The 70,402-nt window shown below is 53.2% G+C and overlaps 1 protein-coding gene across 9 annotated transcripts; it reads left to right on the top strand.

Annotated features, from left to right (window-relative positions):
• Positions 1-25,933: 25,933 nt before the first annotated feature.
• On the top strand, positions 25,934-68,859 carry MLPH (melanophilin). Of its 9 annotated transcripts, none has more exons than XM_032637204.1 (16): positions 25,934-26,599; positions 33,529-33,662; positions 45,939-46,157; positions 46,272-46,384; positions 48,128-48,166; positions 48,738-48,841; positions 50,011-50,130; positions 51,173-51,377; positions 53,248-53,387; positions 60,753-60,983; positions 61,221-61,376; positions 62,741-62,833; positions 63,705-63,782; positions 65,283-65,340; positions 65,818-65,918; positions 67,416-68,859. In XM_032637204.1, exons 2-16 carry the CDS (start codon positions 33,553-33,555, stop codon positions 67,458-67,460), a joined length of 1,812 nt encoding a protein of 603 aa, XP_032493095.1. In that variant the 5' UTR covers positions 25,934-26,599; positions 33,529-33,552; the 3' UTR covers positions 67,461-68,859. The 9 variants fall into 9 exon arrangements, 8 of the variants coding, with proteins under 8 accessions (XP_032493095.1, XP_032493096.1, XP_032493094.1 ...); XM_032637205.1 differs by having other exon boundaries at positions 51,158-51,377; positions 61,221-61,355; XM_032637203.1 differs by having other exon boundaries at positions 51,158-51,377.
• The last annotated feature ends 1,543 nt before the right edge of the window (positions 68,860-70,402 follow it).

Raw genomic sequence — 70,402 nt, 5'->3', positions numbered from 1 at the left:
CTGGGGTTAACTCACCAGAAGAACAGGAAATGAATCAGCGTCAAATGCCCACGAACAGCAAGTCGTCCAGAGTGTGGACCTGGTGTTGAACGAACCTGGATTCAGGGGCTGACTCCATCGCTTATCAGCTGTGGGGCCTTAGTCACACACTTAACCTCTCTGAATGTCACTTTCCTCACCTATAAAGTGGCCAAAGTCATGGTAGCTCCCTTGCAGCGCTCGTGTGACCGTTGAATTAGACCGTGCGTGTGCCGGCTCGTGGTCAGCACTCAGTAAATGCGGGTGGTGCTCTCGCTGTGCATGCTGGGGACGAAAAATGCCAACTGCTATATCAGTAAACAAGGGATGCTGCGGCCATGAAGCCAGCGGCCACTGCAGCCTCCCCAGCTGTGCACCCTGAGTGGATTCAGGATGGAAAAAGCAGGATACTGGCCCTACATAGTTGAGGTGCAAATCAAAGGAATGGTTTCCATGAGCCCAGACTCCTGCATCTTCCCATATCTAGAAAAGCGCTAAATCCATTAACTTGAGATGCTTGTTTTTTCTTTAACGGTAACCTTCTGATGTTCCGACTACCTGGTCTTAGTTGCAAAAACTCCTATGTATCCTGGTGCCTCCCTTGCCTCTCCAGAGCCATCCCTCAGAACACTGGAGAGGCTGCCTCCTGGGCTGAAGTCCAGCAAGTCTGCCAAATAGAACATAATTCTAAACTTTTTTAGGTTGTGCATTTTTTTCAGTCAACAATGTCGTTATGCCTATTTCCAACTATGTTGGGATAACAGAACAATTTCTACAACTTATTGGGTTAATGGAGAGGGGAAATTATTCATAGTCACAGGACAGGACAGATCCTCAGTGTGGCACTGCAAACACGTCTCTCTCTCCAGCGTGATCCCATCTCTCACCACACCCCATCCCTGATGAAGAACTTACAGTTTGAACTGGTTATGGATCTTCTGGATGAACATGAGTGAACTTAAGCGAATGGGGAATGTCCTGAAATCCCAAGACGCACCGAAGAAGCAGGACTCAGGAAGGGCAAGAACCAGGCAGCTCTTGGAGAGAGGAGGACTTGAGAGACTATTCCCTGTACTTTGAGTTTCAGATGCACTTGAAAGGTGGCCCAGGCTCACGGGACGGCCTAGGATGGTTAACATGTAAGCCAGGATGAAAAGCGCTGCTGGGGAGAGGGACGACCAAGTTGATGATGTGGGGTTGGTCTTTTGGGCAATCTGCCTTGGCATCAACAAATGTGTGCTCTTGGAGTGAGGAGTGTGTGCCATTGGAGCGCGAGAGATGGCCTCCAGTGTCTCAGGCACAAGCACGCTTTATCCTGTGTTAGAAATAAAATTGCAGGGCACACCAAACTCTTGGTTTTACAGGATTACTACTTAGCAAATGTGAAAACCAGGACTTGACTTTAAAAGAATCCACCTCAAATTCGTGAGCAAACAGAGGTGGCACGTGGATCTGGCAAGTCACAATGGGGCTTCGTGGATTCACGCAGCCGAAGAAGGAATGTGGCCTTAGAGGGATGGTCGTAGCATGCACGTTATAAATAGACATGTCTTAATGAACCCAGGGTCCTAAATGCAGCTGTTTTGGGGGACCAGACAGGAAATCTAAGTGAGTAAAGTGGGCCAGGTGCGAGACAACAGGGAGCGGTGGAGACAGGGGCAAACCGGAGGGGGCACCATCCAACTGGCTCGACTCCATTCAACGGTTGCTATGGAGAAACGCAGGCCCAGTGTGGTCAGATCTTCTGTTTGCAAAGAAAAGTTGGACCTTCTAGATTTTTATGATAATTTTTCAATGTAAGTAGCTAACTCAAAAGTTGTAAAACAGTGGGTGAGCCACACAGAATGTGTCACAGACTGAAGCGTGCTCGTGGGCCCGCACTTTCAGCCCCACCGAGGTGGAAGAGAAACCCAAGTGCTGCCGACCGGGGGGGTCATACTGTCCCTCACTGTTTTCTCAGCAAAGCGAAAGAAAGGGCTGTGTAACTGTGCTCCAGGGAGACGTGGCTATGCCAGAAACGAACCTGCCTCTCCCCACTGAAAGGTGGAAATTTCGCTTAGAGAGGGCATTTCTTCTACAATATTTTACTACGAAAATATTCAAACATGCAGCAAAGTTGAAAGCCCCTTATAGTGAATATTCAGATCTCCTCCACTCAGTTTCTGCTGTCAGTATATCGCGGTATTTGCTTTATCACATAGCAATCCATACATCCAGCCCTCCACCTACCCACCTACGTAAACTCTTGATGCGGCTTCCAGCAAATTAGCATGGATGAGGTTGTGAAAGACGTCCCGGTCATTTGCCTGTTTTCTTTCAGATTCATATCCTGACAATATTCCCCATTGTCTTCTAGCTTGTGGGTAGGTTTAGACAAGGGCAGACACTGGTTGGGGAGGACAGGTAGGGGATGAGTCAGGGTGTTTCTACTTCTCTCTCTCTCTCTCTTTCTCTTACTGTCTCTCTCACTGTCTCTCTTTCCCTTTCCATTTTAGGTGCCCCCCAACCTGACTACAATGGATCCTCCAGCCCATCCCTCTGGGATCCCAGCTCCTACATGCCATGCCTGAAATGAAGCCAGTGTCCACAGGGTGGCCCCAGATCCTGGGCTCCAGCAACACCTCCTCCCATTATCCCTCTGGACCTAGAGCGGTGGGCGACTTCCTCCTCTTGCTAATGTCCTGATTGTCTTATTATTCTGCATCCTGCTCCTTACCTCTTTCTGCCACCTGTGGAAACACTTCCCTGCACTGTGTCCTCTCTCTGAAATAACCGGCGTGGATTCTGTGGTCTTGGTTGGATTCCGGCTGAAGTAAGGGGTTGGCAAGTATGTGACTTCCAGTCTTCGGGAGGCACTGGCCATGGCAGAGGTAGAGTGCAAGACACCTGTGGTGGACGGTGCCCGGGAAAGAAAGAGGCGAGGGAGACGTTGATGCCGGTGGCCCTGGGACACCAGCAGGGAGGGGGAAGGGGGACAGTGCTGGGAGCGCTTGGACTGCAGTGCTCTGCTGGGACGCACCAGCCAGCCCTGCGATCGTCCTGCGCTGGGTAGAAATGGCCAGGCTCCGACCCCTCACTGTGCCCGGAGCTTGTCCAGAGCTGCCCACAGGAGCAGCCTCAGCTCACGCACCAGAATGGATCCTAAGGGTGTTGAAAACCCAGGCTGCCAGCAAACTCTCTCCACCTTTCCAGCGAGTTCTTCCTTAAAGGGAAATCTTAGTGGCTCACCTCCGTATTGGCAACAGCAAGCTATCTTTTGTCTCACTTACATCTTGATTTCACCCTGAGGGAACCCCATATGAGAAAGAATGGGGGCCCCACCCCAAGAGACTGATGTGTAGCCCCAGAGCCAAAAATCTCTTCTCCACAGACACTTTTAAACAGACCATTAATCACACGAGCCACAGGGAATGGGAGGGTTAGGGCCCAGCTGGAATGAGTTAAATTATCTACAGAATGCAGAGAAATATTTTAAGAGAGAAATCTCATCCAGCTGTCAATTGGAACATGGGAAACTATGCTCTAAAACTGATGTTTGTAACCAGCTCTACCGCTGAGCTCAAAACCTCCCGCTCCGATTTAGGGAAGCCTATCCTTTTCAATCAGATATAATTTACACCCAAATGCACTCATTTCAAATGGATATTTCAATGATTTTTTTCTTTCTATGTATATGTAATTAGATAGTATGAGAGAAACATGTCTAGTGAAGTTACCCAGAAATAGAAGACAATCCTCATTTCCAATTATATATTTTACATGAAAGGGGAACAAAAACTGAAGTTCTGTGACTATGTATTTATTTTTTACTGAAGTTTAGTTGATTTACGATGTCATGTTAGTTTCAGGTGTACAGCAGAGTGATTCAGTTATACATACACACATATATATATATACTATTTTTCCATTCTTTTCCTTTATAGGTGAATGCTGGAGAGGCTGTGGAGAAAAGGGAACCCTCCTGCACTGTTGGTGGGAATGTTAATTGGTGCCCACTGTGGAGGACAGTATGGAGGTTCCTTAGAAAACTGAAAACAGAGCTACCGTATGATCCATCAATCCCACTCCTGGGCATATATCTGGAGAAAACTATAATCCGAAAAGATACCTGCACCCCAATGTTCACAGCAGCACTATTTACGATAGCCGGGACATGGAAGCCACCTAAATGTCCATCGACAGATGAAGGGATAATGATTTCTGATGAATGTGTACACCTAGGTACGTTAGGTAATATTTTGATGAGTTTCAACAAATGCATGCATCCATGTAGCCACCACCTCAATGAGGGCAGAGAACATTTCCATCACCCCAGAAGGACCCCTCGTGCCCCTTCTTAGTCAGCCCCCACCCTCAGCTCCAGACAACTTCTTACCTCAACGAAATTAGATCCGTCTCCTGCAGAGCTTCGTGTAAATGGGCCCATATTCCACGTCCTCTTGTGTCTGGCTTCTCGCACTCAGCGTGTCTATGACAGCCACTCAAGCTGCTGTGTTATCGTCAGTTTGTCACTTTTTATTGAGGAGTCGTTAGCATTCCACTGCACAAAGGACCCCACTTGGCTTACCCGTTCACCCGTTCACCCATTAACAGATATTTGCATTCTTTCCCGTTGTCGGCAACTATGCTATGGACATTGTGTACCAGTTTTCATATCTCTTTTAACTCATTACACTTTCTGACTTTTTACTTTGAGATCATTGTAGATTCACATGTCGTCGTAAGAAGTAACACAGAGAGACCCAAAATGCCCTTTACCTAGTTTCCATCCAGGACAACATTTTGCATAACGGTAGCACAGTATCACAACCAAGAAGTTGACCTTCATACAATTCATTGAACTTATTCAGATTTTATCGGTTTTATGTGCACTGGTGTGTGTGCACCGGTGTGTGGGTGCGCGTGTGTGTGTGTGTGTTTAGTTCTGTGCAATCTCATCACACTTGCAGATCCTTGTAACCAGCACCGCAGTGAAGATACAGACCAGCGCCTTCACAAGGATGGCTTCCACGTCCATGGCCACCTCCCTCTCTCCCCCTTTTCTAGCCCCTGGCAACGACTCAACTTTTCTCCTCCTCTATAAATTGGTCATGTCAAGAAGGCTACTTAAATGTTACCATGCAGTTTGTGACCCTCGGAGACTGACTTTTTCATGCACCATAATTCCCATAAATCACAGTCCAAGTGGTGGCACGTACCAATAGTCTGTTCCGTTTACTGCTGAGAAGCATTTCAAGCTATAGATGCACCACAGTTTAAAGTTGTTTAACCTTTCACACATTGCAGGACACTGAGTTGTTCCCAGTTTAGAGCTAATACAGGTAGAGCTTCTAAGAACATTTGTATACAGGTTTTTGTGTGAGCATACGTTTGCCAATTTCTGCAATCGGTGCCCAGTTGTGCAGTTGCAGGACCATCGGGGTGAGGGCATGTTCAGTTTTGCAGGAAACTGCCATACTCTTTTCTAGAGGGGCTGCACCATCGTACATTTCTACCAGCAAGTATAAGTGATCCAGTTTCTCTTCATTCTCTCCAGCATTGGGTGTTATGACTATTTTTTGCTTTAGCCACTCTTACAGATGGGTAGTCATATCTCATTGTGGGTTTTGTTTACATTTGCCTAATGACAATTGAGGGTGAATATCTTTTCATGCGCTTATTTGCCATCTGTGAATCTTCTTTGGTGACATGTCTGTTCATTTCTTTTGCCCATTTTCTAATTGCATTGTTTGGGAGATTTTTTGCTGTTGAGTTTTAAGAGTTCTTTATATACCCTAGATACTAATCCTCTGTTGAACGTATGGTTTGCAAATATGTTCTCCCAGTGTATAACGTTTCTTTTCATCCTCTTAACAGAATTTTTCACAGAGCAAGAGTTTTTAGCTTTGATACACTCCAGTTTATCCATTTCTTTTTCCTGTTATGGACAGTGTTTTCGGTGTGACGTCAAACAACTAACTCTTCTCCTAGCCCTTGATCTAAATTATTTTCTTTTTTTCCCCTAAAAGTTTATTGGTTTTATACTTTACATTTAAGTCTGTGATCCACGTGGAGCTGATTTTTGTAAAATGTGTGAGATTTGGGCTGAGGCTCATTTCTTTGCCCTTGGACGTCCACTTGCTCTCACACCCTTTGTTGAAAAGGCTGTCCCTCCTGGATGGGTGCTCTTGCATCTTTGTCAAATACCAGTTGAAGACATGGAAGCAACCTAAACGCCTGTCGACAGAGGAATGGACAAAGAAGATGTGGTACCTGTATACAATGGAGTATATCTCAGCCATAAAAAAGAAGGAAATAATGCCATGTGCAGCAATGTGGATGGGCCTGGAGATGGTCATACTGAGTGAAGTAAGTCAGACAGACAAAGACAAACATCCTATGATATCACTCATACGTGGAATCTAATTTTTTAAACAGTGGTATAAATGAACTTATTTACAAAACATAAACCGACTCACAGATTTCGAAAGCAAACTTATGGTGACAAAGGGGAAGCGTGGCGGGGAGGGATAAATTAGGAGCCTGGGCTTAACATACACACGCCACTAGATATAAAATAGATAACCAACAAGGACCTACTGTATAGCACAGGGAACTCTACTCAATATCTTGTAATAACCTGTATGGGAAAAAAATACGAAAAAGAATAGATACATGTATATGTATAAATGAATCACTATGCTGACACTAACACGACATTGTACATCAACTCTAGTCCAATAACATGTTTAAAAGAAAAGAAAGAAAAGGGGGAAATATATCAGTTGAGCATATTTGTGTGGATCTATTTCCAGTTCTCCATTTTGAGCCATTGATCTATGTGTCTATTCCTTTGCCAATACCATACAGTCTTAATTGCTATAGCTCTATAGTGACACTAACATCATAATTCATTCTTTTTTTATTTTTTTATTTTTAGTTTTTTTGCGGTATGCGGGCCTCTCACTGCTGCGGCCTCTCCCGTTGCGGAGCACAGGCTCCAGACGCGCAGGCTCAGCGGTCATGGCTCACGCGCCCAGCCGCTCCACGGCACGTGGGATCCTCCCGGACCAGGGCACAAACCCGTGTCCCCTGCATCGGCAGGCGGACTCTCAACCACTGCGTCACCAGGGAAGCCCATCATTCTTTTTTTAAGAAAACAAAGTAATTTGAACTAAATTTATTTTTAACTTTCCTCACATCCTTTGAAGATCCTGCCAGAGTTAGGACACAGGGAGGGTCGGGAAAGTAGCATATGTAGCCCTGAGCCCGGCCACCACTAGAGAAGAAGGGGTGGGGCTTAACCCTTGGGCAGGTGGAAGGGATGGAAAAGGCTCAGCAGGGTTCCCAACCTGCACAGGTGGGTGGGGTTGAGGGTAGGGCTGTAGCCACAGGGCACCGGAGATCTGGGCGCACAGCATCTGGGCACAGGGCAGGAAGTTTCAGTGGAGGCCCCACTGCAGGGCTGGACAAACTCTGGGATCACAGGGCATATGGGGAAGTTATAGCAGAGTGGTGTTTTCAGTGCCACACATATCTGTACCCGGTGCTGTGACCGGAAGCAATTTACTGGTAACCACAAAGCTCTGTGCCTGAAGCATCTTTCCTGAGGGTAGGAGTCTCCATCAGTGATGGACAGGGAGTTAGTGGATGAAATCTCAGAATCCTCAACCCAGGGTGTGATAATTCCGAGGCATATGCTCCCTGCACACCCCGTCTCCCACCAGGCACGACTCCAGTCGCCCGTGGTGTAACTGACTTGATAATACACTCTTTGACCTCAATTCCCAGCCTTAATTCCCCTCTTCCCTGGAATGACCTCCAAAAATAAATTATTTGCATCAGATGTGCTCAGGGTCTGCTTCTGGGGGACACAAACTGAGAGCGGGGCCCAGGGTTGCTTCGAGCTGGTTGCCCTTGGCCTGTAATTGCATTGGCACCACACTGTCTTCACTGTGGGTCTCCATTCTTGTAGACCAACCACTCCCTAACATTCAGACTGTCACATGACGAAGCTGTCTGTCTCAGCCAACAGTAACTGCAGCTTTGGCATTTTTATCTAGAGGCTTCCAGAGGGGGGCAATTATTAGAATGCCATGTTTTATTCTCATAAAAATGAATAGTGTTGTAGACTGAATGTTTGCATCCCTTCAAAATTCATCTGTTGAGCCCTAAGCCCCATGCGACTATATTTGGAGACAGGGATTATAAGGAGGTATAGAAAGTTTAATGAAGTCATAAGGGTGGGGTCCAGATCCGACAGGATTGGTGTCTTTATAAGAACAGGAGGAGCGAGCACAGGTCTCTCTCTTTCTCTCTCTCTCTCTCTCTCTCTCTCTCTCTCTCTCTCCCTCTCTCTCTCTCTCTCTCTCTCCACACAACCACACAGAAGAAAGACCACATAAGGACGTAGCATAGTGGGAAGGCAGCCTCTGCAAGCCAGGAAGAAAGTTCTCCCTAGAAACCAAGTTGGTGGGAAGCTTGATCCCAGACTTCTAGCCTCCAAAACTGGGAGAAAATTCATTTGTATTGTTTAAGCCACCCGGTCTGTGGTGTTTTGTTACAGCAGCCCAAGCAGACTAATACAAGTAGTAAATAGAAAGGAAAGAAGGAAGAAAGGAAGGAGAGGGATGAGGGAGGGAGGAAAGGAGGAAGAAACTGTTCATACTAGTGATGCCTCTTTAACTCAATACAACTGAGACCGGGATGGAAACCTTTAGAAGGGCCAAAGCTGGGAGCCCTTAGCTTTGATCAACATTCACAAGATGCAAGGAAAAGAACCACGAGGGGAGGATGAGTTCCTCCCAACCAGCCAGCTCCTGCTCAGCTTCCAAGCACCCTTGTCTGAGAGTGGGTGAGGGTGGGCTGCACCCGCTGGGGACAGAGCCGCCCGGCTGCCCTGACGGGCTCCGAACGCCTCGTGCGCAGGGACACACAGACGTACCTGGTGGGCTACGGCCACCAGACTTGGGAAGCTCCCGTGGCAGGAGGGCTTCCCAGCCCATGGACATCCATTCCGGATTTTACACAACAGACGTTTTGGCAGGACCCTTGCAGACTTTACCGTCCAGACGGCTGACGTCATTCTGCCTATGAAATCAGGTATAGGCGTTCTAAGATACCAAAGACCATCAAGTTGAAACCAGACACCTCAAGACGCGGCAAGCCATTTAGCAGAAGAATGCAAGCCTTAAAGCACTGAAGCACGCCACTAGGTCTGCTCTGGAGGAGTCTGTGATTATAGGTCCCTCAGACGCTAATGGAGATCAGATGGGGCCGCCTTGCAGCCCCCGCAAGCTGCTTGCGGTGGGGGTAGGGAGGGCTGCGGGGCCTCGCCGTGGGCTCCAGGTCAGGGCAGATGGACATGCTTAGCAGACAGAGGTCTGCTGTGGGGCTGGGACTAAGGCCTGGGGATCTTGTGTCCCCTGGGCCGGCAGGGTCGGCTGTAGTTACCCGCTCTGGACAGTAGAGGGCATCAGAGGGCAGCGGGAACCGGCAGTGGACCAGGGAGTCCAGGCCCAGCTGGCCTGGGGGGTTCTTTCCTTGGCTCCAGGGGGAGCTTCCAGAAGGTACAGACCTCCGGGTCAGACCTGTGGCCACTGCCCTCAGTCCTGAGCTTCTGGAGGGCGGGCAGCCTGTTACACTCCAAGGCCAAGGGAGCCGTGGGAGAGATGCCAGGGGAGACCTCGCAGGTGGGCAGGGGGCGAGGAGGTGTGGGCTCAGCTCCCGGAGCCCGAGGGTGCCCGGTCATGCAGCTGGGGACAAAGGGCCTGAGGGGACCACGGAAGCCAAGGGGGGAGGGGTGTGCATGCTAGAAGCTCCCTCTGCAGAGAGGTGGGGCATTTGGCTGGAGATAAGAACAGCACTGGGGATCTCTAGGGGCTACATCCCAGGCCGGGGTGCTGGGGGCCTGGCCCAGGTCTATGGTGAGGGGTCAGAGGAGGGTCTGGAAGGGAAAGGTGATGGAGACGTGGAAGGGGTGTGTGCTAGTGCCTGACCCCCGCCCAAGGGCTGGGCCAACAGTCACCAGACTGGGGTCAGCGGAGTTTGGCCTCAGCTGTCAGATTCCCCAGGGACCAGGGCAGGGGTGCCAGTGGCCCAGGTGGCCTTCCGGGGAAAGCCTCCCAGCAAAAAGGCACAGACCTGAGAAGGAACCCCGGCCAAACCCGCACCGTCCAGGACCTTTGGAAAGTCGCTCAACTGACGTTCAACCACCCTGAATCTCAGTCTCCTGATCCATAAAATAGGAATGTTTTCAGCAGCGTTTACCCCACAGGAGTGCCATAGGGACGGAGTGAGGTCGTATGAGTGACACTTGGCGCAGGGCTGCGCATGGCCTAAGGGCTCAGTATCTGGGAGCCACGATTAGCGTCACGCGGTTGTCACTTTATGTGCAGCGGGAGGAGATGACAGTCAGCTGGGCCCCCCTGTGTCAGCAGGTGACGGGCACAGAGGCCCAAGGCAGTGCCCCACTCACAGGGCCCTGGGGACCACCCTAGGCGCTGTACCCCGGCCCCCAGGGAGCCCAAGGTTGCCTGCCCCACTCCTGCAGGGGTGGCCTTTCTTTGAGAAGGAGTGGCAGGGAGGGGCCCAGGACCCACTTATGCTTTCAATCCACAGATATTTGCCGAGTGCCAGCTCTCTGCAGACACCACTGTGGGCGCGCGGCCTACGGCTGGGAACGAAATCAGGCCAGGGCGTGAGAGGCAGAGGGACGGGAAGGCGTCGTCCTCCCTGGAGTCTCCTCCCATGTTGCCTGCCGTGGGGGCTCCTGTGGCCAGAGGGTCAGGAGGCCTGGGAGGGGGTCAGCAGCCTCTCACCTCACCAACTGCTGCTGCTTAGGGACCCCAGGGAGCCTGGGGCAGAAAGGGCTGCTAGGAACTTGGAAGCCCAGGGACATGTGCGGTCATCCTACGTGGGACCTCTGTGCCCCTCGGGCCCCGCCTCCCCACCCTGCTCTGGGTCCCGGACACTGACCTCTACGGCCTGCATCAACTGTGCCCCTGCTCCTGGCTTCCCAGCGGGCTCAGCCAACAAGGGGCGCCAGCCAAGCCTGGAGAACATGGTCCTTCTCCCCTCCCTGCACGCAGCGGGCCTGGCTGTGCCGTATCCCACAGCACTGGTGACACGGCCCCCCACAGCTCCACACTCCGCGTTCCAGAAACCACACCTACATCTGCCCCTTAAGACCTAAGGTGGCAACGGCCTCCACTGTGGCCTCCGCTGTGGCCAGCTCCAGGGCCAAGTCAGTCTCCTTTGCTGGTTCCCTTAACTCTGCCCACACCTCTGCCAGGGGTCCCTGGGCAGCAACTCTTGTGGCCGTCTCCTTTCCAGACCCTGCAGGGAGAAGGCACTCAGGGAGGCCTGTGGGGTGCACGGCCTAGAGCCCCCACGAGACCAGGCTAAGAGAATGGGCACAGACGGAGCAGTTGGGGCAAACCCCAGGTCGGGGGCGGGTGGTGGCACAGAGGTCCTGGAGCCGCCCAGGCCTCGGAGCATCATGGAGGACTCCACAGAGTGACAACCACGGAGGGCGCCCGCCCTCCAGGGAAGCCCCTGTCGGCAGCAGATGCTGGGTGCGGACAATGAGAACAAGGCTTCCCAGTGTCTCCACAGAGCCCTGACTCAGTCTCCTGGAGGCCAGGACACACATTCCCACAGCCAGCGCGGCCGGCCCCGCGCCACAAGCCGCAGAGCCCGTGCCGTGACTGAGCCGCCAGCAGACGCCGACGGTTTCCCACTGGTTCCTGGGAAATGGTCGACCCAGGTCCCACCCATCTGCCTCCCAAGACTTAGAAGTAATTCCTGGCCCCTTCTCCCACCCAGCCCGCCCAGCCCACCCGCCTGCTGCCCCCTCTCCCAGAGCTGTGGCCTGAAGTGATGCCCCCCTCAGGTCTGCCCTGTTGGGAGGCGGGGGCCCAGCCTCCTCGGGTGGTTCCAGCCAGAAGGGGAGTTGCTGGGAGCAACTTCCTAGCAGGAGCTGCTAGTTGGGGCTGGAGAGAGAGGGGGCAGCCCTGGAGAGCCCCGGGCAGCCATGGGTGGGTCCCTGGAGGCCTCTGCAGGCCTCGAGGTCCAGGGGCTGTGATGGGCACCAGGCCAGGGATCCTGACCCCGTATGTGGGGATGGAGGGGAATCCCGGCACTGGCGCCATCCCCACCCCGGGGAGGGCCCAGGACTCTCCTAGCTGGACCCGGAGCAGAGGGTGAAGTGATGTGATATGCCGGTGCAGGTCCCTGCAGCTCCCGAATGACAGCCCACTGGGAGGTGATTTCCCGAGGATCCCGGCACACGGGGGCCTGGGCCACCAACAATCCGGGCAGGTGCACCAAGAGATGAGATTTTTCTTAAATTCGATATCAAAAACAAAACCAAACCGAAAACAATATTCAAGTAACTACTGTCAATAAAAACTCTTGGCAGGAGATGGGGGGTGCGGGCCAGTGCTGGATCACCAGAACTTCGCTCTGGTCTGTCCGGGTTTATTCTGAATCACACTGTGGGCAGGGAGTAATATACCCCGTGCTCTGGGCTTGGAGGTCCTAGTCGCTGCTGTTGCATCGTAACTGCAAGGTTTTGCTGAGGTTCCCCCAGTCAAAGGGTGGGAGGTGCGGACCCCTCGTCCCCAGGGGTTGTAAGTCCACCGGAGAGGGTTGTCCCTGAGGGTTGCCGGAGGCACCGGAGAGCTTTGGGCTTCCCTGCTGTCAACTGGCTCCTCCTGGGTGCGGGCGGACACACTCCCATGGACCCCACCCCAGGGGACAGACATGCGAGGGCGAGCAGGGCGCTGGCATGCTTGTGTGGCGCTCACCCTCCAGCCAAAAACCGCATGCCTGTCTTTAATTATGCGTTTGAGTTAAGCTCTTTGGCCACAGATGGAAAGCCTTTGAGGCCCCAGCCAGGCCCAGATGGAGGCGGTGGGTGGACTAAGGAGGGGCGGGGGCGTGGGATGGGGAGGGAGTCCCGCTCGTGAGGGTGAGATGTGACCTCATTCACACCGCAGAAATCCCGCTGAACGGGGACCCCCCCTCCCGCCCACCGCCCAGCACTACGCTCAAAGGCTGCCTATGCTCTCTGAGCGCAGCAAGGCGTCCTCGTGTTAAGGGTGGGAAAACAGGCCTCGCGGGGCAGGAGCCCAGGCCAGCCTCAGCAGCCTTAGCAGGTTGACCTTGGCCCTGCCAGCTCCTTTAGGGCAGGAGGCTGTGCACCATGTGCTACCCACATGGCAGAAGGTCAGGACGCTGGAAGAGGGGCAGAAAGAGAGGAAGAGCGAGAGGAAGTTTCAGTGCGATAAGCACTGACCCTCCTAAGGGTTTTCACACAAACACACGAAAATCCTCTAATGTAACCTAACGACGACAAAGAAAATATTAACCACTGATGTTTATTGAGCCACAGCACAAGGAAGGTGGGGTGTATGCGCTCCTGCCTCTCCTCCTGCCTACCCTGCATCTTGGACAGGCACCCACACCCCTACTCAGCCCTCCCTGAAATGGGGACAGGACTGGCCCCGACCTCCCTGGGTAGCTGTGAGGATTAAAGGTGACTGTCATCCTTCAGAACGGTACCTGGCACTGAATAAACCGTCACTAACACTCTCTTCCTCACCTTCGTCATTACATCAGGAGTGCTTTCTACCATAAGCTCAGAAAACCCAAACGGCAGTGGCCTCAACACGTAGGTGTTCGTCTTTCCCCATAACAAGGAGTTCAGAGATTGACGACTGCCTGCCAGGAGCACAGCTCAGCTCAGGACTCCAGGCTCGCCTTTCCACCCCAGGACCCTTAGCAGGTAGGCTTTCTACCCTTGCCTGCCTCCTCCTGGTTGCCAGATACCTGCTGCCGCTCCAGACCTCACATCCAAGTTCCAGGCGGAAAGAATGGGAAAGGATAAGACACACAGGGCTTTCCCTGAGTGAGGCTTTCCTGCCTTGTTCTGGAAGGGACGCCCTCTCCAGGAACCTCTACCCCCATACCTCCATCGTCCAGAAGTGTGTCCTGTGGTCCATCCTAGCTGCAAGGGAGGCTGGAGAGCTGTGCACCGTCAGCTAGGAGCGTCTCTTCTCTCCATGAGAGCAGGGTGCTGCGAGTACAGAAGGAACATGGTTGTTGAGTGGACACCAACAGTGTTACCAGCATGCTGTTGTATGATTCATCTCACCTGCCAGGTCAGACATATTATTTCTACCTTGTAGACAGAGAAATCAAGGCTCAGTAAGGTTGAAAATCTTCCCCAAGATCACATAGCGAGTGGGTGACGTCCTGGTCTCCAAATTCTAAGTAATAAAGTTTTATAAATCCACGACTTCTAATTGATTATTGAGGCCTTTCTGACATTGATTTTGAAGCCTTGACATTGATATATGACAGCTGCTTTAAAATCCTTGTCAGGGGGACTTCCCTTGCGGTCCAGTGGTTAAGACTCCACACTTCCACTGCAGGTTCAACCCCTGGTCGGGGAACTAAGATCCCACATGCTGCACGGCACAGCCAAATAAATAAATAAAAATCTTTTAAAAAATGAAGTAAAATCCCTGTCTGATTCATCTAAGTACTGGCCTCAGTTCACTGTCTTTTCTCATCCAGTGGTTTTCCTGGTTCTCGGCAGCATCAGTGATTTTGTATTATACCCTACACATTTTGGCTATTATGGTAGGAAACTCGATCCTAATAAAATCTTCTATTTCAGCAACAGTCACCTGTTCAGTTGAGGTGTAGGTTCTGGCCTACATTCAGGGACTTCACTTCCCCATAACAAGGAGTTCGGAGATTGACTGCCTGCCAATAGTTTTGTGTCCTGAGCCCTTGCCATGTCACCCGGGGCTGCTTCGTCCTTCCCGTGCTGCTGGGGCTCTTCTCAGTCCCTGCTGGTGTCATCTCTGAGGCCAGAAGGCACTGCCCTGGGCCCCCTGCCCTCACTGGGTGAACCTGGAACGACTGGCCTAGGTCTCCTTATGCCACTGGGTGGAGGGCAAGGAGACACATGGCTTTATAACCAAGCAGGACCCTATGTTGTCTTCCTAGGACAGACCACCCCCCATCCCCATACCCTCTGCTGTAGCTTCTCTCAGAGGTACCTAGGTAATAGTATCTGATGCACTTTTCCGGAGTTGTTTTACAGATGCTAAAACCCCCACCAAATGGAAGAAATTAACTACTAGATGACCATGAGCAGGTAGCCTCCAGACCTACTGGAGCCTGAGGATTGATAATGTTAACCCCTGTGACACCACCCTGTTACCTCACCATCAACTGATCAGAGAATTGTGAACTAGCTGATCACACACCCTGGGACACCCCTCCCTCACCTGGTCTTTAAAAATGCTTTGCTGAAACCCATCGGGGGCTCGGGGGTTTTGAGCACTAGCTACCTGGACTCCTTGCTTGGCTCTTGCAGTAAACGCTGCCCTTTCCTTCACCACAACCCGGTGTCAGTAGATTGGCTTTACTGCACATGGGCAAGCAGACCCAAGCTTGGTTTGGTAACGGCTTCATGGCTGCTATAGCTGTGGGCATATGGACCACCAGGGGCCCGGCTATGGAGGGGCTGGGATGGCCTGGAGCCTGGGTGCTGTCACCACTGTTCACAGATCAGACTGCCTGCTGGGGTCCGGGATGCTGAGCGGGGACTGGAGCCCTTCACTAAATCTCTCTCGGGCTTCCCCTTCCCCAGTCCCTTAGCCAGAGAAAGAAGGCTTTTCCAGGTTTGGGGTTTTTTTAATCTATGCGTGTTGGAGGTTCTGGTTGCAGGTTTCTCTGGCACCCAGCCCAGGGCTGTGCAGTAGATAAAAGGAAAACCCAGGGAACTCACCACATGGTCCTCCCTCCAGTCATGAAGTCTCTGGCCAGTCCACCCTCTTCCACCCATCTTTCAGAGTCCTTGTATCATTTGTTGAATAATTTCCAGGGTATTTATTTGTTTTTATGATAGACGAGCAGGGGAAATTGAGTCTATACATCTTATTCCAGAACCAAAATCTTAGGTCCTTTATAATTGCACTTTCCAATCTCTTGACAACCCCCATTTAATACTCCTAGTACACAGCAATTTCAGGGGATGTTATCTTCTCAAGGGATGGTGCCATATAAAGGGCTTAGCATCAGTCAGATATTCAGCAACAGAAGCAGCTAGATCAGCCTTGGTGAGAGGGAGACTGTACAGCTGGACCCATGTAAACACTGAGGTGGCCAAGCACAGAGGCTGACCTCCACAGGAAGGGTCACCCAGTACACCCATTCATTCAGCGTCCTTTCTACTGGAGATGGTCTCTGCTGAGCATTGACTTGAGATGCAAGATTCACCTGTGGTACCCACTCCCAAGATTCACACACATGCCCCTGTCTCCAATTTTCCCATCTTATTTCCTCTAGTTCCCTGACCAACCAAGTTTGCATTAATGCCTAAACCTGCTACAGAATTCCCCCATCCTCTGAGCCCCACCCAAACCTGTCAGCCTTCTGAAAAACTTGCTAAATGGATTGGAGCAGTATTCCCAAGTGGGCATATGTAGCCTCCAAAATCCAGAGTTTCATCAAGTGTGTGACTCTGCCTCTGTGGTAAGAACTACAAAGTGAATAACTTGCCTTTACCTTAGAGAGCAGCTTCCAGCATACTCTAGATCATCAGACCCCTAAAACTTCACCAAAGTTGCATCCCCCTGAATCTTTGTAGGATTTGCTTCCAGCTTCTGGTGCCTAACAGTCTTCCCTGGGCATCCAGAGTCATTGCCACTTCCAGTACACCAGGTGTAATTAGGAAAAGATCATCCATATGTTGAACAAGCATGGTCAAGGTTTCTGAGGATGATATTGTGACAGAAATCAGAGTTAATACAGCCCTGGGACAACAGGTGTTCTGCTGTCCTTCCCATGTAAAAGCTAACTGCTTTGGATCCTCTTTTCTGATGATGATGTAGTGACTCCCTGGATGAGTGGCAGCTCAGAATCTGTGTCCAATCTCCCTCCCAAGTTTGGGTACTTCCTCTTCTCCAATAGGGCAGTTACTCTGGTAAACAACCATAGGCCCCTTGAAGGAAGGATTGTGGAATAATTACGGTATATATTGTGTAGTGACATTGTAAGGTCCGTCCTCAAGGGGGCCTGTTTTCTCCTTTAGTCAAGCAGCTCTGGGGTTGAAAGCTGGTTTAGATCTGGAAACTAGGTGTGGCATTGTAATTTTTCATTGCAACGTCTGAAATCAACCCTCTGTTCACCAGTTCTTGAATTCTTCTACATATACCAATCTAGCAATGCCCTAATTTGATGCCAGTCTTCTAAGCCCCAAGGACTACCATGGTCTATTAGCCAGTCCCACAGATACCTTTGAGCTAGAGGGTCCTGGTCGCCTTTGTGGATTTTCTGCCATTGTGACAATTTCATCCACCTTGCCTCTGGTAATGGAGCACCTCCACCAGACTCTGCTATTTCAGAATGATGGCATCCCCTTGGACACTAAGGAGGGCAGCTCCACAGCATAATCTCCTACTGTCAGCACTAATGACAGAGCACAGCCAGCACTGATTGCCCAAAGATGCAGGCGCTCCCCTCATCCGTGTGTCCCTTACTGCCTGGATGAAGCAAGTGTCCTCTGGGGCCTCCCAGGGAGCAGAGCCAAGTGGTGGAGTCTTCAATCTTACATAATAAGTCTAGTCTCATATTCCTACTTCCCTAAGCCCTCTAAGCTCTTACTTAATACTCTAGGAAGACAACTGCAGTGCCTACATCTCATTTACGTCATGCCCAAGCTTTGCAGAACCATCTCAGCAGTGTGTTTGGATAATTTCTAAGTGTCCTTGCCAGCAAGTGAAATCCTGACACGTGGGAGAAATTCTTGCTAATCAATAAACTCAATTCAATATCTTCAAGGTGCATTCCCACACATTTCCCTCTGTCACTTGGTGATACCTACCAGTCAGGACCTGTCATTATGTCAGTGAGGAGCTTATTTATTCCCAGGGCAGGAACTTTATTTTCCCACTTAGGCTCTGCTGAGACCTGGCCCCGGTTTTTAATCTAGAGGAAATAAGAAGAGATGGGGACAGATCTTTTGTAAGACATCCACCTCCGGTGAAGTCTTCCCTAGTCTCTGGGTACCAGTACCTCTGGGGAGAGGAAAAGGGCTGCTTCTCTATGCCCAGAGGATTCTGGGAAATCTAGGTGTTCAAGCTCAGACTCATCCACCCAAATGTCCCCATTCCAGGTCACAGGATGCCAGCACTTCCCTCTCAAGGCCCTGACTTTAGCATAGAAAACATACTCAGGGTGCTCCCTCTGTAGTGCTAGCACATATTTGCCAGATAGTACAAGATCCCCAGTTAAATTTGAATTTCAGATAAACAACAAATAATATCTTAGTATAAATATGTATGCTCCATGAAACATTTAGAACAAGCTTATACAAAAACAAAAAAAAGTTCATTGTTTATCTAAAATTCAAATTTAACTGGGCATCCTGTATTTTATCTGGAACCCCTACACTGGCACCCTTACAATTAAATTCTGTGTCCGATTATCAGCACAGTCTGCCCCAAGGTGGCAGGAGATACAGATTTCTCTAAACACTGTCGTGATAAACATTTCGGCTTGCATAGCAAGCCCTGAGGACGGAGACTTGAGCCTGCCGTTCCATTCCCCAAGGATGTTGAGTTTTTATTACAGTTTTTAAATGGCTTTAAAACCTGAAAATTCTAATCAGGTATCTCCAGAACCCTGAAATACACTTACAAAGCTAATATCAAAACCAGTGACCTAGCTTGGCCTCCTGAGCTGGTAGAATTTCAGCCAGTTTGGAAGGTGAACTGTGGACGGGTGGAGGAGAAAAAGTGCAGGCACGAAAGCACAGTTTGACATAAAGTTTCCACCCCGAATTGGAGGCATAGCTTGTGCTATGGAAACAAGCAAGCCCATTTGGATTCCTGGGATCAGGAAGCTGGAAACTGTAACTGGGTGTGGGGTTCAGGTGGTGGCGACGGTGCGGGAAACAGGACCATTAACACAAAAATGGGGGTGAAAATGGGGTTAGAGGAAGTGTGAGGGGAGGATTCGTGGGCTAAGGATGGGGTGGTGTTGGCCATGGGCTTTGGGATCTGGCCATGGGGTGGGGAAGCAGTGGGTGAGGTACTGTTGGAATCCCACTCCCTGTTCTGGGTTGGTTTCCAGTTGGCACTGACTCCCGAGCCTGTACTGGCATCAGACAGAGAGGGTGAGGGTGGCAGCAGCTCAAGTGAGAGATCTTATGACAGATCTCACTGCAGGGAAGGTCATTAACAACACTGCAAATGTTCCAGAACTTTTGTACGAGAGTTTAATGTGAAGGGCAACTTACGCTGTTAGAACTGAAATCAGGTCATTCTGTGAATTACGGAAGTGAAGGAGGGGTGGAAAGAATTGTCACTGCAATGCCTGATTTAGCAGCCATGTCTTGGGAACCCGGGGGTGGAGGTGACCACCCCATGATGGAGGGCAGGATGCTCTCAGGGGCTAATCTAGCCACTTCCCCTTATGTGCCCCCGGCAAGTAACCACCAGAAGGGGGGTGACTGGGTTTCAGTTTCTAGGGCTGCTCTTCACAGATTTTCTACCTCTGGTTATGCCAACACCAACTGAGCTGGTCACTCCTGCAGTGGTGAGAGCCACAGGGCAAGGTGAAAGTCTAGGCTTTGAGACTCTCAGACTGGGATTTGAATCTGATCTCACCTCTCTAACTGAGTGACTTAGGGCTAGTGTCTCAGCTTCGTGACCTGCACAACCCAATTGATACTGTATAAGTCAGGCACCCAATTCAGCTGATACTGTGTAGGGCGGGCACCCAACTCAGATGATACTGTACGGGTCAGGCACCCAACACAATCGATACTGTACAGGTCAGGCACCCAACTCAACTAAGGCTGTACAGATCAGGCACACAATACAATTGATATTATAGAAGTCGGGCAACCAGACAGTGCTCACAGGTACCCAGTAGGTCTTCAGTGAGGATCAGTTCCCTTCATGCTCCTTCCCTTCATAAACACAACTGAGATTTCCAGAAGAGGGTCTTCTGAGAATAGAGTATAAAACTTTATTGCCTAAGTTCTTTCCCTTCAGTATGAACCACTTCTGCTCGATTCCTGAACGCTTCAGAGTGAAAACTCCGAATTAAGCTACTCTAGGGAAAGACAAGTGCTCACTGGTTCATGTCTCACATGATCTGAAGCTTCCAGAACCCTGAAAGCCTGAGTGGTCTGATGGCTTTAGAGTCAAGGGCTTCATTCTTCAGATTTTTTCCCTCTTCTTGGCTGGCCTCTCTGCCTAATTAGAGTTCCTTCTAAGCACTTATCAAAATCTAATTCCTCATGTGTTCAGATGGCGGGAAAGCAACCTGCCAAAATGAGTTTGCAAACTCTACATTTCTGATCTATTGAACATGGGATAGAAACAGGCAAATGAATTCTGTCCAGCTCTGAGTAGAAGGGGACTGTTTCTTGCCCTCTGACACATCCTTCCTGGGGAGAAAAAGCAAGGATGAGCTCAGACCAACCCAAGACAGGGGAAGAGGCTGAGCTGAGTTGGGGGCCGCTGTCTCCAAACACAGTAAGGGCTGTGAAGGGCGCGAGGAAGAGGGGAATCATGGCCCCAGAAGAAAGCAGGCCTCCCTCTCCCAACCCTGCATCCCACCTTTCCAGCAGCCCTCTTCTCAACCAACATTTCTCCCCGGAAGGTGCCCTGGGCTTAGTTCACCTGGGTGGTGGGAACAGAGCTCTGTTTGGAGATCATCAGTCAAAGTTAAAATCAAGGGCATCACCAAAATACTTATCATGATTACTGAACAATATTTATTCAACAAGTAGTCATCAAAGACCAACCATGGGCAGCAGGGACGTCAAAGTGAACACCCCATTCCTGGGGCTCCCGGGCCTTAGAGCAGGGGGACAAAGACGTTACCGGAGCACCTCACACACGTGGTGGGGAAACCATGAGAATGGTTCTGTAAGAACGTGACGGGAATAACGGGGAGTCTGGTAGTGGGGAGGGCTGGACAGGCAGGAGGGCTGGACAGGCAGGAAATGCTTTTCTGAGGGGAGGACAGTTGAGCTGACACCTGAAAGGAGTAGGACTTGCGCAAGTGAGTGGGGCAGGGACATCATTCTGAAAAGGGTTGGAGCTCGGGAACAAGAGGGAAGGCAGGCAGAGGCTGGGAGACGAGCAGACAGGCGCTTTCCTGGGAGTGGTTCTGACCCCAGACCCCACCCCCCACCCCGAGACATACAGCTCAGGGGTCACTGTGTGCACTCCACTGCAGTCACGGGGCCCTGTGTGCTGAAGAGCTGGCAGGCAAGCAGGGTCAGGTGACACCTCCTCAAAGGCCCTGGGATTCCCCGCCCAGGAGAACAACCACAAAGCCAGGAGAACACTTCCCAAAATGGGATTTTTCTCAGTTTTTCAGATTTATAAAAGAAAGAAAATCATTCAGCATTTGATGTAAATGCATTTTCTTTTTTAATTTTACTGGAGTCTAGTTGGTGTACAATGTTGTGTTAGTTTCAGGTGTACAGCGAAGTGAATCAGTTCTACACATACATGTATCCGCTCTTTTTTAGAGTCTTTTCCCATATAGGTCATTACAGAGTATTGACTAGAGTTCCCTGTGCTATGCGGTAGGTCCTTATTAGTTATCTATTTCATATATCGTAGTGTGTATGTGTCAATCCCAATCTCCCAATTTATCCCTCCCCCACCCCTCTTTCCCCCCGGTAACCATAAGTTTGTTTTCTACATCTGTGACTCTATTTCTGTTTTGTAAATAAGTTCATTTGTACCATTTAAATGTGCTTTCTTGTAAAATATAGTTTACTGAACATGGCTGGGATTGGGGGTGGTACTTTACGTGTGTTCAACTTCCTGGGTGCTCGTCTCAAAACTCCAGATGCCCTGGTTAGCCCAACGGCAAACCAGCCCAGAGGATTTAGACAGGGGAGAAGACAGGAAGGATTTAACTGCTGCCTGCCGGTGAGCTCTATCAAGGACCCAAGAAGGGCGGTGGATAGGGGACCGCAGGCCTCTCAGCACTAATCCTGCATCTGCCATCGCAGGAAGCTGGCACTTCCAGACACTGCAGGACGCTCCCTGGTGGGCCAGGGGCCTCCTCCCCCTTGGGGTCTCCTCTCTACCAGCAGAGATGAGGGAAGTCCCAGCCCAGCCCTCAACAGGACTTGCCTGTCTAGCTATCCCTGAAGATGGGGGACTTCCAAACAGTGAAATTAAAGGGTGCTCCCCTGAGGCCCATCTTCCATGGTGAGCTTCCTGATGGCATGGCTGAGACAGCCATCCTGCCTTCCTTGCTGTGTCCACCCCTAAATCTCAGAGAAGGCAGGGTCTCCTGACAGCCACTTTAAGACAAGGAAGTGGGGGGGGGGCCCTCTACTTCCCTCTGGTGTCCACCCACCAAGCCGACTTCGTGAGGGTCCGTGATGGCTGATTGCGACGCTTGCTGCTGGAGAGGTAAGCCATCTCCAACTCACTGTGTGACCTTGGGTGTATGCCACCCCCTCTCTCAGCATCACTTTTCTCATCTGTAAGAGACAGGATTGGACCACATAGTCTTAAAAAAAGAAAGCCAGCCCAAAGCAAGTGAATGAGGAAGGACAGATATAGGGGCAGGGGCAAAAAGGGAGCCAGAGTGTAGCACCAAGGGGCACACCGGGAGCCCTGAGAAGCTAGGAAGGGGCCAGGGCTCCAAAGGTAAGGCCCAGGCAAGCCAAGAATACCAAGAGAAGGAGAAACAACTGAGCCCAAGATCCTGGCCAGCAGCCACCAAGCCCCACTGCTTACCTTTCCCCTCCTCTGCTCCCTGTCCCCTCCCTTCTCCCCATAAATAGCTAAATTAAGAAATCAAGATATTCTGAACTGGATCCTTCACAATAAAGGATAATTATGGCAAAATTGGAAAGGGTTCTCATGATTATACATAACAGCATATCATTTACCAATTTTGATGGCTGGATTGAAGTTTTGTAGAAGTTTGTCCTTGTTTGTAAAATACATACTAAAACATCACGTCAGCAACTTACAAATTGGAAGGAGGACTTCTTTGTATCATACTTCCAAATTTATGTCATTTTTGAGATTGTTTCAATAATTTAAACTTTTTCAATTCTAGAATTTTCTCTTAAAAATTGCATACATCCTTTGACTCGACAATTCAACGTTAGGATTTTATTGTATAGATATATTTGTATTCACATGTATGTACAATGGTACGTATGTGGGTACAATTACATTTATGTACCACCATAAATATGTATATGCCAGTGATATTACACATTATACGCAAGATGTTTATGGCAGAAATTTTTTTTTTTTCTTTTTTTTTGTGGTACGCGGGCCTCTCACCGCTGTGGCCTCTCCTGTTGCGGAGCACAGGCTCCGGACGCGCAGGCTCAGCGGCCATGGCTCACGGGCCCAGCCGCTCCGCGGCATGTGGGATCCTCCCGGACCAGGGCACGAACCCGCGTCCCCTGCATCGGCAGGCAGACTCTCAACCACTGCGCCACCAGGGAAGCCCCAGAAATATTTTTAAATAGCAAAAAATCCAAAGTTAACTGTCCATCAATAGGAGAGCAGTAAAATAAGGACGGTAAACTCATGTAGTGGCTGCTCTGCAACCATTAAAAGGCATGAACCAGGTCTATACTAACAGGGGTTAGGATCTACCTAGCACTCACCTCGGGGCAGGTCTCATCCGAGTGCTTTGTGTATACTGATTCAGAACGACCCTACTGTGTAGATCCTGTTGCTATCCCCAACGTGTAGAAGAGAGAATTGAGCCTGGGGGAGGTTAAGTAACAGTCCAATGAGGACGTGGTCAGCTGGGGTCCAACTCCTGCAGCTGGTTCCAGAGTCCACACGCTCAACCACACACAATAATTCAGGCAGAATACACAAGGCACCACTGCTAACGATGGTTTTTGGGAAGTGGGCTTGGGTGAAGGAATAAGATTAAGTTTGACTTTTCATTTCATACTGTTCATATTCTTTACCATATATCTTTATTACATATCACCATGTATCAGTTTTACACATTACTTAAAACCCACTAATTTAAATAAATAAGCATGAAAGTATAAAAAACATTTTAAAACGATGGACAAGAATATGGAAGTTACTCTAAAAAGTAAAAATAGAGTTACCAGATGATCCAGCAATCCCACTCCTGGGCATACATCCAAAAAAGATGAAAACTCTCATTTGAAAAGATACATGCACCCCAATGTTCATGGCAGCACTATTTACAATAGCCAAGAAGACATGGAAGCAACCTAAATGTCCACTGGCAGAAGATGTGGTACATATATACAATGGAATACTTCTCAGCCATAAAAAAGAATGAAATAGTGCCATTTGCAGCAACATAGATGGACCTAGAAATTGTCATACTAAGCGAAGTCAGTCAGAGAAAGACAAATATCACATGATATCACTTATATGTGGGATCGAAAAAATAGTACAAATGAATTTATTTACGAAACAAAAATAGACTCACAGACTTAGAAAACAAACTATGGTTACCAAAGGGGAAAGGAGTGGAGGATAATTTAGGACTTTGGGATTAACAGATACACACTACTATATATAAAATAGATAAACAACAAGGACTTACTATATAGCACAGGGAACTATATTCAATATCTTGTAATAATCCATAATGGAAAAGAATCTGAAAAAGACTAGATATTTGTATATGCATACCTGAATCACTTTGCTGTACACCTGAAACTAACACAACATTGTAAATCAACTATACTTCAATTTTTAAAAAGAATAAAAGATAGGGCTTCCCTGGTAGCACAGCGGTTGAGAGTCTGCCTGCCGATGCAGGGGACACGGGTTCGCGCCCCGGTCCGGGAAGATCCCACATGCCGCGGAGCGGCTGGGCCCGTGAGCCATGGCCGCTGAGCCTGCGCGTCCGGAGCCTGTGCTCCGCAACGGGAGAGGCCACAACAGGGAGAGGCCCGCGTACCGCAAATAAATAAATAAATAAAAGATAAAATACATATTAAAAAGAAACGGTCCTGATACCGACTTTTAAGGGATCTGTTCATTTTATAAGCAACAGTAAAGTATATGGTAAGGAAATGAAAAACATGAGAACCGGCTCACAGGGTTTCTGGAAACTCTGGGTTAAGTGTAAGTGTCACCTTACTTCCCGGGTTCGCACACAGAGTTGATGGTGCTTGGCCAGAGCGCCTATGTAGGCCAGAGGACAGAAATAGCCACATGCACCTACAGCGCTTCCGCGGGCACAGCAGACAACCAGAGCTCTAACCCGAGCAGAATTGTGTGCCTTTTGAAAGTGCCTTATAAATTATCCAGTGTGACATCACAATGATCCTATAAGGTTTAGTTTCCTCCTCTGTAAAACTGAGACATCAGTATTTGTTCACCTAACAGCACTGATCATTTATGTATTTATTTATATTCCTGTCCCCATTTCGCAGATATGGAAAGTTTCGAAAGTAGTTCCTGGGGGAAAGAATGTAGTTTTGTTTCATCTTTTTTTATCAATAGTAAGTGAGAGGGAGGAGGGGGGAGTGCTTTGATGCGCTCAGCTCCGGAAGGGAAAGGGAAGATGGTGACGCCCTTTAATGTCCAGGGGATTTGGGAAGGACAAGCAGGCACGGCACGGTGGCTGGAGCTGGCGGTGGTGCGTCGCACGCTCCGGGTTTGAGGCGCCCCTGAGCGCGAGTCCGGGCGCGGAAAGTGAGACGGCGGCGCGAGGGCTCGGAGGTCCTTACGCAGGGCATCCTCGCCCTCGCCCTCGCCCCCGCCCCGTCTGTGCGCGGATGCTGACGCCGCCGCGAGCCGCGGCTGTGACTTGCGGGACTTTTTTTTGGCGCGCAAGGTCTCAGTGCCCTCCCCGTGGCGGGGCTCAGTGGACGTTTGAGCTTCCGGGTCCAGCCGCGTCCAGGCAGGAGGGAAGACGTGGAGGGGCGCGCGTCTGCCGCAGGAAACACGGGATCCAGAGTCCCACTTACGAGCGAGGCGTTCCCACGAGTTAGTCTGTGGCTTTGGGGAACGATCTTTCCTGGGCCTCAGTTTCCCCATCTGTAAAACCGGAGTAAATCGCGCAGAGTTGGAATGGGAATTAAACGAGGTCCCGCGCGCTCCGAGGGCGAGAAAGGCCGGCGGCTCCCTTCGCGCCGAGGGCAGGACGGCGGCGGCCGCATCAGCGGGCAGTCTCCCGACTCGCCAGGTGTGGGCTCAGCCTTCCGCTCCCTGCCTTCCTCCCCTCCTTCCTCCCCGAAGTAGGCTGGGGGCGAGGAGCGACGGGCTCTGCCAGAGGCGCGCGGGCGCCCCGGGTGTCCGCCCCGCGCTCCGCTGGCACCCGGAGGTGCCCGGCGCTCCTGGAGCTGGGCGCGGCGCGGTCCTCGTGACCCGGCGCACGCCTCCGGGACCTCGCCCCTCCCTCCTGGCTGTGCGCCCTGCGCCCTGCCTGGCCTGTATTTGCCCTCCTGGCCTCAACGCACCGCGACCCGACGCCCGGCCCGTCGCCTTGCTCTCCCTAGCAGGACCGCAGAGAGCAACACCGGGGTCCGGGCCAGGGCAGACACGCCTCCGGAAAGGAGTCGGTGAGTTCGGGGAGAAGGGTAAACGGTGGGGTCCGGTGGCGCCCGGGATGGAGGCCCCATGTTCAGGGCGGGTCCGCGGTGCTGGGTGCAGCCCCACCGGTGTGAAAACACCCCCAGGGGCCCCCAGGCCTCGGTCCCAGCTGATTAGGAGGACGCGTCCAACCCACCGAACCCCAAACCCAGGCTTCACCCAGATAGCTTGGCAGACTGGTCTGGATCCTCAGGGAGCAAAACAGTGGGGGTTTTTTGTTTGTTTGGTTTTTGCGGTACGCGGGCCTCTCACTGCTGTGGCCTCTCCCGTTGTGGAGCACAGGCTCCGGACGCGCAGGCCCAGCGGCCATGGCTCACGGGCCCAGCCGCTCCGCGGCATGTGGGATCTTCCCGGACCGGGGCACGAACCCGTGTCCCCTGCATGGGCAGGCAGACTCTCAACCACCGCGCCACCAGGGAAGCCCAAAACAGTGGTTTTAATCAAAAGCCCTGTTGCGGATCTACATGCAGACGGGGCTGAGGCTGCCGGCCTCGGAGGAGACTCACTCTGGCTGGTCGCCCAGGGTCCTGAGGCTGTTTGGGGAGAGACCCCTCCTGCCCGGAGAGAGAGAGCCTGGGTGGTGTCATGGCATATGGGAGGAGGCGTCCTGGATTTTGGGGCCTCTGAAAGCCCCAGTTTTATTGGAATTATGTTTTGTTTTCCGACACGCCCCTCGACAGCCCACCATCTTGTTATCGGGATGGGGGAAGGGTCTGTAGACGAAGAGAGTCACACAGTGGGCCTTGGCCCCGGGTCCGTGCCTGAGCCAGACCTCTTGACAAATCCCCTGCAGTTTCCTAGACTGTGTCCTACTCACCTTAACCAAATGTTTAAAACCCCATTTCATTTTCAGTTGGGTTGGGGTCTTCGCATTTTTATGTTTGTTTTTTAAAATTTTAGTTACACATTTCTTTCTGAGAGGTTGGAATGATAAAGAGGGGAGGTGAGGCCCCCACTAGCCCGCCAGGTGCAAAGGTGGCACTGCGCTTGGCCGTGAAGCCCCAAGGAGAAGGCCAGGGCTTGCAGACCATGGCAGCGGAGCAGTGACATTGGCACCTGGGTTCAGCCCGTTCACCTCTGTCCTCCGATGTCCAGCCCTCCACTGGATTGTCAGCCACTCCGCTGACCTCAGTAAGACACAGCTCTCTTGGGCAAGAGCCCCCTGCCTGAATCTCCAGGGCCTCACGCCTTAGATCCAAGCACCAATCATAGGTGCCTGCGCTCCACCACATCCAAAATCTGGATGCAGTGGTAGGAGCCCCGCAGGATTCCCTGAAGACAATTCCAGGCACATAGACTAGCAGTCAGTGGGTCTTATTGATTAAGGCATTAGTGACTGAAAAATTAAAGCCAGCTGAGTGGAAGGCTTGGGGGTGATGAAGAGAATCCAGAGCCCTGTAGGCGACACAGAAGGGAGACTTTGGTGCCCTTGGATGACAGTGTGGTGACTCCTCGTGGCTGCCCCCAGTTCATGCCATTGGGTCAGCCTTCTAGGGCTGTCTCGTTCTTTTCAGAAGCAGTCTCTGGAGGAAGAGCCCGCTCCCCTCTACCCACCTTGTAACCTCTCCCTTTAACCCTGACATCCTGGCATCACCCAGGGCTGGAGAGAGACATAGAGGTCATGGTACAGATGGAAAAACTGAGACCCAGAGAGGAAGGGGACTTGTCCCAAGTCGCAGGGCTGGCTGGTGCCTGAACTAGGATAGGAACCCAGTTCCTGGAGCTCAGCCGCGTCCTCGTCCCTCAGCGTCACCTTGGGACCCGTCCTTGCTGTGGAGACTAGAGCTGAGGCTTTAGCTGCAAGTGCAGAACTATGTCCATGCGTAAACGAGGTTTCCAGCAGCTTCCCAGGGAGCTGGGAGAACGGAGAGAACGGGCAGGCGGGAGGCAGCTGCAGGGCCCTTGCTGCTGGAGTGATTTCAGAGCACCCGCAGTGGGTGGGGGGGGGGAAGGTGCTCATTTTGCAGCTGACGAGGGTTGGGGGTTTGGTTGCTGCCAGTGGGCAGCAGGCCCTGCCTGCAGAAGTGACCACACAGGCCAGCTTCGGGAAGCAGCCGCCAAGGGTTAACACAGAGGCCCCACAGCTGGCACCTGGCCTTCCCTCAGGCATGTGCCCACATCTTTATCAGCAAGAGTTGCCCACCTGATTCTGAGTCATTGCTGCCGTTGTTTGTTGGGCATTGAAGAGGAACTTGGACTTGCTGCCAAGTTTATCTGCTCAGACGGTGGTGACTACTCATAACTGCTATCGCTTCCAGCTCAGGGGGCCGCCAGCCCAAGTTTTGTGTAGGAGGGATCCCTGCCCAGATCTCCCTTTAATGTGGCCAAAATATGAACTCGAATCTTTAACAGATAAAGATGACCCACCATTGAAATGGCGGTGGTCTGGGTTCAGGACATCCACTTGGTAAAACCTGTTCTGTGTCTTCCCAACTCATTAACCTCGGTGTCACGCTCTGTTTTCTCCATTTATAGCTTTTAAGCAATGGGGGAGGGCTAACAGTCTCAAAGATTAAAAATGTGATTAAATCTGAGCCGTGGACCAGGCGCAAATTGAAAGTGTTTTGTTCAGGAAGCTCATGACTAGGCGTTATCTGCACGGAAGTGGAGCCAGGAGCAGGTGGAGCCTGGTGGCGTCTGCCCCCACCCCAGCACGCATGCCCTGGGAGGTTCTCCCAGGCTAGGGCAGGGCAGAGCCCGGCCCCCTCCATGGGTCCAGCATGCCCCTCTGCTGCCATGTTCCCCCTCGACTCTTACGGTTGGAGGGATACCGGTTGGAGATCAGGGTCTTGGTGAGCAAGCTAAGTGGGGAGTGAGGAGAGAGATGATTGTGGCTGAAAGGCTGTTCCTTCCATGAACCCACGTGGATTCCTCAGCATGGCCGTACCTGGCAGAGGGGCTGCCCTTCCCCCATACCCCAAGTTCCCCCATCAGCCTGACGCAGGCCAGAAGGGGTGCTAGCAACACACTCCTCGATTGCCAGAGACTTTTGGTTTATGCGTTTTGAATACTGAAATCAAACATATTCTCCATTCGACTTCAGATTATTTCTAAAGATAGTTTTTAAAAGCTTTAAACCATCACCCCACCACCCATCATCACCACCACCAACAATGAGAACAACGAAAAATAATAAATTAATAAAAATAATAAAAAGCTGGGACTTCCCTGGCAGTCCAGTGGTTAAGACTTCACCTTCCGATGCAGGGGGTGCGGGTTCAATCCCTGGCTGGGGAACTGAGATCCCACATGCCTCGGGGCCAAAAAAAACAGAACATAAAACAGAAGCAATGTTGTAACAAATTCAATAAAGACTTTAAAAATGGTCCACATCAAAAAATCTTTAAATAAATAAATAGCTTTAAGCTTCTGCACATCATTAATTCACTACATGGGAAGATTTGGTCACAGTAGATAAAGATCCATGTCGTGGACCACCCGTGTCGTGGACCCATGTCGGGAGCCAGGCTCCTGACCACAGGCTGTCCTGAGAACATGCTTCCCTCGGAAGCGTCGCATCCCTACTGCATGGCACAGCATCCTACATACGGGATGTGTCTGAAATTTGGAATCACTCTCCCTCCCCTCCTCTGCCTGCACCTCCTGTTCACCCAGAAGTTGGGCCAGAGCTAAAACTAGGTGCCACAGGGCTTCCCTGGTGGCACAGTGGTTGAGAGTCCGCCTGCCAATGCGGGGGACAAGGGTTCGTGCCCCGGTCCGGGAGGATCCCTCATGCCGCGGAGCGGCTGAGCCCGTGAGCCATGGCCGCTGAGCGTCCAGAGCCTGTGCTCCGCAAGGGGTGAGGCCACAACAGTGAGAGGCCCGCGTACCGCAAAAAAAAAAAAAAAAAGGCGCCACATATACCCTGAGAAAACCATAATTCAAAAAGAGTCACGTACCACAATGTTCATTGCAGCTCTGTTTACAATAGCCAGGACATGGAAGCAACCTAAGTGTCCATTGACAGAAGATATGGCACATATATACAATGGAATATTACTCAGCCATAAAAAGAAAGCGAAATTGAGTTATTTGTAGTGAGGTGGATGGACCTAGAGTCTGTCGTACAGAGTGAAGTAAGTCAGAAGGAGAAAAACAAATACCGTATGCTAACACATATATATGGAATCTAAGAAAAAAAAGGTTCTGAAGAATCTAGGGGCAGGACAGGAATAAAGGTGCAGATGTAGAGAATGGACTTCAGGACCTGGGGAGGGGAAAGGGTAAGTTGGGACCAAGTGAGAGCGTGGCATGGACATGTATACACTACCAAATGTAAAATAGATAGCTAGTGGGAAGCAGCCGCATAGCACAGGGAGATCAGCGCGGTGCTTTGTGACCACCTAGAGGGGTGGGATAGGGAGGGTGGGAGGGAGACGCGAGAGGGAGGGGATATGGGGATATATGTATATGTATAGCTGATTCACTTTGTTATACAGCAGAAACACACCGTTGTGAAGCAATTATACTCCAATAAAGATGTTAAATAAATAAAGATAGGCACCAGAGTAAAATTTTTCAGATGATGTCTAATCCATGAAGTACCAACCGTCTGCTCTTGGTTTAGCTATGTGGGATGCTTGTTTTTCAGAGTCTATTGCATCATTCCTGGCTTCATTAAACAGAGCATCATGTACACATATCACTTTCCTCAACAATTCAGGGTCATCCCTGGCACCTCCGAAATGGCGCTAAGCCATGGTGCCGTGGTCCCCTTGAAGCGTGGGAAGCTGTCTCCTTCCCTCTGCATCCTGGTCTCCCCTGTTCACATCTCAGTAGATTGCTGCTCGGCATCACTCCAGGCAGCAGGCAGCCAGGCTGGGCCTCTTCACCACCCGACCCCGGCAGGCACCCACCTCGCCAGAGGTGCCCGGACCCTCCCTGGTCCAGTGCGCGCCCGTTCCCAGCCCTCAATGGCCTTTTCTATCTGAGCTGGGAAACCAAGTACCATCCTTATTAGAAAGACACATCAAACAAAAGAAACAGACTTGAGAGGGGGCTGGGGTGGGGGGGATCCTGTGGGTGTGAAGCGTCCGGGTGGCAGTTCTGACTCCTAGTGACCTTTCCATCCATCCCTTATCGGTCACTGACATGCTCCAAGACGGTTACGCTTGTGTGACAAGAAACATACACTTGTTTCCTTTTGTTTCGCTTTTTTCCCCCACACCTCACAATTTTAGTTTCTTGAAATAAGGCCTGGAATTGTGACTTTTCCTTTAGGAGAGGAGAGAGAATGCTAACTACTCAGCTGATGGTCACGGCTTTCATCTGCTCTGGGAAGAGAATTTCAATGAATGGGCTCCTTATGATAGACTTTTTTTCAACAATGGTGAAAAACAAAAATGAGTAAACCCCTGTCATCCATCAAATGACTTTTTCTTTTTCTTTTTTTTTTTTTTTTTTTTTTTGGCGGTACACGGGCCTCTCAGTGTTGTGGCCTCTCCCGTTGCGGAGCACAGGCTCAGCGGCCATGGCTCACGGGCCCAGCCGCTCCGCAGCATGTGGGATCTTCCCGGACCAGGGCACGAACCCGTGTCTCCTGCATCGGCAGGCGGACTCCCAACCACTGTGCCACCAGGGAAGCCCCATCAAATAACTTTCTGTTCCAGTTTTTTCAAAACAGAAACTGTGTGCTCTAGAGAAGCATCAGGAATCAGTCTTGGTTTAATGTTTTCATGTCCAAAATCTAAAGTCAACCGTGATGAAAATAGTTTGAATGATTCTGGCACATCAGGGCATCCTCTTAATGCCTTGTTCACAGTCAGCACGGTGCTTGAGGATGGAAATACTGAGGGGTCGGTGCAAAACATTTAAGAAATTATTTTTCACCGACTTTAAGGCACAAGCCAGGAAACAGTTTAGTTGACAGCTGTGGGATCTCCGTGGACATCCCCATTTTAGCTGGCATCGAGTGTTTCTCAGAAAACGGCACTTTTCATAATTAAGCTCTTGTACAGCAAAGCAGTTTTCTAACAGCAAGTTGTGTTCACATTTCTGCAGAAAGTACTTTCGGCTGGTCAGCACTGGTGAGAGGGAGAAGTTCCCCAGAATTCAGAAGCAACATTGGGTCTTTCGATTGGTGTTAAGGTTTCCCAGTGAGAGCAGACAGATTGGATCCCTTCTCTGATGTTCCTAAAAAGCAGTTTTCAGTCCTCCAGTGAAGAGTGGCTGAAGTCGCACAGAGGTTCTTGAACTCTCGGTTGCCCACAGGGAGCCTGTCACCCAAACAGAATCTTCCCCCAGAGCAGAGCTGGACCGGGTGTAGTGGCCACAGTCTCTGGCCAAGGGGCCCCTGTGTGGCCTGACGAAGACCAGAGAGGTGGGAGCACAGAAAAGCACCCCCATGTGCCAGGGAGAAGTCGCCATCATCGCGATATGTGATGTCACCAGCTGTTAGGTGTGAAGGAATACTCCAGGGGCAGGCGTGATGGGGAAGGGAGAGACAGGTGGAGGTGTCATCAGAAGATCTCGTTAGGGTACAGATTCTGAGTCACGAGGGCTGGGGCAGGGCCTGGGAGTCTGCATGTCTCACAGGCTCTGGGAGCTGCTGCTGGTCTGCATAGCGAGCAAGGTGGTAAAGCTCTCCTTCTCTTGCTTTTTGACATTTGGATTTTCCTTCCTTTGTCCTCTTGGCATTGATTGGGGTCTTCAGTGTCCTCGGAAAGGGCATAACGTCATCTGAAGCCTGACTCGTGGGGTGTGGGGATTGTACGCATGGGTTCGTTCATTTCGACTGCACACATTTCCAGACACCCGTTTGCCTGTTTTCTAAAACCATTTAACCCAGGTTCCAACTGCTGGGAAATCAGCACTTGCCGTGTCGCCTCTTCTTTGTGACTTGGCCGGCATCCGCCCGCGGGCTTCCCGGGCTGAACACTGTGGTCCTGTGTTATTGCAGGTGTGACCCCGACGAGAAGCAGAGATGGGGAAAAAACTGGATCTTTCCACGCTCACGGATGAAGAGGCCAAGCACGTCTGGGAAGTGGTTCAACGGGACTTTGACCTTCGAAGGAAAGAAGAGGAGAGACTAGAGTGAGTGTGTGTGGCTGGGCCCCCGCAGTGCAGCCCTGGTGGCCTCCGGAGGGGCTGTCACCTCGCGGCCCTCTGAGTGGACAGACAGCAGGAGCTCGGGTACAGGACACTGGCCGGAAGCCGGGCGCCAGGAAACATTCTGCTTTCTGGCCTTAGGAAACTTTAATTAAGTTTCTTCCTAATTAAAGCAAGGAGATCTGGCTTTGCTCCTGAGAGCCAGATATTCCCTGAATAGGTTTAGTTCAACTTGATCCAACCCCAGGGTGACATTCTCTCCTAAGTGGGGTGATGCTTAGGGCACGGCATTGCACGAATAAAAGAGCTAAAGGTGATGAATAGGGAAAGCCTTGACGCTGGCCTGAGACACCCAGAAGCTGGGAGCAAGGGCATTTAGGACAAAGGCTGACTTCTGCCTCTTCCCAGCGGTGTTGGGGGCACCTCATCCTCAGCATGGAGGCCCCAGCGCCATTTTGCATGTCTCTCCCCGTGGGCTAAAACCCACCCGGCGTTACTTACTCCCCCTCTGCCCTTGCATATTCCTCCACCAGATCTCCAAGGCTTAGCTGTCCCCCGGGCTCCCTGTTGTCTTGGTGACTTTTGTGGGTTGGTAGGCCTATTGCGAAGGAGACATTGTATAAAGACTCAGCGGGGGGGGAGGTAGCCAAGGAAATGCCTGAAAGGCCCCTGGTGGCGGAGCACCAAGAGGAGGTTAGAGCCATGATGGGGAGCAGACCGTCGGGGGGCTGAGGACCCGGGCAGAACTTGGGCCTTTCCCCGCGTGGCTGCAGGCCTTTGGGCAGGGGAGTAACAAGACCCGGCTTCTACTCTGCAGGCGGTGGGCTACGGAGAAGTGATCAGATGAGCTTTGAAGGGGGCACCTGCAAGTTTGCCCACGGGTTGGATGTGGGGTGTGGAGTATGGGAGGCGTCAAGGTCAGGGTCACTCCAGAGCCATGGCCTGAGTAACTGGGGCATGGAGGTGCCGTCATCTCACCTGGGGAAGGCGAGGGTGGAGCAGGTGTGGAGAAAACCAGGACACACGGGTCAGACCTGTTGACACTGGGTTGCCTGTTAGACACGAAGTGGCCAGGGAAGCCCCACACCCACGGGGCTGGAACCCAGCAGAGACAGGACTGAGGGCGCATCCACCTACAGATGCTGTGGCTGCTGGAATCATTCCAGACTCGGTGGCTTAAAGCACACAAATCCCTCGCGGCTCTAGAGGCCAGAAGCCAAGGTGTGGGCGGGGCTGCCCGCCTTCCGGAGGGTCCCTCGCCTCCGCCGCCGTCTCGAGGCGCCCACGCTCCTTGGCTTCTGCCCCTCCTGACTCTTCGAGGCCGTCAGCCTGCTGTCTTCCAGTCTCTGTCTTTCTGACCTCTGCTTCTGTCGTTGCATCTCTCTGGCTCTCCTGCCCTCCTGTTTTGCCTAGAAGGACCTCACGATCACGCTGAGCCCACCCAGCTAATCCCGTCACCAACTCACAACCCTTAACTTAATCACACCTGCAGGTCCCTCTTGCCCTGTAAGGAGACGCAGTCCCAGGTTCTAAGAACCAGGACATACAACGTTTTGGGGGTAGAGGGATCATTACTTAGCTGCCCCAGTGTTTAAAGCCATGGGTCTGGAGGAGACCACCCTGGAGGGAGGACACAGAGAGAAAGACGGACCCCAGCGGAGACAGAAGGAGCAGCGATGGGAGTCTCTGGGTCCCGACACAGAGCAGAGTCCACACAAACAGACAAACTGTTAAGTGAAACAAGTTCAGGGGAGCCCAGCACCTCTCTCGATGGCGGGGAGGCGTCGGACCAGGACCGCAAGGCTTCCTGCCGCCCCTCTGTGGAGCTCTCCACCTTCCGCTCTGTCTTGGGCTGCAGGTCACCCCCGCCCCCGGGTTTTCATTATGAAGACGCTTTCTCCCCACTGGTGCCTAGGGCCCTGACTCAGCCCCCCGCGACCCCAGGACTGGGGCCCAGAGCCGACCTTGGCCAGCGTCCTCGTGCTGATTGGGCCCGCCCCACCCCTCGTCCCCTCCCTCTGCTTCAGCCGTGGCCTGGAGGCTGCACCCGGGGCCCAGGGCCACAGGCTCTCAGCGACAGAGCCCACCTGGCCTTTGCTCTGGGGATCACAGCCTCTCCAGGCAGTCCAGCTGTTGTCACTTTTATTTTTTTATTTTTTTTAATTTATTTTTTTAATTGAAGTATAGTTGATGTACTTTTATTTTCAATGACAGCTTAGACCCTCCCATTCGATACGTATATAGAATCGCAGATCAGTCAGTGGGGAGGGGAACCCAGCCCTCCAGGGAGACCCTTGAGTGGGTCAGCCCCTCCCTCCGTCCAGGCAGAGCTCGGGTGGTTTTGCAGAAATTCCTGTCTTTCTTGCCTACGGGGGATGCCCTCCTGACACCCTTCCTCTTTATTTTCCATGTTCCTCTAGTCATTTCACACCGTAAAAGGGAGACACGCCCAGGTCACCTCCAGTTACTGCTGGGAAAGGAAGTCTTCTAAGGATCCGGGTGGTGTTGCCTCCACTTGTGGGGGGCCTGTGGGTCAGGTCAGGTCCCCGGCCAGTCGGTTACGGTCAGGGTGATGTCCTTGTTCGGAAGTGCCTGAGGCCTTCTGCTCAAGCAGCCTTCAGATCGGCCGCTCTGCTGCGTCTTCTTGGCCTTCCGTGTGCGATTAGATGGTGAGCTTATTAAATACAATAGCGCAGGACACAGTCCCTGGAAATGCTCTAGTTCGGAGAGGTGGTGGTTCAGAGAATCCACATCAGAGTCAAGGCAAGGATGCTGGAGCCCCAGTAGCCTTCCCGTGATTGGTGCTTCCTGTGCAGACACAGGCTCCTGGTGACACACTTGGGAAGAGTCGTGTAAACAGTGGGGGCTTAGTGAAGGGTATTTTGTGGGTTCTATTTTTTGATGTTTCTGTCTCTTGCTCACTGTGGTATTGGTTAACTGTGTAACAAGAGGTGAAGCCGCCTCTGCCTGTGACAAGCCTTATCCCCAGGGTCCCCGTGACCCCTGGGAGCAGGGCCCAGGCATGTGGTTCTGAGGCCAGGACACACGGGGTGCGGGTTCAGGTTCTGCTCGGGTGGGTGCTGAGACTTAGGAAGGGCGTGGCGGGAACAAGCTCCGAATAAAGACCTTTGGGTTCTGGACACTGAGATTGTTTCTGCAGAGCAAGTTGGCTAAAATACCAGCAGTCTACAGTGAAACCGAAGACAGTTTAAAAATAATAAACCCCCTCCTTCCCAATCTCCTCTCAGTGTTAATCTGTACATTTCACCAGTTTCAACATTAATCGTCCATTTCCTGCAGCCACAGAATCCCATTCTCTGTCACACGTCTGGTTTCTCCACGATTCCTTGGAGTCCTCATATTTTCTCCCAGTTCCTGATTCTCTAATCTACGAACCAACAATGGGCTGAATGGAGAAACTGGCCCTCAGGTGACAGCTAAGTGGGTGACCTTAACAAACTGAGCTGCTCAGGGGTTGTTCAGATGAGTTTTTTGTTTGTTTGTTTTTTAATTTTTATTGAGATATAGTTGATTTACAAGGTTGTGTTGGTTTCAGATGTATAGCAATCAGATGAGTTTTTGATGTCATTGACACACTCTGAAAGATGCCAGATGGATGACCCAGCTCAAAACACCTACCGAGGTCATTGACAGAACAAAGTTAATAGGGGGGAAACCGTGAAACCAAGAAGCAAACACATGCATTACTTGGAAGGAACTTTCCTGTCCTGAATACATGTCAAATGGACATAGTGTGGGGGCTCAAGGTCAGTTCACCAGCAGCACATTTACTGGAGAGGCGATTTGCTAAACAGCCAATTCACCAAATATACCAGTTAGGAAACAATCAAACAAAAAAAGGAATACGTTTCCTTTAGTGTTTACAAAGTTAACAGAAATGTGTGTTTGATGGATTGCTGCTCAGTTTTTCTCCCCATGTGGGAGCATCACCTTGTAAAGGATGCTGGGATGGGGCCTGGGTGAGGGCTCCAGCACCTCCTCCTGTGGGGTAGGACCAGCACCTCTTTGGCTTCTGCTGTCAAAAAGTGTGTGACCAGCGAGCTGACCCAGGTCCCCAGCACTAATGCCCGCATGCCCAGTAGACCATCTCCATGACATGAAAGCCTCTGACCCCTCGGCCAGGCCTGACCTCCTGCCCTGTGCAGAGGACTTCTCACAGCCCCATGGGGAAGATGGAGGCCATCCGGTGGTGAAGTGCAAAGGCTGGAGCATCTTGGTGCATCTTCCCCATGAGCCTCTTAAAGGGACATTTCAAACAGAACACTCTCGTTCCAGGGACTGGGGCTGTGGGCAGACCGTGTGGACAGCTACCCTCTGAACGGACCAGGAGGATGTCCCTGGGGGTCTAGCTGCTGAGTGGGTTCCTTGTGGAGCTTCCAAATGGCTTTTCTCACAGGCTATTTCGGGAATTTGAGGAGAAGGAAGGGGGAGGCCATCTGACCTTTGATTTAGCCCCAGGCAGATATAAGTCTCTCCCTGAAGTCAGCATGTGTGACCAGGGACTTGGGAGGGGGGTGTTTACCGTACGCGGTGTGATGTTATTCCTGGCTTCCCATCAACACAGTGCTACACTCTGGAGAATCCAAAACCCAAAGATGCACAAAAATTCTTAGGCAATTCCTCAAGCCTTCACTCTCCTCTGGACCCCGGTCACTGTCGCAGTGAGCTCACCCAGTTCCTCACAGAAAGCTCACGGATACCAGGTGTAACCTCCCCCCATGCTGCCTCCATTCTTACCTGTGTTCATGCCCACCCTGTGTTCCCTTTCCTCGCCCTTACTTGTGCCCTGGCCCTTTCCTGTCTGCTCCCAGCTCCTAGAGCATGGAGCTGCCTCAGTTACTCCCTCTCTGCCCTCTAGCTCCTACCTGGAATGTCGGTAGGATCAGTCGCCATATTGGAACAAAAAAAAGCAAGAACAAACCAACGAAAAAACACAGAAAGCCTTTCCTTTGTCCCTGACACCCTGCTAAACTCTGGCACACTCAAGGGCTGCACATCCTTACATCTGCCTCGTGTTCCACTGGTCTGTTCTGGCAGCTACCCCTTTCACAGATGTCGATAATCAGTGAAACAACATGAAAGTCCTAAAATGCAACCAAGTATGTATAACAATATCTAGTACAATGGTAACATTTCATATCAGTAAAAGAGGGAAGAATTAGTTAAAGCTAAGTGTTGGAATAGTTGACCATGAGTGCAGGGCTGGAGGAGGGAGTTTGACCTCAGTTAGATTTATAACTGATATATTAAAAATGTAAAACATGAAACTGAAAATTATTGGAAGAAAATACAAGTAAATATGTACATAATCTTGGAGTGGAAAAGCCTACATATGACAACACAGGTAGACATCACAACACAAAATACTGATAAGTATTGACTAAATACGTTCATCTGAATTTAAAAGGAAAATGTTTAATTTTTTAAAAATTAGAAGAAAAAGTTTTGTTTTGTTTTTGGTTTTTTTTTGCAGTATGCAGGCCTCTCACTGTTGTGGCCTCTCCCGTTGCGGAGCACAGGCTCTGGACGTGCAGGCTCAGCGGCCATGGCTCACGGGCCCAGTCGCTCCACGGCACGTGGGATCTTCCCGGACCGGGGCACGAACCCATGTCCCCTGCATCGGCAGGCGGACTCTCAACCACTGCACCACCAGGGAAGCCCCTAGAAGAAACAGTTTTAACAGAAATGGCAGTGATTCATATCTTTGATCTCTAAAGAGTGTCTTAAAATCAGAAAGATAAAGAAGTTTTCCAAATTAGAAAAACACAAAAATCCCAACGTTTACATAGGAAAGGGATAAATGAGAATGCATGGGTGACTCATGTTGCTGGGTGAGGACCCAAGTTTACCTAAATAGAACACCCTGTTTTCAAGGGCACAGCCCACAAGTCAAATATTAGGGTGCGGACCTTCCCCAGAAAGGCAAACAGGTGGTGATGTGGATTTGCAATCTTTGCAAACAGACCTGAATGCCTGAGATTACCCACGAAAGAGCTCCTGGTGTGACACGTGGTTTGCAAACCATGACTTGCTTTAAAAATAAATAATAAGGAATTTGAGGTCACCCTTTGCTGGGCCACCTGGCACCACAGACAGGCAACTCCAGGGTTGAAAACACACAGGGGCTGAAACAGGAAGTCAGCCGCCAGCCCAGCCTGGAGATTAACTGTGGTCTGGGTTCACCTGTGAGATTCCTGTGAGCCTCTCTCAGTGGGCTGTCGTTCACACATCACCACGTATTTCCTCTTTATCCCTTTTATCATCATTTGCTCATTCAGAAGACCTCAAAGAACTTTAGCAAGTGTCTGTTTCCCTCATTATAATTCCTGATACTTAACTCATATAATCAGGACCTTAGATCATGTAATTGCTCTTCAGTTCTTACTACATAATGTTTGTCCTCTTTCAGCAATTCTCTCTGACACTTTAGTTTGGTTGATGTACTTTTAATACTTTCGTCTCAATTCTGTGACTCATTGGTCCTTTCACCCTCATTCTTAAGGGTCATACTTGAGATTCGATTTTCAGTCCTCCGGAGCACATCTTCACCTTGTTTTCTCAGGAATGGGATGGGGGTGGGGGATTTTATATTTGGGAATCTCTCAGCTGGGAGTGAGATCTCTGCTCACACATTTTCCCCTCAGAACCATGGCAGAATAATGAGCCCCCACAGATGCCCATGTCCTAATCCCCCGAATCTGTGAGTATACTGGGCTACCTGGCAAAGGGGAATTAAGATTGCAGATGCAATTAAGGGTGCCAGTCAGGGCCTCAGCATGGGGAGACAATCCTGGGTAATCCAGGTGGGCCAGTGTGGCCACAAGGGGCCTGATAGATGGAAGGATGCTGATCAGGGCCTGGACACAGGGAGGCAGTCCTGGGTTATCCAGGTGAGCCACAAGGGGCCTGACAGATGGAAGGAGGGGGGACACAGGGCAACGTAAGAGTGATTCATGGTGAGAAGGACTCAACCCGCCATTGCTGGCTCTGAGATGGAAGAAGGGGCCGTGAGCCAGTGAATACAGTTGCCCTCTAGAAGCTGGGAAAGCAAGGGCACAGACCTTCCCCCTGAGCCTCCAAGAAGAATCCCATTCCCACCAACACCTTGATTTTGGGTGCCATCTAGGACTCCCATAGCTTGAGAGGAGAAGTCAATACCTGGCTTCAAAGCTTCAAAAGTCAGGCTGACTCTCTTGTTAGGGGCTAATGCAGCTGGTGACTTTAAGTTGAAGCCAGGGCTCATTCACCATTTTGAAAACCCTAGGGTCCTGAAGAACTATGATAAATCTACTCTTCCTGTGCTCTGTAAATGGAACAACAAAGCCTAGATGACAGCACATCTGTTTACAATACAGTTTACTGAATATTTTAAGCTCACTGGTGAGACCTACTGCTCAGGAAAAGATTCCTTTCAAAATAATACTGCTGGGCTTCCCTGGTGGCGCAGTGGTTGAGAGTCCGCCTGCTGATGCAGGGGACACGGGTTCATGCCCCGGTCCAGGAAGATCCCACGTGCCGCGGAGCGGCTGGGCCCGTGAGCCATGGCCGCTGAGCCTGCACGTCCGGGGCCTGTGCTCCGCAACGGGAGAGGCCACAGCAGTGAGAGGCCCGCGTACCGCAAAAAATAATAATACTGCTCATTGACAATGTACCTGGTCACCCAAGATCTCTGATGGAGATGGACAATGAGATTAATATTGTTTTCATGCTGCTAAGACACATCCATTCTGCAGCCCATGGATTGAGGAGTAATTTTGGCTTCCAAGTCTTATTCTTTAAGAAATGCCTTTCATGAGGCCGTAGCTGCCAGAGACAGTGATTCCTCTGATGAATGTGGGAAAAGTAAATTGAAAACACCTTGGGAAGGATTTGTCATTCTAGATGCCATGAAGAACATCCATGATTCACGGAAAGAGGTCCAAATATCAACATTCACAGGAGTCTGTAAGAAGTTGATTCCAACTCTCAACGGAGGACTTGGAGGGGTTCAAGACTCCAGTGGAAGAAGTAACTGCAATTGTGGTGGACACAGTGAGAAAACTGGAATTAGAAGTGGAGCCTCAAGATGTCGCTGAATTGCTGCAATCTCATGATACAACTTGAACAGATGAGGAGTGGCTTCTCACGGTTGAGCAAAGAAAGCGGTTTCTGGAGATGGATCTACTCCTGGTGAAGATGCTGTGAAGACGGCTGAAATGATAACGAAGGATTTAGAATCTTCCATAAACTGAGTTGATAACGCAGCAACAGGATTTGACAGAATTGGCTCCAATTTTGAAAGAAGTTCTACTGTGGGTAAATTGCTATCAGACAGCATTGCAGGCTGCAGAGACATTGTTCACGAAACAAAGAGTCCATGCAGCGAACTTCATTGTTGTCTTATTTTAGGAAATCACTGCCGCTGCCCTAGCCTTCAACACCCACCACCCTGATCAGTCAGCAGCCACCAGCACAGAGGCGGGACCCTCCACCCGCAAAAAGAATATGACTCAGAAGAAGGTTAGCAATTTTTAACGAGAAAATATTTTAATTAAGGTATGTGCATTATTTTTTCAAACATAATGTTATTGCACACTTAATAGACTTCAGTATAGCGTAAACATAACTTTTATTTGCCCTGGGGAACGAAGAAATTCCTGCGACTCCCTTTATTGCAATATTCATTTTGTTGCGGTGGTCTGGAACTGAACCCACAATATCTCCAAGGTGTGCCTTATTACCCGTCAGGTGTTTGCCCTTCTCTGCCTTGGCCATCATCTTCTCTCCGCACTTCTGTCTCCTCAGCCCTTTTGTTTGCATTCTAGGAGAGTAAATGTATGGCTTCCAAATCAGCAGTTCTCAAACATTTTGGTCTGAGGGACCCTTTATGTTCTTAAATTACTGAGAACCCCAAGGAGCTTTTGTTTAGCTGGGTTATAGATGTCAATATTTATCCCATCAAAAATTAAAACTGGGCAGTTTAAAAATAGTCATTCATTTATTTAAAACAACAGTAAACCCCTTACAACATAATAAAATTTTTATGAAAAATAACTTTTTTTCCAAAATAAAAACATGAGTGAGGAAAATGGTATTGTTCTGTATTTTTTGAAAATCCCTTTAATGTCTGGCATAATCGGAGATAGCTGAATTCTGATATTTCTTCCGCGTTCAATGTGTTGTAATATGTTGTTTTGTCTGAGGTGTTGGAAGAAAATCTAGCCTCACACAGATATGCAGTAGGAAAAAGCAGGAGTGTTTTAGTAGCTTTCTCACATAATTATGGACATTGTTTTGATAATACATGAAAACCCTATGACTAGTAGTTTCTTAAAGGAAGTTACAATGTGGAATCTGAAACCATGTCAATGAACTTTACCTTTCCTGTTTCATGAAAATCCATTGGTCCATCTTGCACTTGAAGTTAATCTTCTGTCCACGCATGATTTTGTGACACCTATGCAGACTTTCCAAATGTCGACACGTTTCATTATACAGAACCCAAAAAATCAAATCACTGCTGATCTTATCAGAAACCGCTCAGTGATGAAAACTGTCCGGCCCAAGTCAGCAGAGACATAAAAGTTTTCCAAAAGTCTTTGAGCTTGAAAGCTTGAGTTTTGTCAATGGCAACAAATACCGTCACTTGACACACTTTTAATCAAAGACGCACTTCATCAAGACATGCTTTCCTTTCTTTTCTTTTCTGGCAGAGAGCAGATTGACCGCTGGTACACTCTGTACCTCTGGCTTGATCTGTGCTGAGGCCCCAGAACTTTCACCCACCATAGCTTTTGCACCACCGGTGCAGGGGTCAAAGAGCAAAAAACACAAATACTACCTTAGTGTTATTATGAGAAGAGTTTTGACCTTGTGGGCCCTGTCAGAGGGTCTCAGGTACCCCTGTAGGTCCCTGGACCACACCTTTAGAACCACTGCTCCTAATCCCTGGACTTGATGTTCTGCCCGTTTCCCTCCCCATTGCCCACCTCAGTCCCTTTCCATCTTCACTTTAGCCCAGTCTTCTCCACCTCCGTGAACATAGCCTGTGGTCTTTCCACCTCAGCCTGGCTTCTTCTTACCTCCTGCTCCTCTCTTTTATGCCCACTCAGCACACTAGTTTCAAGTCTTCCACTGTTTACTACTACTGTGTAGTAAATCACATTCAGGGCATCTTTTATTCCTGAAGGTGACCTTAACTTGTAGCTGTATGTTGGGCTTGTCCCTGCCTGTAGTGCAGGGACATCTGGTTGACCCTGTGATTGTGATAAGCAGGATGGCTCTGGCCCCTCACGATCCTCCAGGTCCATTGATGTGCCCTCTGGTTGGCAGGCATCTGGTGTTAACTCTGCTGGACCCATGCAGGGTCCCCTCTTCCCTCCCTCCTGTTTTCCAGCTGTGAAGAAGAGAAGTTGTGTTTTAAAGAATCTGAAACAGAGTCACAGATGTAGAAAACAAACTTATGGTTAGCGGGGAGAGGTAGGGGGGATAACTTGGGAGATTGTGATTGACATATACACACTACTACATATAAAATAGATACTAATGTAAGGACCTACTGTATAGCACAGAGAACTCGACTCAATACTCTATAATGACCTATATGGTAAAAGAATCTAAGAAAGAGTGCATATATGTATATGTATAATAGATTCACTGTGCTGTACAGCAGAAACTAACACAACACTGTACATCAGCAATACTCCAGGGCTTCCCTGGTGGCACAGTGGTTGAGGGTCCACCTGCCGATGCAGAGGACGCGGGTTCGTGCCCCGGTCCGGGAGGATCCCACGTGCCGCACAGCGGCTGGGCCCGTGAGCCATGGCTGCTGAGCCTGCGCGTCCAGAGCCTGTGCTCCACAGTGGGAGGGGCCCCAACAGTGAGAGGCCCACGTACCAAAAAAAAAAAAAAAAAGATGGACAAAACAATACTCCAATAAAATTTTCTTTAATTTTTAAAAATTTAAATGAAATTTATTTTAAATAATATATATTACAGATAAATATATTCACAAAAAAGGAATCTGAAGCGGAGTATCATTATCTGTTCCCCCAAATTCAACACCTGAAAGTTTCCAGCCGCCACCCCAGGACTCTCGCGGGCTCTTATTTAAGAGGACTTCACATCCTGGGATGCAGTGTACCTCTACACGTCCTCATCTTTCTTTCCGGGGGTCCGGCTCTACCTGGATGGAGAATGGGGGATCCATGCTGGGAGACAAGCTGGACAAGGCCCTGCCCAGCCAAGGGGTGGCCTTTAGGCTTTCTGGCTGAAGCAGATACACCAAGAGTGGACGTGGAGGACACTAGGCCCTTTCCACCTGGCCCCAGGTGCTCTGCAGTTTAAGGAAGACACTTTCTCTACCTTGTCAGTGCAGCTTTATCTAGCCTGTAGTCAGTGGATGACAGTATTCTTCCTAGATTCCTGCCACCACTGGGCTTTTTTTCTTGGCTGTGTGGGTTCAGCTTCTCAACTCTTACTGTAGGGTGCCGACCTGACCTCCACTTACCTGGTGTCATCCTCAGCTCAGGACCATTAACTCAGGCCAGGGTGGCAGAGCAGGTGTGGCTGACCTGGGCCTCACAGAAGAGAGCGTCAGCCTGGCCCACCGTCTGCCCACCGTCCTGCTCCATCCTCTGTGACTCTTCCTGCTGCTGCTCTGACCGGTCCAGGAACCTCTTGGATTTTTCTCCTCTAATCTCCTGCTAAACAATTAAACTGGGCCACAGATTGGCTCTAGATAACTGTGTGGCCCAACCAAGCTGCACCCTCAGGACCTCACCGGGCCCCACCCCTGCTGGTTTCCCAGAGCCACCAACCCCGTCTGGTCCGACGGAGCTTGGACACTGGGTGCTAGTGGCCACAGGTCCACACTCATCCAGCGATACAGTCTCCAAGCTCTGGGCTCTACATCAGAAAAGCTCCGGGTTCAGGGTCAGAGCTGGGGAACCAACCTGGGGTCCAGGACCTCTGTGCACCCTCTTCCCGCTATACTGAGTTACGTGAGGTGGTGCGGGCAGTTGTGGGCCTGCTCCCTCCTGCGATTCTGAACCTGTATGGTTCGCAGCCCTTTAGCAATGAAAGAAAGTCATGGTGCTACCTGACTTTGGGTCACTGTTTTCTGCATCTGAGAGTCTGTCTGTGTGTGTGCGTGTGTGTGCGTGTGTGTGTGTGTGTGTGGTATGTGCGCGCGCGCGTGCCCTTGAATTTAAAGCCTGATGCAGAAACAAGGCATCCGATATTTTCTTGTTTCCGATTCAGGGGTTTGAAAGGCAAGATTAAGAAGGAAAACTCCAAGAGGGAGCTGCTTTCGGACACGGCCCACCTGAGCAGCACCCACTGCGCCCGCTGCCTGCAGCCCTACCGGCTCCTCGAGACCCCCAGGAGGCAATGCCTGGACTGCGGCCTCTTCACCTGCGAAGGCTGCGGCCACAACCCGGAGGAGCAGGGCTGGCTCTGCGACCCCTGCCACCTGGCCAGGTGAGCCGGGACCTGGAGATCAAGTGGCCCTGCCGGCGGGGGGCCCGGCCTGCCCCTTCCAGGACACGGGGGTGTGTGCCGCCCCGCCCGGGCCTGAGCTCTGTGTCTCTGCAGGCTGGTGAAGAGGGGCTCCCTGGAGTGGTACTACAGGCATGTGAGAGCCCGCTTCCAGCACTCCGGGGGGGCCCAGGTAGCGCGGTCCCTCTGCGGGAGGCTGCAGGGAGCAGGTAAGGAGTGAGCCTCTTCCCCAGGCATCCAGTACGGGGCCCAGACTCTGTCTTTTCAGCAAACATTCCCCGTGAGTCCGATGAGATCATCAAGACATAAGAGATGGGCTGTAGCTCAATCATTTGTTTTAATATTTTGAATCCAAGTATTTATTCCATGAAGAACTTGAGGTCCAGATGGTGTTCTTACACTAAACCTGTGCTCACCTGTGTTGTCCACCTGGAAGCCATTGGGGTAGAGGGATATGTCGGGGGACGGACGTGAGATTGCCCGAGCTTAGAAGCGTCTCCTGAACTTGAACGGAGAGAACTGAGCGGTGTTTGTGGGACGCTCTTGCCTTGTCCCTGTCACCTGAGTCCCAGGCTCTGCCAACACCTGGCCAGGCCTTCGGGCTGTGACGGCCTGTCAGGCCAGTATCTGGGGGCTCGGTGTCTTGACCGTCTCCATCTGGGGCACCGAGGAGAATGCCCCGGGGTCTGGAGCTCCTGCACGTCCCGAGTGGAGGCGGTGCTTCTGGGATTGGGGGTGTCCTCACTGGGCGCCAGCCTGGGCGTCTCCCCCAGGCCTTCTGGAGAGGCGCCTTACTTGTGTCTCGGGCCCTGTAAAGCCCTACGTTGATAGGCAGATGCAGGAGGTAGGCATAGCCACCCTCAGGGCATTGGCACACTCACTGGGCCTGGCACAGGTGTTTCTGAGCAATCTTAGCACACTGTTGAATTTAGGACAGACCACCGAGAGGCCTCCTCACCTGTGATGGCTTTTGGCGCCTGGAGCAACAGACCACAGGGGTAGGGGGCTTCCTTGGGCCGGGGGTGCAGGGGGCATGTGATAAATCATCGAAACCAGGACATTTGTAAAAGTGGCTCTCCTGATAACCGTGCTGAGACAGCTGGCGTCACTAGGAGTGTCCTGGTGACACGGTGGGGCGGGGGGCACCGTCACCCTATGCTTCGGGAGTTTTCCCCACCTCCTCACCAGGATCCTCACCAGGAGCGTGGCCGATATTTCTGTCTCGGTTGGAGCCTATCAGTAAATCCCACAGCCGCATGCACCCGCGACCCCGTGTCTGCTCGGCCGGCCGGGAGGCAGCTGAGGGATCTTCCTGCAGCAGGAGTGTGGTTTCACCGCCGCCGCAGGGCTCAGGTGTGGGAACCACAGGTAGCACAGGAAAAGCCACACCGAAGTGTCTGAGAATCTCAACGCCGGAGGCCCCGTTCACGGTGGGAGACCACAGGCCACATCACAACGCTGAGGACCTGGTCCTGGCCCCGGGAGGTTCTGATTTCTAGGGACTGGGGTGGGCTCAGGAATCTGCGTTAGGTAAAAGGTCACGGGGATTCTGGCGCCCAGCCAGGGTGCAGAGCTGGGAGCCAGTGCCACCCAGAAGCGGCCAGTTTCAGAACTGTCACCACCGAGGGCCAGGAGGTGGCACTGGGGGGCAACAAAAAATCTGATTGCAGCCGCTGCTGCGGACCCAGTGAGGCAGGTCTCGGGTGGGGTGATGGTCCAGGGGCTGCATTCTCCCTGCTGGTACCTGTGAATGCAGCACACCAAGAAAGGGCACACGGAAAGAACACAAAATCGGGAAAGTTGTACCTTTAAAACCAAGTAGTCAAACGTAAAAGAGAAGAAGAAGTGATTCAAGTTAACGTTTCAAAAGCTGGTCCAGGCAGGGCCTAACGCAGGGGTGTAGCTGGTGAGGGCCGCTGGGGTCTTTGCTGAGCGCTTTTCTTCGGCTATAGGTTTACCTGACCAAGTGCTGAGCTCACCTGACGTCAACAGTAAGTCTTTTGTGCTCACAAGAATGCCGGGGTGCCCCTGGCCCCCGAGGAAGGTGGATGATCCATGGGGCTTCCAGACTAAAAGCCCAGAATGCACTCCATCACTCTTGTGTAGTGACCTGAGGGAACAGAACACCGGCCAGGCCAGTGTGACTGGGGGGAAAGAGGGAAGAGTGAGGCTGTGCTGGGGGTCGGGGGACAGACCTGGAGGCTCAGGTGAAAAAGGCGTCCTTGGGGGGGCAGAGAAGGGAGGGGAGGGAGGCCCGGGGCTGAGGAGCAAGTGAAATGAGACTGAAAGTGAAGAGGTTAGTTTGGGAAAAGGTGACTTAGCTCCAGGCCTGCTTCACCCACACGCTGCTTAGGAAGCGGTCAGTGAAGGTGACCATCGGTGAAGTTGATGCAGAGTATTCGTCTTCTGCTGTGATTCAGACCAGCTCTAACTGATGCTCAGATAGGTCTTTGGGAGGCCAGTCGAGGGCCTTGCCTGGTCGCTTCACAGCAGGTGGAGGGGTGGGTGGGCGGATGGACGGATGGTCTTGTCCTGGTGGAGTCATGCAGGCGTCCATTGCAGGTGCGCCTGAGCCAGGCCCCGGAGGGAGAAGTGGAGACAGCGAGCACACGGATGAGGACAGAGAACAGGACACAAGGGCCCAGGCCCAGCCCGTTGGAAGCAAAGTAAGTCTTCCCCCAGCCCCGCCCTCCTTGATGCTGGAGGCTCGGATTCTGATTTCCTGAGAATCTCAGGCTCTCCATCACTCCGCGGGGCAGGAGCACGAAGAGCCGCCTGCCTCCACCATGCCGCGCAGCCTCTGAGATCACTGAGCACCAAGCAGCAGTGTGCTCTCGGCACAGGTCTCTCCATAGGAAACCCCAGAGAAAGCTGCAGGGGAGCAGGGCCTGCAGAGAGGCCTTCCTGGACCTCCAGCCCTGCCTGGACATCCGGCCAGCACCCTCCGGCACGTGGTCGTGAGGGCACTAGTGTCCCCCGGAAGCAGCCTTTGCACCTTTCAGGGAAGCAAACCCCCTCTGGCTTTCCTCTGTGAACTTCCTTGCTTTTGTTTATAGCCAGCCGTGAGCCTTGTTTTTTATTGGTGTCTGCTTCTGCTTTCACTTATTTTTTAACTTATTTTTGGTGATAAAGACAAGCAAAGTAATCCCCGGGGTTTCTGGACAGGTTGACAGAAGGGCAGCAGGAGGGAGGGGAGGGGCGGGGCGGGCGGTGATGTTGGCTGGAGCCCCTTGAAGAGTGACAGCGTCTCTGAGAACCACGCTGGCTGGTCTGCGCGGCTGGTCCCCGGGGACTGTAGGCATCTTTTTATGAGAAAATTTTATATGTCTCGTTGACTAAGCTCAGTGAATACTCTCCAGTGTTGAATATTCCCTGCACAGTACGTTTAAAGGATGGAAACCATTATGAGGGAAGGATTCGGAATAAACTCTGCTCTTGCATCTAAAGATGATGGAGCTCTCTGGAGCCCCCCTTCCCCCTCTGCTTCCCCGTGCTGGGCACCCCTCATTTGCTAAAGTGTGAGGGGTGAGAAGCACCCATCGGCCCAGAGAAGCCTGCCTGCCCCCCAGGGCGGCACTGCTGGGCTGTGTCCTCAGCACCTCTGAGCAGCCGTGTACCCGTCAGGGGCTGAGCGAATGATTCCTTCTGCTCTTCTAAGAGGCGCTAGGGATGCAGAGCCTGTGATGGGTGGGGAGCTCTGGGTGGCCCCCGGCGCCACCGCAGATGGTGGCTGTGCCCTCGGAGATGCCCTCCCCGCTGCCCGAGGTGAGGGCGTGTGGCCCTCACAGTCAGGCTGACCCTCTGTCTCCTCTTTCCTGCACCCCTTCCTGCTCAGAAAAAGCGCGTCCTCCCCGTTCACGGCTTGGACTTCGAGGCAGACTCTGACGACTCCACTCCGTCCTGCGGGCACCCCTCAAGCCTGTCCTTGGTCTCTGTGGCCGCGGACAACCCGCAGGTCAGTGGGCTCTCTTTTCTGCCCCCGGCCATCCCAGGATAACCTGGGCGACAGGTTTTCAGGCCCCGGGTGGGGGGACAGCATTCTGGGAAACAGTCTGATGGCCATGGGGGCATCACAGGCAGGGGGACAGCTGGGGTGGGGGGCACAGAAACGTCACACCCTCTGGTCCCTGGAGAGACGGGGTCGGCTTCTCGGAGAAGTGGGGCGCGGGGCAAATGAGTCAGGGCCCTGGGGCGTTCGGGGCGGGTGCCTGTCCCCGGGTGAAGGCAGAACCCCCGAGACTCAAGAGCGAGGGTAGAGGAGCCGCATCGCCCTGGAGTCGGACAGGGCCCGGCATGTGCCTGCACCCACTGCGGCTCATTACTGGGGTCCTCTGCTTCATTGCCCAAACTAGGATAGTCTTGTGGGTGGAACAGGCTGCTGTTAATACTTACACCAGGACACACGGCATCCACGGGGGCCGCCCAGGAGAACCGGCCATGTAGTCACTGCTCCTTAGCTGTGTGCCCTTGGCCTGGGGACCCTGCATGAGGCTCCATCTTCTTGCCTCACCTGGACAAGGGGTGATCCTCTCAGCCTCACGGGATCCCTTTCCAAAGGCACTAGAGGCTGAGCCCGGCACACACAGGACCATCGCACACAGCACGGGCAGCTGGGGCACGAGCCCCAGAGCAACGACCCCCTCAGCTGGAGCCCTGACATCTCAGTGCCCGGGCTCAAATGGCACCAGCCCAGAGCTGGGGCTAGGCTCGGGCTTCCGGGGCTGATCTGCAGACGCCTGCGGGCGGGGGCACAACAGAGCAGGTAGCTGGGAGCCAGCACCCAAAAGGTCTTTGGGCCACGGGTCCTGCTCCAGCGGCAAGTCCGGAGCCCTTTGAAATGAAAGGGAATTGAGTCTCAGGGGGCAGAGAGGATGGGTGTCCAGTGTTCGGTTGGTCAGATGATGCCTGGAAACCCTCAAGACTTGGACTGGAGAGACCCACTTTCCAAGGAGCTGCCCTTTCCTAGTAAAACCCGCCAACAGGCCCCATGTGCTCAGGCCCTCACAGATGAGCCCTGCACAGAGGAGACCACCTCCCAGGAGCCCGTGGTCCTGGATGAGGCTGATGCCAGGGCCTCTGGGCGCCACCCCTGTCCAGAAGGGCAGATGGCCAGCCTCTCGCCTGCCGGACCGGACGCCCTTGCTGAGCTCTGCCTGCCGGGAGAGTCTTGCATGACAGCCCCGGGGACCACTGCAACACCTGGTAGGTGCCCTTGACAAGCGTCTTCCGCGCGGGCTCTGTGTGGAGGAGATCTGTGCCAGCCCCCTGACTGGTTTACCGTGCGCAGCCCCTTCTTCACTGTGATTGCTCAGCATGTGCAGACCTGGCACACGCCATCAACCCCTGCTCCCCTGGGCTGGGCACTTCCCTGGTAACACTCAGAAGTACCAACATTGACGCCTGCCCTGGCCACACAGCTCATTGCCGCCTCGGATGGGGGGACATCGAGCAGGACTGGGGTAGGGACGTGCAGGTGTCCCTGAGATGATAGGATCACTGGTCACCCGGCCCGACCACCTTAACCACAGGACAGGGCAGCTCCAAACCTGGGGCACCACCTCCCTTCCAGCTATGACTCGGGAGGTCCCTAAGTGCTGAGACCCTAGTTTAAATCCTCAGTTTAATTTTGTTGTCAGACGGTCGGCTTCATAATGAAATCCCGAATCACTGTCTGTTCCTGTGCCCTGGGGGAGTATGCACTGGGGTCTGGGGTTCAGGTACCCTAGTGATGAAGGAGCAGATGAGACCACAGAAGCAGCACGGGCTGCTTCCAACCGACCTGCTCCCACGTGGCTGCAGCGTGGGACCAGCTGCCGGGGGAAGGTGGTTAAGGTGCCGTCTGCCAGGAAGTGGGCCGGCTTTCCATTTTCCCTTTTCATTAGATTATAGGGATCCTGGAGGCGTCTGGGGGCAGTGGGAGGGGAGTTTTACTTCCCCATAAACAATGAATAAATGAATCTACATCGACCAAGTCACAGGATGAAGACTCGGACACACGCATTTCCTCCCAGGATCCCTAATCAACCCCGGCACGTGGATGGGGTGGCAGCGGGGAGAGGGAGAAGCTGAGACAGACAGTATCGAGCTGGGAAACGCGCCTGGGAGACAGGCAGCTCTGAGTTTCAAGCCCAGCTCCTTCGACCAACTCGCCACCCGATTTCATTGATTCTAAGACACATTTGTCACCTCGTCTCAAATTGGGAGCGTCTTACAGCGAGTGTGGTAGAAGAGAGTCTTCTGGAGACAGACTGTCAGTGTTGTCTCTCATTAGTGCATCAGACAAGCTACAAGGTCTGCGGTCATTGACAAGGTCGCCAGGTCATTAGCGCACATCTCCCAGGCTGAAACCACAGTGTCCACGGGGCCGGAGTCTCAGCTGGAGCTCAGGGCCTTGCCCCCAGGTCGTTCAGGGTGCTGGCAGGGCCATGTGGCCGGCTGCACGTCAAGCACAGAAACAGCTTGTGCAGCTGATTCCTGGGACCCTGGCTCTGTGGGGCGCCCCACAGGAGGGTCAAGCCCTCCCCGTCCCGGCACGGCTGGATGTGGTGCCCTCCAGGCCAACCTGGAGCTCTGGGGGTACTTTCTGGTGAGAACATGGGGCTCTTCCACCAACGGAGCCCAGGAATAAGCGTCTCAGGCCACACCATAGGTGACCTGTGCCCACGAGAGTCTGCGAATCACTAGTCTGGCAGGAAAAGCAGTCCCCAGTGACCAATGTGGAAAGGCTTCCCAAAGTCACCTCCACTCATGGAGACTTCCCGGGACGCGTGTCTGCCACACCCGAGGCGCGTGGAACTCCGTGTGATGTAATTATATTACATTTGCTTTGCCCACCTGGAGCCCCCCGGTGAGTGCCGGCTGGGGCAGGGGCTTCTGCTCCTGAAATTCCGTGTGTGGGACCATGGACTCTGTTCCATTCTTACTTTGATTTAGGGATCTCAGCCCCATAATATCAATGGAATAGAATCGTGTCTCCGTTTTCTTCGATTTCTGATTTCTCTTCATTGGAGAAAATGCCCATTGGCTTTCGGCTTTTCACTCCAAATAATCCAAACCCACTCTTCCTCCGAAGGAGCAAATGTCCTCTGGAATGAGCGGCTCCCATCCCACTATCTGGCCGACGTGGACACCTCAGATGAAGAAAGCATCTGGGCTCAGCGGGTGACCTCTCACCATCCCAGACGGAGAAGCCAGACCTTGTCTGAGAAGCAGGTAAGGTGGCCAGAAAGAACGCATTCTAGTTGCTTCTTTGGGTGGTGCCTTATTACCTTAACATCAGTTCATTGCTGAGAAATGAAAAGTACTTCAAAACTATAAAACTGCACAAGCCTGCCCAACAGAGATGTGCGATGTCAAAAGCCCTGGGACGAGGGGTGTGGTCCAGCGCTGCAGCCACGGGCTACAGACTGCTCTCCAGGGCCTTGGGGATAACAAGTAGGGCTGTCAGCGGGCCGGGCCTTTGCTGAGCCCTCTGCTTCCATCCGCACCCGCTTCCCCCTCTGATCTGCCCAGGGCTCACCCTTCCCGGGCTCGGACGTTGGGGGGGGCCCTTCCTCAGTCTAAGCTGACCTAGAACAGGCTAGGGGCCCCTCCAGCCTCAGTCCCTTCACAGCTGTGCTCCGGAAGTGAATGATCTGCGAAGAGGAGCGCCTGACTTGCAGAAGGTGCCTTTTTTTTTTGCTACGCGGGCCTCTCACTGCTGTGGCCTCTCCCGTTGCGGAGCACAGGCTCCGGACGCGCAGGCTCAGCGGCCATGGCTCACGGGCCCAGCCGCTCCGCGGCATGTGGGATCTTCCCGGACCGGGGCATGAACCCGTGTCCCCTGCATCAGCAGGCGGGCTCTCAACCACTGCGCCACCAGGGAAGGCCAAGAAGGTGCCTTTCTTCGCATGGCTTTCTGGTGAATCAGTGTCAGGTGTTTTGTTATTTGTTTTGGGAGGTTTTTTTGTTGTTCTAAAATTGATCTAAAATGTCAACAGGGCAGAAGCATGGAGCTTTTAAACTCTGCGTCTCCCTCTGCAGAGTCAGTGCCCGCAGGCCCAGCTGGCTCTCTTTCCTATAATATCACCTGGCAGCATCACCCGACCCCGGGGCTGGACGTACCTCCTGCTCCGACCTCCGTCTCTGAGAGAAGCCACTGACCCTTTGCCCTGAGCACAGCAGGGCACGAAAGGCCCTCAGGAGGCCTGCAGTGAAGACCCCGCTCTCTGTCATTCAACCCAGGGGCTCACTCTTCTTTTATGGAACAACAGGGGAAATGCTGATGCAAGGAAGTGTCCTTTGATTCAGACCAGGGAGTGACTGGCTTGGCCCCTGGGAAGGCTGTGGGATGATGGTGGAGGGCCAGTGCGGCCAGGACGGAGACCTCCCCAGGGCAGAGACAGAGACCTCCCCAGGGCAGAGACAGAGACCTCCCTGGGTGGCAGAACCACCACTGGCAGAGAGGTTCCCAGCGTCCAGGCCAGAAGACAATGGGATAAAGACTAGAATTAAATTGTCTATTTTCAGCAAGTTTTTAATTTAGCAGCTTTAGTGACGTTCAGTAAAACACATATCCCGGTATTTAGTCCTACTGACACCAGTCATCCTTTATGCCTCCTTGAAAATTACTCTCTGTTTCATGCTTGTATCTCGTCTCTGGAATTCTTCTTCATTTCTTTCTCTTGACTTTATTTACTTTCACTGACTTCACCTGCATCTTTATGAAAAGGGAATCAGGCAGTGTAAAGAGCGGCCTCCAGAGGGCAGTAGCGTCCCTGTTCATCAGGGCAGACCCAGGGCCGACTCTTACAGGACTCACAGACATGCCGTGGGGATCCGGGAGTTCTTGAGAATAATGTACTATTGGGGTCAGTCTGAATGGTCCTCCCCTGACCTGTTGCCTGTCTTCGCATCTGTACTCGTGGTCAGGACTTTCTGGGTGAGGGATAGTCAGCAAAGACTTTCTATAAATAATCACTCATGCTGAGAGAGAGGCCAAAGAGAGCACAGCATGTGGTACCAGGATGGATGCTTCCAAGGGGCTGAGATCAAGGAGGTGCAGGAAACGGAGCCCTGGCACGCACCCTGCCCCAAGTGGTGGGTAGTGAGCCCCTGGTGCCCCAAGAGCGCAGGCTAAAGACACTGACTCAGTTTCCCCACGAAAGCCTCACCAGTGCCAAACTACAGTCGCTCATTTTCCTCCTCTGTCTGTACTGCATTCCTAAATTGTAAATCTGTGTTTTGCTGCAAACGAGTTGGAAACACCGGAAGTTCATTCCAAGTTGCCGTCCGTGTGTCCAGATAGCATGTAATTTACCTGGACGGAGTTCACACGGGACAGAGCGGCTCCCACTTTGGGCCGAAGGGAGAGGCACAAGCAGCTTTGGGCCCCTGAGCACCTGAGAGACAGGTGTTCCCTGGGGGGCGTCTACAGGGGGCCAACGGCTCTTGATCCCAGATGGAAAACCAGGACGCGTCCAGGCTGTCCTGGCGGCACGCGGACAGGCTCTCTTGCTCAGAGAAAACCACCAGCCCGCAGCTCACCTCCCGTTCCGAGGGCTGTGGTCTCTCCACGGCTCTGTGCTGCCCCCAGCTCGTGTCCCTCCTCCGTCAGGACGAGGACTTTCCGAGTTCTCGTCGTGGGATGCTTTCCTTTCTCTTTCGCTCTGGAGGTGATACTTCACTGTGCCGGTGCCGGTGCTGGACCCTGGTTGGGTCAGCTCTTATTCTCCTGCCGTGGGTTCATGCCCACCACGCTCCCCGGGGACACACGACTGTCTGCTGAGCACCCCCCTCCCAGGTATTGATCGCTACCTCTCAGGTGCCATGAGTGTGCCCACAGCTGGTCTCAGTTACCAGCAGCCACTCGAGGCTGGGGCCACTCCCGCCGAAACCCTCGTGTTGAAGCTTCTCAGCTTGTGTTCTTCTCTGGGCAGATTTGCCCACTCAGAGCCCTCAGTGCTGTGAAGATCAAACTAATTACCTGCGGAACAATGCAAAAGCGTCTTACCAGCCTGCTGGAGCCATCTCCCTCCTTTAAAACAAGGTGGACCACAGAGGAGATAATGGCAGGCCAGATGCATCTGCTGGGCTTGGAAGAAAACAGTAGAATTGATTTTCTCATTTCCCGGCCTGGGAGTTAATAGACTCCGGTGACTCAAGAGCTGGTGACTCAAGGTCTGAGCCAGTCGCACTTTCAGGTCATCACCTGGCAGGCCTCCTGGCCCACGGTGACCCGGGGCTCTTGACTTTTAGTTTGAGCAGCCTGGCATAATCAATTCACACCTTCCTGTGCGCCTCAGGTTCAGCAGTGACAATGGCTGCGCCACGGCAGTGACGCTGAATGTGTCACCTGTCCTGCTTTATTCATCCTCCCAACGCCCCCCGCCCCCGCTTCTGGTACCGCTCCCAGCTTCTGCTTGGCGTTCCAGGACCCCGGCTGTCAGAAAATGGGCCTCACAGTTACCTTCCCAGGGCACATGACGAATGGTGGCCTGACCTTTCCTTCCACTGCTTGGGAATTTGGTGCTCCCGAGGTGGTAGGTGCCAGCATCCTGCTGGCCGGAGTGGCTCTGTCCTCCAGCCACTGAACCCCTCCCTCTGCTGCATATCTCTGAGCGGAACAAGTACATGTCAGCCGCCTGCTGACCGCCTGCTGACCCGCTGAAGCCCCTTTGTTAAGGGAGGTTGAGGCACCAACACGGGCTTTGCAAGGAAGACTCTCGATTGGGAGCTTATGCATGGGGCTCAGAGCTGAACGGGTTTCCACTGTACAGCTGAGGGTGGGGGCGTCTGCCCCGTCCAGGCCCCTGCCGTCCCCCGTGCTCGGAGCCTGGGCATCTGTGGGCCCAGCCAAAGGTGCAGAACTCAGAGGGACGCAGGTGTGCAGCCTTTGGTGCGGATGTAACGAGAGAGGGGCCGGGAAGTCAGAGCAGCGAAGACCCGGGGACCTCACTTGGTCTTGCAGTATCCGGGGGTCCAGGCCGTCGGAGCGGGCAGGGGTCTCCTGCCCACCCTGTATGTGAGGGTGTACCCAGCGCATTGGGGACACCTTCTGGGGAGTGAATGGAACAGAACCCTTGGTCTAATACGATTGCATGTGCACATGTGCGTCTGAGAGACAGACAGACAAGCCGGGTAGCTGTGGGCATAGGGGCGGCGATGCTCAGGCCCTGCCCCGAGTCTGCCTGCGCCACGGCCCCGGTTCAGCACCCAGCCCCCTCCCTGCAGCGCCCGCGGGCTCTGGAGATCAGCTCCGGCGGCAGCTGGGGTGGGCAGTGGGAGCCACGCAACCCCAGGGCCACAGCCACCTTCACCCACGGAGGTGCCCTCTGACACCCTCTGTGGGCCGGCAGGGCCAGGCTGGCCCAGAGACAGAGTTTCAGTCCCCGTGTTTTAGCTGAGGAAACAGGCCCAGGCTCTCAGGAGAGGAACTCCAGAGCCCGTGGCCGGCAGGGAGCACAGTCAGAAGTGCCCCCGCGCAGGTCTGGGAGAGGCCCTCTGCCCCTCAGGGTGCTTTCAGGACAGGCCCTCTCACCTGAGTCTGTGGCAGGTGTCCCCCACGCAGGCCCGGTAGCCCGCAGGACCCCAGGGCTCACCCCCAGCTGCCCAGACCCCGGGCTGCCTCCACCCCATCCTGGAGGCTGACCCAGATCCCCCTCTGGGCCTCGCTCTCCCCCACCAGCATCACCAGGGCAACCCGTGCCCCTCTTTGCCAGGGGCCGAAGGGTTCCCAGGACATAGGGCTTTCGGGGTTCAAACTTGGATGCCTTGGTCACCCCAGCTGTATCCTGTCGTGCTGGCCAGCTGCCATCACGTGTATATGTGTTTGCGTGCATACATGCATACATGTGTGTTGGACATGCGTGCGTGTGTGTGTGTCTGTATGTGTGGGGGTTTTATTTACCAAGTAGAAACAGCGCCCCCTTCTGACAGCAGTTCATAAATCTCCACCCCACACCCTCATCAGCTCCTGCCTGGGGTGGCCGGCCTCAGGTTCCCATTTCTCAAGGGGATTCTGAAGTTTCTCAACCTCATTTACTCTGAAAGATTTATTCCCATCAGACCCAATAGAATCTACCCTCCGAACGTCACAGGGGTTCTCTTCACCCGTTGTGGCCTCTGAGGAGATTTGCTTTTTGAGCATCTTCAGGAAATTGGGAGCCTGTAGAAAGGCGTCCCAGTAGACGTGCCGCTTCCCCGTCAGCTCACTCCAGCCCTTGGCACTCATCTGCGAGGCCGTTGGTTCCATTCACAGAGAAAATTGATAGCCAGCACTGCCCTCTGCTTGCCAGGAGCACCGGGGTCCGAGGGGCCGGAAGGCGGCCCGACGGGCACTGTGGGTGCGAGTAACGTCGTGGTGCGGAAGCCCCCCTCCCAGCAGCAGCGTCAGCGGGTGACTCACTCCCCGAAGGAAGGGACAGGGAGGGAGATCTCAGAGTCCCGGAAGGCGGTCCTGGGGGGACCCTCACCTCACACTCTGACGTCTGCTTTGTGGGCCGAAGGAGAGGCAGCCAGTGAGTTAATGAGCGACCGGCCTCCCTGCTCACGTCCCCCCAACCCCCGACCCCCAGGGAGCCCTCTGCCTGGCAAACTGAGAACAGGCTGTGGAAACGGGAAGCCAGTTAAGAGGCTGGTGGATCGTCCAGGCAGGACAAGGTGGCGGCTGAACCAGGCAGGGCAGCAGAGGTGAGGGGAGGTGGACCCTGGGTACCTGTTGAAGGCAGAGCCAGCGGGGATGGATTCAGGACGAGAGAAAGAGAGGGGTCAGATGACGCCAGGAGTTTTGGCCTGAGCAAGCTCTGCGGGATGGAATTGCCCTGAACATTTTTTTTTGGCTGCGCTGGGTCTTCGTTGCTGCGCGCGGGCTTTCGCTAGTTGCGGCGAGTGGGGGCTACTCTTCGTTGCAGTGTGCCGTCTTCTCATCGCTGTGGCTTCTCTTGTTGGGAGCACGGGCTCTAGGCACACGGGCTTCAGTAGCTGTGGTGCACAGGTTCTAGAGCGCAGGCTCAGTAGTTGTGGCGCACGGGCTCAGTGGCTCCACGGTATGTGGGATCTTCCCGGACCAGGGATCAAACCCGTGTCCCCTGCATTGGCAGGTGGATTCTTAACCACTTTGCTACCAGGGAAGTCCCTGCCCTTAACTTTTAAATCTCATTACCCCCTCACAAGTCATTTTGGCTGTAAAGGGCTGTTGGGATAATTTGGCCACTTTTGTGTTTTTTTCACATGACTCTGGTCACTTCTTAAAACCGACACACTAAATCCCTTCACATGAAGCTCGTGTCCACAGGCAGACGAAACACATAGCTACTCAGTGAACCACTGGCCGGAATGCAGGGAAGGGTAGCAGCCAGAGATTACTGCAGTCTAGGCCCTGGTGTGATGCTTACTGAGTGAGGCCAGGCAAAGGAGGGGCTCTGAGCATCCTTTCCCCACCTGTAGAATTAGAGTAAAAGCTGGAATCAATGAGGGACTCCCACCCCCTTCTAGAGACTTAGAAAATTATGACCAAAGAATACAACCCTGGGGCTTCCCTGGTGGTGCAGTGGTTGAGAGTCCACCTGCCGATGCAGGGCACACGGGTTCGTGCCCTGGTCCGGGAGGATCCCACATGCCGCGGAGCAGCTGGGCCCGTGAGCCATGGCCGCTGAGCCTGTGCGTCCGGAGCCTGTGCTCCGCAACGGGAGAGACCACAGCAGTGAGAAGCCCGCATAATGAAAAAAAAAGAATACAACCCTGAAAAATAATTTCAAGAAACAGAGGCCTAGCTAAACTCTGGAGAAGAGATTTCCAGAAATGAGCAGTGTTTAGCTCTGAGTTTCTCACCAGCCAAGGCAGATAAATAGATATTCTGGGTTGTATGAATCTCATCCAAGTCCACCCTGGGTGGCAAACTTCCCTGGCTCTAGATTCAGGAAGGGGTGAGTGGTAAAGGGTGCTACTCACTGTGTCATGGAAAACATCACTGAGAGGTTCACACAACTTTGCAGTTTTCCAAGAGTCACAGATACACTGTAGACACTTCTCAGTCAGCTCCAGACCAGCGTCTGGGAGTATGATTCCTTTGCAAAGCCGACGGGAGGCTCGTGGGTGAGACTGTGGACACAAAGCCTGGTACACAGAGACATAGCATGGACAGTGGACATGAATGCTGTAGCGTTTATGCAAGTTCAGGACCCACCCCCGAGCCCGCGGGAGATGCTGAGGCCACACGGCCATCGTGTACTTCAGTCTTATCACGGGGGGACCGAGAAAAACCCCGAGAACAGACTTGTCAGCACCCCGTAGCCTCAACTGGCAGATGCAGCAGTCCGGGTTGAGGTCTTGGTTTGGCGCCATAAGGATGCTTAAACCCTAGGAAGTGGCTTGGGGACCCAGTTTGGGAACAGAGAGAAGAAAAATGGTGCGTCTCAGGTGGCCTGGGTGCTGTTAGGATCGCCAGGAACACCCCACCCTTCGGGGCCTGGTTCTGGAGGACAGGCGGCGCGGGCCCCTTGGCCGAGCTCGTGTGGGGCGTAGATGAGACCGCAGCTCCGGCCAAGCCCCCAGGGTGCTGGGGGCAGGTGCTTTCCAGAGCCCTGCTTCTGCTTTCAGCGCTTCCACGTGACCGACCGGCTGAGATCAGCCACTCGTCCGTCTCAGCGTCCAGTTGGCAGCAAGCCCACAGGTGCCGACATGGAAGAGGCGGCCCTAAAGAGAAGACTGGAGGCCTTGATCAGCCGCACCGGTGACCAGCGGGCCTCATCTGAGGAGGAGGGCAAGGACGGAGGGGCGGAGCAGGACAGCAGCGCCCCCATCGAGGACCCCCCCGGGGCCGCCCCGGAGGTGAGGCTGCCTGAGCGACCTCAGCAGCACACACTCGGAGGCGGGGCCGGGGATCGACAGCTTGTGCCTAAGCCAGCGGCCTGGCCCCAGCTGCACACGGCGCCCCACCGCGGGCTGCCCGGCTGTCCAGGCAGCTCCTGGCGTAGCGAAAGGGGCACCTTCAGGATGGGACGTGCGTTGGGGCGAGCCCTGCGGTCTCCCCTGCTGGTGGTCACGTGCGGCGCTTCCCTCTTCTAGGTGTGCACGGCTGCAGGCCAAACGCCCAGCCGGGAGAAGGGGGCCCGGGGCCCCCAGGACCCCATGCAGCCCAGCAGGACCACAGACGAGGAGCTGTCGCAGCTGGAGGACAGAGTGGCCGCCACAGCCTCTCAGGTGCAGCGGACAGAGAGCGAGGTAGCTCCGGCGGCCCCGGGAGCAGGCAGCTCCCCCAGATAGATAGTGGGGGCCCTGGAGGCCTGGCAAGGGTGGTCAGCCCCCCGAAGGGCTCACACGTAGGGAGCCCACGTTGTCGGCTCCAGGACAGGCTCCTGGGGCTTTCCGTGGAATCACTCTCCACGCCACGCCCTGCACCCCACCCCTGCCCATTTCCCTTTTAGGTTGGCAAGAGACAGGTGGCGTTTTCAGCCACGGAAGGAAGATGCTGACACTTAGCCCTCCCTGCCCCATGAGGAGGGCTTCTCCAGAAGCAGACTTAGATCTTAGGACAGCCCCGGGGCTCAGGACCAGACTCTGACCGAGGATCATCCTGTAAACTTGGGTCCCGGGCTTGAGTTAGGGTAGGAGGTGTGTTAGTGGTGTGCAAAGGTCAAAGGACAGAGCCAGGGTCTCCCAGAGACAGTCAAGGTGATTGGGCTGTGCTCTGCCCTCCCCCTGCTGACCCCAGAGGAGAGGAGGTCTGCCCGTCCGAGTGCAGGGGACCCAGCACCCACTGTCCATTCATTCCAGCTTCTTTTCTCTTCAGCAAGTGCCCTTCCGTCCCCGAGGAAGAAGGGGCACATCCCCAGGCCGTGCACCTTAGGGGGCGCAAGTGAGCCTGAGAACTTTGCATTCATTTATTCCTTCCTATGGAGCCAACAGTTCTCAGTCGGGATCCCAAGTACGGCGGGCATTGTGTAGACACAAAAGATGCAGCTATGAGCACCTCAGACCAAGCCCCTGCGTTCTGGAGCTTGTGCTTCTAGTGGGAGGAGACAGAGAACAAGTCGACGGGACTGAGGAGAGGGTAGCCCCAGGGAGCGCTCGGATGGGGCTGCCTCGAAGGGTGGTTGGGAAGGGATAATACAAGAAGGCAGCCCGGGCGAAGGCCCCGAGGCGGTGTCGAATTTGGCGTGTTCGGGGATCCGCGGTGGAGCCCTGCGCCAGAGCCCAGGGAATGAGAAGGGGAGTGTCTGGGAGGAGAGCAGATTCCAGAGAGCCCCAAGGACCGTGAGAAGGGTTTGGGGCTGTGGGAGGGATCTGGACGGACCTGAAGGGGGCCCGGTTCCTGTTCCCAGAAGCTTCTGCCTTCAGCTCTCCCCCCGTCACTACCCCTCCCTCAATCCCTCATGGATGAGCCCCTCCCCCACTTGGGGGTGACCCTCGCGACGACCATGGAAGACGGATGGAAATGGGGCACCCAGGAAGTGGCCCTGGGCGGGTCACCCATCTTAGGGGAAGCATGATGAAACCGGTGAATCGGGGGCAGCAGCTCCTGTCCTGTGACGTTGAAAGGACATCCAAGTGACATCTGTCTGCCTGTCTGTCTGTGGTTCCCTCAGGTTTCAGATATCGAGTACAGGATTGCAGCCTTGCAGGCTGCAGGGCTCACTGTGAGGACCTCGGCAAAGCCCCGGAAGAAATCCAGCCTCCCGGTGAGTGGAGGGGCCGCAGGGCCCTGGGGGTCGTGCCTGGAGCCCTGGCCAGGAGCACAGGGCAGCCCAGGGCCTGGCAGCAAGAGCCCCCGGGGCAGCCGCCACCCTCCTCCTTAATCTGCCAGCCTCGTGTTCCTGCAATCAGTGACCTGTGGGCTGCGCTGGGATTCCTTTTCGTTTGCTAGTGTTGTTTCTAACGGAAAAGAGTGCTATATGGGGGGACCGTCAGCTCCTGCATGAGAATTGGAAACACAGCCACGTGGTACGCGCGCGCACACACACACACACACACACACACACTTTAAAGTCCAAAGGAAGCAAGCTGGACAGCACCTCGTGTTGGTGGCCTTCATAAAAGCGCTGTTGCAAGGCGGGTGTGACAGTAGCAGGATGGGGACCTGCCCACGACAGAGACCTGAGACCAACATCCTTCCCCCCGATTCAAGTAGGGAGTCTCCAGACAGATCACAGTATGAGGAAATCTGGCAGAAGGATGATAAATGCTCTTAGGGGAGTCCCAGATGCGGCTGCCGGGATGCCCAATCAAATCTGAATTTCAGATTCACAGCAAGTCATCTTCTAGTATAAGTATACCCCGTGCAATATCTGGGACATACTTATACTAAAAAAATTTAATCATTGTTTACCTGAAGTTCAAAGCCAACTGGGCGTTCTGTACTTTAATTTGCTAAACCCAGCAGCCCTGGGCGCAGAGCCCTGGAGTGGTGTGCGCTCTGTGGGTATTGCCGTGCCGTCCCGGCCTTCCAGACCGAGGAGTAAAGAGAACACCATCCGTGTGTCCTGCCCGCCCGCCCTGTGGCAGGAGGTCAGACGAGCAGTCATAAGCACAGGCTCCTTCCCTGTTCTCCAGATATTTCTTCCCCAGCTTGTTGGGAAGTTGGGCCAGAGTCCTAAGGATCCGAGTGCAGACCCTTCGGGTGAGGTCAAGGTATGTGTTACTACATCCAAGCTCGAGAGGCTGGAAGCGGGTAAACGGTTGGCCCGACTTTTCCAGAAGCGTGACAAGTACGGAGGGGGCGGGGGGTGGGGGGGGGGTGGAGCTGAAACACTGGGACTTTAGAAACCTGGCAAGTCTCACAGGCTGGTCTCCCCATAGGGTGTCTGTCGGGGAAAATCCAGGAAAGCCCAGCCAGGGGAGTGGGAGGGTGGGACAGAGGGCAGAGGGGAAGGAGACGGGCAGACCCCAGGCAGGGGAACTGGCTGAGAGGAACACAGAGCCCTGGAGACAGTGCACATCACAGGGGCCGGGTGCTGGGCATGTACTGCCCCCCACGCCCCCCTGTCCTGGGTGACGAACATTCACAGACACAGCAGGCTCCAGGGCCCGGGGACGGGCCTCCCCTGGGAGCCACGGGTCCCGGCCATGGGAGCGAAGCACGGGAGCCGGTGTGCGCGAAACGGCACAAGGATGGACGCGGGGTATGGGCGGGACGCACAGAGCAGGCCGTCTGCTCTGGGTCCTGCCTGCTGCCTGATACGCCCCTTGTGAGCTGTAATGAGCCCCTAGTCATTTGTGCTTCTCGTGACAACAGCAGTGGGTAGCTCTTCATAGTTAAAAACGGTATTTTTTTTCCATCTGTCCATTTGATGTTCAAAAAACCTGGTAAGCAGGTGTGGATATCGCCCCTGTTGCACCAATGTGGAGCCTGAGGGTTGGGGAGGTAGACATACTGGATTGAGACCACACAGACCAACGACAGGCGGTCTTAGTCCGGCCTCCCAGCCCCACCCTGACCCTCTTCTCGGGGCTGTGGTCTTCCCTGACCTGTCCCGGGAAGCCCAGCCTGAACGTGTCTGCAGCCAGCCTCCTGGTACAGCCCACAAAACCAGCCAAGCTGAATCGCAGGGAGTCAGGCGTTGGCAGGACTTCCAGGGAGTCAGGCCGTTTTGCTCTCAGCTTCCCCCCTGAAGAGGCAAAACAGCAAATGAATTAGCCCAGAGCAGAGAGATGAGCAACAGGAAAGGGGCAGGGAAAGAAAGGTGGGGGGCCCAGCCGCCATGGGGCGCTGAGAATGTATTAGGTACAGTTAATCTTCCAATATCCTGTACAGAGGCTGCTGGCCCACTTTCCAGATGAGGAGACAGTTCGGAGAGAAGATGTAAATCGTCCTTGTCACGGTGGTGAGGGGTAGCGATAGGATTTGAACCCGTCTGTGGGGCTGGAACTTGGGCTTTTCCGCTGTACCCACCCAAGGCTGCAGTTCTCCAAAAGCTAAGCAGCTCTTTCATATTCCGGCATTTGTCGCGTATTGTATTGATAGCATGCATTTTAATATTGTTAAAAGTTCACATTTTGCCCAGGAACAGAAGAGAGTTGCCCTGATTCATCCGAATCTGCAGGAATGATGAGAAATCCAAACCTAGCTCCCCGGTGTTCCTAACAATTACAGCAAGGTACTGACGCCCAGAGACGGCTTCTTTCTTCCAGGTGGTGGCTGCACCCTATCTTGTGAGGAGAAAGCTCAGTGATTACCCCAGAAGTCAAGGTAAGAGTCACCTGCTTCCCTCGTCCCCCAGGCCTGGGAGGCGAGCTCAGGGGCATGAAAATGGCCAGTCGGGGCCCCATATTTCTACGTAACCCATGGGACCCGGCATGTCATGCCACTGATGCCCGAAGGACACTCCAGTGCCCTCGGGCCACCCTCAGGGACCGTTGCAGTGACGTGGTGTCTGGATACCTGGAATTTGCTGCCTGAAGCACATAAGGGTGTTGATGGTGGTGGCAGCGGTGATTTCCTTGTCCTGCGATGTAAATCGTCCTAATAATGGTGCAAAGCTCCCCACCTTCTAGAGCACAGCACGTCATTAGCCCGCCTTGATGTCTTGGCGGTGACGAGGACATCAGCTTCGTCCTGGATGGCGCATTTGCTTTTATGCTCCTTTTAAAATTTCTTAGGAAGCAAAGACACTTGTTTGGGGTAAGTTTGTGATTAATAAGCACCCCCCTCCTGTTTTCCTCAAAGACAAAGATGATGACTCCTTCGATCGGAAATCCGTGTCCCGCGGATCCCTGACACAGAGAAACCCCAGTGGCAAGAAGGGAACCGCCAACCACAGCATTGCGGTAAGTTTTCGCTTTTCACTGAGGTGGCTTTAAAATTCTCTCAGATTGACATGTTGATATTAAGTTTTCAAAGTAAAGAATTGGGGTACACTAACAGGAATAGTAATATCAGCAAAAGGTCTGAAGGAAAATCAGAAACATTTCTTAAAGGTACACAGTGTACCAGTGATGGGGTCGCCCGGCCCTGGGGGGGCTCTGGGCTTGGGGACGGGGACAGTGCATGAGGCAGTGAGGACTCCCCACACAGCCCCACCTGCCCACCCAGCGCTGTAAAGGTCATTCAGCTGAACCACCTGTGCAGGTGCCGGGGTCAAGGCTGTCCCCCGACTTCCGTGGGAGAGGGCTCTCTGCAGAAAGAACATGAGGTGCCTCCCAAAGCCCAGGGGACATCAGGCTGGACCAGCGGGGTCATGGCCTTGATGCCTACAGAAGTGCACCTTGCAGACCCTTCTCTGGCACCACGGTCCTTGGTGTTTCCAGCCGCACGAGAGCCTGGTGAAAGCACCAGCTTTTCTGATGGGCGTGTCAGCTGCCTGGAGTGCCCACGGCACTTCACAGACACAGGGCTGCAACGGCGAGAGACAGCTGACCTCTAGGGACCCCAGAGTCATGCCCACGTCCCAGGGGTGGGCATGAGGTCTCAGTGGCCAACGTCAGGGTGCAAACACCCCAATCCCCACAGCTGTCCACACTGCGACCACCCAGCAGTCATTCTGACTTCATGCCGGTTACGAGAGTCTGAGTCGACGGCTTCGCTATCCAGGAAGACGGAGCGACCGCTCTGTTCTTTCCACAAACTCTGTTTTTAATCTGGATTTCAAAGTATCTCACAGTACTCATTGCTGATGACTGTGGGCGAGCCTTGTGTCGGCAGACGGGGAGATGGGGCACACGTGTCCGAGACAGCCAGCGTTAGGCCGCCCCAGACGACAGGAAAGGACAGAGGGCAGAGGCTCCCTGCCAGGCCCCACCTGAGCCCGGAAGAGGCTGCCTGGACCGTGGCCAGAGCGTGGCCATCCCCAGGGGCTGATGGCAGGCGATAAGAAATCACCAGCGGGGGCTTGAAAGTCTACGTGCTTTCAAATTAGAACGCACCTTCCGTGCTTCAGAGCTCTAGATTGTCACATACTTTCCGTCCTTACAGCCAGTGAGGGCCGGTGTCATTGACCCATAGCTGGGGAAACAGGCAGAAAGAGATCGAGTAAGAACAACCTGGCAGGGGGTTGACTGATGCCTCCTGACCAGCAAGCCCACGTGCACATCTGTGTGCTCTCCCGTGTGTGTGTGTCTGTGTATGTGCCGTGTGTGTCTTTATGTATGCACAGTCATATAGCTAAGTGCATGTCTACGTGTGCGCACACCTGTGTGTTTACACGTTCCTCTGTGCTCGCCCGTGTATTTCTGTGCCCACGCCTGCGTGAGTGTGTGTGTGCTCTCGCCCGTGTATCTGTGTGCGTACCCACCTGTGCGTGCTGACGTGTCCATGTGTGTTCACAGAAGCCCGTGATGACCCACCAGCCCTTAAACGGGAGGTTCGTCTGAACGGGACAGAGCAGGAGTGGCGCCGGTCCTTTCCCTCCACCTCGGCCTCCGTGTCCCTCCACCTGCCCCGCGTTTTCCAGTGCACGCAGCCCAGTGGAGGAACGAGAAGAAACCCCATCCATGAGCTGACAGCGGTTCTCAGCCCGTCAGCTCTTCACCCACGTTCTTTGATGACCTCCAAGGCCGCCCCTGCCCACCTGCTCTGATCCGTGAGAAACATCTAAGCTGCCGCGTCTTTCCTTTAGGGTTTAAGCTTTCTGAAGGACACAAAGAAGCTCTTGCTCAATGATCTTCTACCCCTTTCACTGATGGCTTTCTTATGCTGCTTTCATGACCAGAATGGAAAAGGGGTGACTCAGTGACCGCACCAGCCATCTGTACACTCCTGACTGTGTCTGTCGGAGCCAGGGCAGGTGTGTGGGTGCGACTGGACGTCAGGACAAGTCACTGAGCTCACGTCCATCTGAATAAGAGGGAGGGATAGAGCCCCGCATCTCCTCACACAAACACACCTAGTCTGCAAGTTCCCAGCCTGTGCTTCACAGGCTGGGAGAAGGGACACCGTGGTCGAGGACAGCATGCCAGCGGCAGCAAGTGAGCAGTTGCTCAAAGCCCGCGTGCAGGTGCAGACCGCCTGCCGGGAGGCACTGGCGGAGTCCGGACGGGCGGGGCCCAGCCTGGCACTGCCACTCGCTGTGGTGGAATCCAGGAGGCCACTTGCCGTCGGTCCACAGAGGATCTCCAAGTCCTGCTCAGCCTCGGACAGTCTGGGTGTCTGTGTAGCTCATCCAACTTGAAGGGGAGCCCGCTGGGACCCCCTCCACAGCTGCCTTGAGCACAGTAACCCTGTCTCCCCTCGCTGAGCATGGCTGTGTGCTTCAGAGGGACCGGTTTAACGAGTCCTCAGAACAGCGCATTTTGCAGAGGAGGGAACAGAGCCCCGAGTGTGAGGCAGCCTCCCCTGTGATCCTCTGATACGTTCCAGAGGGACTGGGTCAGCTTTAAGTTTGCTCTCTCAAGTGGTTTGGTGTCTGTGTTCTGTGGTAACTGAAAGAAGAGGTGAATAAATGATGCCCAAGAGCCTTTGATACGAAGGCTGACTGTGGACACAGCCCCACCCGTGGTTTACAGATTCTGCATCGCGAGCTCCATTCGCGTTTCCACTGAGCCTGTGGCATCACGGTCACCGCAGAGACCGCCTCATCGACGGGCGGGCCCGTGGCAGCTCCAGCGCGCTTTCCAGAATCAGCGTCTGAGTTGATCTGAATGACCAGCTTCAGGCTGTGCTGGGATTTGCAGAAAAGATGGCTCCGAAACGCCCTCTCAGAATGAAAGCTGCTTGAAATAGTCAGCTCCTAATCCAACGCCGAAAATGATTAAAGGATTCCAGTAAGCCAAAGAGGATCAATCCTTGTTTCCGTACACCCCTCCTTATTCACAGAGTAAACTAAAGTCAGTGTGAGTTCCTAGCGTCAAGGAAGAAGCAGTCCCGGCTGGCCTGCAGCACAGCCCTGGGTGTGATGCAACAGGCACGTGAGGCCTTGTGCCCCGGAACCTTAGTGGCCACTTAGCTCCGTTGCTAACTTGAGTTCAGAGAGCTTCCAACCTGGAAGCACGTTTGTCCCTCCTTCAGAAGGCCTCTCGCTGGGGTCTCCGATTAGGGTCAGGGCTACACTCACTCTTTCATTCTCTCGGCAGCACTGCAGAGGCCCCGGACGGTGTGCATGGCCCAGGGACCTGCACCCATCTTGTGGGCAGCGGCCGGGGTGCCGAGGATGTGAAATTCTCCCAGCTCCTGCGCTGGTTCCTCAGCCCCTCTCGGCCCCTTGATGTCGAATCTCCTTTCCATCCCCATCAGGTCCCACGGCTTTAGGCACCTGTGGCTGGATTGCAGTCCAGACCCCCCGAGGTCCCCACCACAGACCAGCTGCCTCTTCCTCTGGCATCTCAAAGTCCGCCCATCCTACTGAACTCCCATCTTACCCCCAAACCCCGCTGCATCCACTCAGGTCAACTCCGTGCTCCCACGGGCTCCGGCCAAGGCTTTACCCTCTCTTTAACCTCACATTCTGTCGGGAAAAGCTGGCGACTCTGACTTCGGCATATGCCCCAACCCTTCCGTCCCATCAGCGGCTGTGTCCCTTATTTGGGGTATATTTTTATGCCAAACGTCCGCTCGGTTATTTCCAGGATGTCAGGCCTGGCTTCACATGCCTCGTACCCCTGTCACCCCTGTCACCTCGTCGTGCTTATCTTACAACCCTGTGGTGTTGCATGGATGCTGTGCTTTTGTTGCCAGTGTTACAAGTGGTCCAGCGTGTTATTGCTCTCTTGAGACCATCGTTGTGACTTGAGGACTCATGTCCCCTGGGAGTACTGGCTGCTCTGTCAGCCGTGCCTGGGCAGCCCAGGGCATCAGGATGGCACCAGGAACCCCACTGCCGGCCCCCTTTGCCTTCTCCTTTGAGCCCCTGGGAACCTTGAGAGGAGACAGCTCCCCAGTCTGGGGCCCACAGTCCTGTGGGTTTGGAGCGACAATGTCCAGGCAGGGCAGCCCTTCTCTCTTCTCCGAAGCTCTTCCGCCCTTGCTCCCTCCCGAGGCCGCCGACTCCCGCGGTCCAGGCCGGGTCAGCGAGTCTGGCCGGGTCCATATGCTTCCTTGTGTCTGTGCTCCAAACGCGAATATTTCCTGTCTGGCTCTTTATGGAAAATCTGTGCTGACCCCTGGTCCAGGCTGCGGACCCCACAGGTGCAGGACTGCCTTGACCTTGGTCTCGAAGGGTTGGCAAGGATCGTCCCCAGGCAGTGCCGAGCAGCGTGGAAGGACCAGACGATGTTTGTCCCCTTTATCTTCACCCCAGTCTCCCTCCACCCCAGCTGCTGCCACCAGTGTCCCAAACCTTCCATCCCAAGCGGCTCTCGGCCTCCCCGAGGGCCCTTCT

Source organism: Phocoena sinus, chromosome 7 (assembly GCF_008692025.1).
Source record: "Phocoena sinus isolate mPhoSin1 chromosome 7, mPhoSin1.pri, whole genome shotgun sequence".
Taxonomy (NCBI): Eukaryota; Metazoa; Chordata; class Mammalia; order Artiodactyla; family Phocoenidae; genus Phocoena; species Phocoena sinus.
The sequence above is the reverse complement of the archived record's forward strand: the minus strand, read 5'-3'. Positions and strand labels throughout refer to the sequence as shown.

Excerpts from the sequence above, each read along its gene's own strand:
- MLPH (XM_032637203.1), top strand. The coding sequence starts at position 33,553 with ATGGGGAAAAAACTGGATCTTTCCACGCTCACGGATGAAGAGGCCAAG. Across the intron at positions 46,385-48,127 it reads CGGGAGGCTGCAGGGAGCAG|GTTTACCTGACCAAGTGCTG; the intron begins GTAAGGAGTGAG and ends CTTCGGCTATAG. Across the intron at positions 65,341-65,817 it reads TGATTACCCCAGAAGTCAAG|ACAAAGATGATGACTCCTTC; the intron begins GTAAGAGTCACC and ends TTTTCCTCAAAG.